The 72089-nt window shown below is 41.0% G+C and overlaps 1 protein-coding gene and 1 pseudogene across 2 annotated transcripts; both read left to right on the forward strand.

Moving 5' to 3' along the window:
* Positions 1–15476: 15476 nt before the first annotated feature.
* Positions 15477–19537, forward strand: Ugt3a2-ps1 (UDP glycosyltransferase 3 family, polypeptide A2, pseudogene 1; annotated as a pseudogene).
* Positions 19538–24851: 5314 nt separating this feature from the next.
* Positions 24852–55382, forward strand: Capsl (calcyphosine-like). Of its 2 annotated transcripts, none has more exons than NM_001106417.1 (5): positions 24852–24990; positions 41279–41415; positions 43588–43765; positions 44389–44598; positions 47561–47844. In NM_001106417.1, exons 2-5 carry the CDS (start codon positions 41279–41281, stop codon positions 47660–47662), a joined length of 627 nt encoding a protein of 208 aa, NP_001099887.1. In that variant the 5' UTR covers positions 24852–24990; the 3' UTR covers positions 47663–47844. The 2 variants fall into 2 exon arrangements, with proteins under 2 accessions (NP_001099887.1, XP_008758985.1); XM_008760763.4 differs by lacking the exon at positions 47561–47844 and adding an exon at positions 54624–55382 and having other exon boundaries at positions 24879–24990.
* The last annotated feature ends 16707 nt before the right edge of the window (positions 55383–72089 follow it).

Here is a 72089-nt window from a genome sequence, read left to right on the forward strand (position 1 = left end):
CCCCAAAGCTCATGGGTCATTGTAAAAGAAGATTAAAAAGAAGCGTGTAAGAATTAGAAGAGCGAAGGAAGGCAGAGAAGGAAACAGTGTCTCCTGGAAACAGTGACTATGAATGTTAAGATCTCACAGTCATTGTGACAGCATGCACAAGCCACACCAAACCTAAGAATGGAGAAGGAAGTGGATATGGAGTCCCTAGCAAAAGTGCTGTTGGTAGTTAGCTGTTGGGAGAGTTGGTTTTCTTTAAGAATGTTGCTGGTTCGGTCCCCAGCTCCGAAAAACAGAACCAAAAAAAAAAAAAAAAGAATGTTGCTCCTGGTAAATTGCCCTGGTAAATTTTTTTTCAAGACTATGGACAAAGGCAATTTGTTCAAGACTATGAACATCACTAATTGGACTTGATAGGCTAAAAAAAGAGGAGAATAGAAAGTTGGAACAGAATGAGTCTGGAGGGTTTGAGGGAGGGAGAATGAATATAACTGAAATGCATTGCATAAGATTCACAACAATAATGAAAACAAAAATATCAATATGCTAAATATCTCCCATGTATTTAGGAGCACTCATTTCAAAGGGAGTAGTTCAATTCTAAGAACCACAAGACAAGCTTTATTAAGACAGCTCTGCCACTGAGATTAATAGTTACTCTTCTAAGGCTTCTAACCATGATTTGATCCAAGAAACTCAGAGTGGATGCTGATGGTAGCTCATAGTCTCAGTAATGATGACATGAAAGAATTCATGGGGGTGGTAATTTAAGACTAACTTGTTGCATATCTGATCAGAAAGCACAAAGTAGATTGGAAACAGATCTGTGTTACAGCTCTAAAAGCCCACTGCCACCATAATACATATGATAATGACATCATCCCATGTCCTGCAGGTTCTGTAAGTTCCAAATGCATTGCTAATAAACAGGAATCAAACAGCATTTGCATGCGTGAGCAGCCATTTTGATTTTTAACCATAATGTATCATTTCATGAGTTCATAACTTTCAAAAGACCCTAAAAATAATCTGAGGTTCTTTCCCTTTCAGATTAGCTTTGGCAGTTTTGAATTTCACACAAGAGAAGGGATTTAGTGAGACACCGCAGGAACCTGAAGGAAACAGACCAGATAAACAGTTCTCTGCACACAAATCCCGTGGGAGGGAGAGCTAAACCCTCAGAGAGGCAGACACGCCTGGGAAACCAGAAGAGACTGCAGTCAGCATACACATCTCGGACGCCAGAGGAAAACACCAAAGGCCATCTGGAACCCTGGTGCACTGAAGCTCCTGGAAGGGGCGGCACAGGTCTTCCTGGTTGCTGCCGCTGCAGAGAGCCCGTGGGCAGCACCCCGCGAGCAAACTTGAGCCTCGGGACCACAGGTAAGACCAACTTGTCTGCTGCAAGAAAGCTGCTTGGTGAAATCGGGACACAGAGGCAGAATTCCTCTAGGACCGGGCACGTCCTGTGTTTACCGGAAGTCCCACACCGGCGGATCCCAGCCCGCAGCAGCTCTCTGCTCCCAAACCCCGTGGGAAAGAGACCTAACCGCCTGGTCAGGTGGGCACTCCTAAGGCTGCAGAGCGGAAGAGACCACCAACACTGCTCACCCCTGCCCACATCCCTGGCCCAAGAGGAAACTGTATAAGGCCTCTGGGCTCCCGAGAGGGAGGGCCCAGGAGCAGCAGGACCCCTGCCTGAGACACCGCCGGAACCTGAAGGAAACAGACCGGATAAACAGTTCTCTGCACCCAAATCCCGTGGGAGGGAGAGCTAAACCCTCAAAGAGGCAGACACGCCTGAGAAACCAGAAGAGACTGCACTCTGCATACACATCTCGGACGCCAGAGGAAAACACCAAAGGCCATCTGGAACACTGGTGCACTGAAGCTCCCGGAAGGGGCGGGACATATCTTCCTGGTTGCTGCCACTGCACAGAGCCCGTGGGCAGCACCCCACGAGCAAACTTGAACCTCGGGACCACAGGTAAGACCAACCTTTCAGCTGCAAGAAAGCTGCCTGGTGAACTCAAGACACAGGCCCACAGGAACAGCTGAAGACCTGTAGAGAGGAAAAACTACATGCCCGAAAGCAGAACACTCTGTCCCCATAACTGACTGAAAGAGAGGAAAACAGGTCTACAGCACTCCTGACACACAGGCTTATAGGACAGTCTAGCCACTGTCAGAAATAGAAGAACAAAGTAACACTAGAGATAATCTGATGGTGAGAGGCAAGCGCAGGAACCCAAGCAACAGAAACCAAGACTACATGGCATCATCGGAGCCCAATTCTCCCACCAAAACAAACATGGAATATCCAAACACACCAGAAAAGCAAGATTTAGTTTCAAAATCATATTTGATCATGATGCTGGAGGACTTCAAGAAAGACATGAAGAACTCCCCTTAGGGAAACACAGGAAAACATTAATAAACAAGTAGAAGCCTACAGAGAGGAATCGCAAAAATCCCTGAAAGAATTCCAGGAAAACACAATCAAACAGATGAAGGAACTAAAAATGGAAATAGAAGCAATCAAGAAAGAACACATGGAAACAACCCTGGATATAGAAAACCAAAAGAAGAGACAAGGAGCTGTAGATACAAGCCTCACCAACAGAATACAAGAGATGGAAGAGAGAATCTCAGGAGCAGAAGATTCCATAGAAATCATTGACTCAACTGTCAAAGATAATGTAAAGTGGAAAAAGCTACTGGTCCAAAACATACAGGAAATCCAGGACTCAATGAGAAGATCAAACCTAAGGATAATAGGTATAGAAGAGAGTGAAGACTCCCAGCTCAAAGGACCAGTAAATATCTTCAACAAAATCATAGAAGAAAACTTCCCTAACCTAAAAAAAGAGATACCCATAGGCATACAAGAAGCCTACAGAACTCCAAATAGATTGGACCAGAAAAGAAACACCTCCCGTCACATAATAGTCAAAACACCAAATGCACAAAATAAAGAAAGAATATTAAAAGCAGTAAGGGAAAAAGGTCAAGTAACATATAAAGGCAGACCTATCAGAATCACACCAGACTTCTCGCCAGAAACTATGAAGGCCAGAAGATCCTGGACTGATGTCATACAGACGCTAAGAGAACACAAATGCCAGCCCAGGTTACTGTATCCAGCAAAACTCTCAATTAACATTGATGGAGAAACCAAGATATTCCATGACAAAACCAAATCTACACAATATCTTTCTACAAATCCAGGACTACAAAGGATAATAAATGGTAAAGCCCAACATAAGGAGGCAAGCTATACCCTAGAAGAAGCAAGAAACTAATCGTCTTGGCAACAAAACAAAGAGAATGAAAGCACACAAACATAACCTCACATCCAAATATGAATATAACGGGAAGCAATAATCACTATTCCTTAATATCTCTCAACATCAATGGCCTCAACTCCCCAATAAAAAGACATAGATTAACAAACTGGATACGCAACGAGGACCGTGCATTCTGCTGCCTATAGGAAACACACCTCAGAGACAAAGACAGACATTACCTCAGAGTGAAAGGCTGGAAAACAATTTTCCAAGCAAATGGTCAGAAGAAGCAAGCTGGAGTAGCCATTCTAATATCAAATAAAATCAATTTTCAACTAAAAATCATCAAAAAAGATGAGGAAGGACACTTCATATTCATCAAAGGAAAAATCCACCAAGATGAACTCTCAATCCTAAATATCTATGCCCCAAATACAAGGGCACCTACATACGTAAAAGAAACCTTACTAAAGCGCAAAACACACATTGCACCTCACACAATAATAGTGGGAGATTTCAACACCCCACTCTCATCAATGGACAGATCATGGAAACAGAAATTAAACAGTGATGTCAACAGACTAAGAGAAGTCATGAGCCAAATGGACTTAACGGATATTTATAGAACATTCTATCCTAAAGCAAAAGGATATACCTTCTTCTCAGCTCCTCATGGTACTTTCTCCAAAATTGACCATATAATTGGTCAAAAAACGGGCCTCAACAGGTACAGAAAGATAGAAATAATCCCATGCGTGCTATTGGACCACCACGGCCTAAAACTGGTCTTCAATAACAATAAGGGAAGAATGCCCACATATACGTGGAAATTGAACAATGCTCTACTCAATGATAACCTGGTCAAGGAAGAAATAAAGAAAGAAATTAAAAACTTTTTAGAATTTAATGAAAATGAAGATACAACATACTCAAACTTATGGGACATAATGAAAGCTGTGCTAAGAGGAAAACTCATAGCGCTGAGTGCCTGCAGAACGAAACAGGAAAGAGCATATGTCAGCAGCTTGACAGCACACCTAAAAGCTCTAGAACAGAAAGAAGCAAATACACCCAGGAGGAGCAGAAGGCAGGAAATAATCAAACTCAGAGCAGAAATCAACCAAGTAGAAACAAAAAGGACCATAGAAAGAATCAACAGAACCAAAAGTTGGTTCTTTGAGAAAATCAACAAGATAGATAAGCACTTAGCCAGACTAACGAGAGGACACAGAGAGTGTGTCCAAATTAACAAAATCAGAAATGAAAAGGGAGACATAACTACAGATTCAGAGGAAATTCAAAAAATCATCAGATCTTACTATAAAAGCCTACATTCCACAAAACTTGAAAATCTGCAGGATATGGAAAATTTCCTAGACAGATACCAGGTACCGAAGTTAAATCAGGAACAGATAAACCAGTTAAACAACCCCATAACTCCTAAGGAAATAGAAGCAGTCATTAAAGGTCTTCCAACCAAAAAGAGCCCAGGTCCAGACGGGTTTAGTGCAGAATTCTATCAGACCTTCATAGAAGACCTCATACCAATATTATCCAAACTATTCCACAAAATTGAAACAGATGGATCACTACCAAATTCCTTCTATGAAGCCACAATTACTCTTATACCTAAACCACACAAAGACCCAACAAAGAAAGAGAACTTCAGACCAATTTCCCTTATGAATATCGACGCAAAAATACTCAATAAAATTCTGGCAAACCGAATCCAAGAGCACATCAAAACAATCATCCACCATGATCAAGTAGGCTTCATCCCAGGCATGCAGGGATGGTTTAATATACGGAAAACCATCAACGTGATCCATTATATAAACAAACTGAAAGATCAAAACCACATGATCATTTCATTAGATGCTGAGAAAGCATTTGACAAAATTCAACACCCCTTCATGATAAAAGTCCTGGAAAGAATAGGAATTCAAGGCCCATACCTAAACATAGTAAAAGCCATATACAGCAAACCAGTTGCTAACATTAAACTAAATGGAGAGAAACTTGAAGCAATCCCACTAAAATCAGGGACTAGACAAGGCTGCCCACTCTCTCCCTACTTATTCAATATAGTTCTTGAAGTTCTAGCCAGAGCAATCTGACAAGAAAAGGAGGTCAAGGGGATACAGATCGGAAAAGAAGAAGTCAAAATATCACTATTTGCACATGATATGATAGTATATTTAAGTGATCCCAAAAGTTCCACCAGAGAACTACTAAAACTGATAAACAACTTCAGCAAAGTGGCTGGGTATAAAATTAACTCAAATAAATCAGTAGCCTTCCTCTACACAAAAGAGAAACTAGCCGAGAAAGAAATTAGGGAAACGACACCCTTCATAATAGACCCAAATAATATAAAGTACCTCGGTGTGACTTTAACCAAGCAAGTAAATGATTTGTACAATAAGAACTTCAAGACACTAAAGGAAGAAATTGAAGAAGACCTCAGAAGATGGAAAGATCTCCCATGCTCATGGATTGGCAGGATTAATATAGTAAAAATGGCCATTTTACCAAAAGCGATCTACAGATTCAATGCAATCCCCATCAAAATACCAATCCAATTCTTCAAAGAGTTAGACAGAACAATTTGCAAATTCATCTGGAATAACAAGAAACCCAGGATAACTAAAACTATCCTCAACAATAAAAGGACTTCTGGGGGAATCACTATCCCTGAACTCAAACAGTATTACAGAGCAATAGTGATAAAAACTGCATGGTATTGGTACACAGACAGACAGATAGACCAATGGAATAGAATTGAAGACCCAGAAATGAACCCACACACCTATGGGCATTTGATTTTTGACAAAGGAGCCAAAACCGTCCAACGGAAAAAAGATAGCATTTTCAGCAAATGGTGCTGGTTCAACTGGAGGGCAACATGTAGAAGAATGCAGATCGATCCATGCTTATCACCCTGTACAAAGCTTAAGTCCAAGTGGATCAAGGACCTCCACATCAAACCAGACACACTCAAACTAATAGAAGAAAAAGTGGGGAAGCAACTCGAACACATGGGCACTGGAGAAAATTTCCTGAACAAAACACCAATGGCTTATGCTCTAAGATCAAGAATCGACAAATGGGATCTCATAAAACTGCAAAGCTTCTGTAAGGCAAAGGACACTGTGGTTAGGACAAAACGGCAACCAACAGATTGGGAAAAGATCTTTACCAATCCTACAACAGATAGAGGCCGTATATCCAAAATATACAAAGAACTCAAGAAGTTAGACCTCAGGGAGACAAATAACCCTATTAAAAAATGGGGTTCAGAGCTAAACAAAGAATTCACAGCTGAGGAATGCCGAATGGCTGAGAAACACCTAAAGAAATGTTCAACATCTTTAGTCATAAGGGAAATGCAAATCAAAACAACCCTGAGTTTTCACCTCACGCCAGTGAGAATGACTAAGCTCAAAAACTCAGGTGACAGCAGATGCTGGCGAGGATGCGGAGAAAGAGGAACACTCCTCCATTGTTGGTGGGATTGCAAACTGGTACAACCATTCTGGAAATCAGTCTGGAGGTTCTTCAGAAAATTGGACATTGAACTGCCTGAGGATCCAGCTATACCTCTCTTGGGCATATACCCAAAAGATGCCCCAACATATAAAAAAGACACATGCTCCACTATGTTCACCGCAGCCTTATTTATAATAGCCAGAAGCTGGAAAGAACCCAGATGCCCTTCAACAGAGGAATGGATACAGAAAATGTGGTACATCTACACAATGGAATATTACTCAGCTATCAAAAACAACGGCTTTATGAAATTCGTAGGCAAATGTTTGGAACTGGAAAATATCATCCTGAGTGAGCTAACCCAATCACAGAAAGACACACATGGTATGCACTCACTGATAAGTGGCTATTAGCCCAAATGCTTGAATTACCCTCGATGCCTAGAACAAGTGAAACTCAAGACAGATGATCAAAATGTGAATGCTTCACTCCTTCTCTAAAAGGGGAACAAGAATACCCTTGGCAGGGAATAGAGAGGCAAAGATTAAAACAGATACAGAAGGAACACCCATTCAGAGCCTGCCCCACATGTGGCCCATACATATACAGCCACCCAATTAGACAAGATGGATGAAGCAAAGAAGTGCAGACCGACAGGAGCCAGAGGTAGATCGCTCCTGAGAGACACAGCCAGAATACAGCAAACACAGAGGCGAATGCCAGCAGCAAACCACTGAACTGAGAACAGGACCCCCGTTGAAGGAATCAGAGAAAGAACTGGAAGAGCTTGAAGGGGCTCGAGACCCCATATGTACAACAATGCCAAGCAACCAGAGCTTCCAGGGACTAAGCCACTACCTAAAGACTATACATGGACTGACCCTGGACTCTGACCTCATAGGTAGCAATGAATATCCTAGTAAGAGCACCAGTGGAAGGGGAAGCCCTGGGTCCTGCTAAGGCTGAACCCCCAGTGAACTAGACTGTTGGGGGGAGGGCGGCAATGGGGGAGGGTCGGGAGGGGAACCCCCATAAGGAAGGCAGGGGGGAGGGGGATGTTTCCCTGGAGACCGGGAAAGGGAATAACACTGGAAATGTATATAAGAAATACTCAAGTTAATAAAAAAAAAATAAAGCTTCAGCAGATGAACATAATTCCTCTTACTCCTCAGATCCCACAATCAGAGAATTTTAATTATTATGATAGGTTCACCTCTTAAACAACTCTGACCTCCCCAAATTTGACAATTGCTATAACTTCTCTCCCTATCTGGTTTTCTTTAAGACACACCCACTGACGTGATGACATTTGTACTCTTCTGGCTTCTCTCTCCTTAGGTTCCTTTCATTTTCCAACATTAATTTTATTGCAGCCCATTGTGTGTCTAGAATCCTTCAGATCTACTTTTGAGGTCTTTTTTCCTGATATTTTTCCTTAATCAAATAGAAAACAAAATTCACATCAAGAACAGAAACTTTTTGCCAAATGCATTTGAGTCTCAAGAACTTGGATTCTAAATGGCAGCTTGTCAGTTTGTTCCCATTGCTATCTCTTTACTCACAAATTTCTATTTCAAACAGTAGTATAAATTAACATAGTTGGATCAAAGAAATTGCTCTGAAAGTTATCCACTCAGTACCTGTCAACCTCATATCCAAATTATATATCCATATATAAGTTTCATACATTTTCTATCACTGCAGTCTTATTTTTTTGAGCATAAGGTCTTTTAAGATCCCATTTGAAAGAAAATCTGTAATAATTGTTGAATGACTAACTTCTTTTTCCATTAATAAATTAATTAATTTATTCACTTTGCATCCTCATTACAGCTTCCCTGTCTTTCCAGCCCCTCCTTACACAATTCCACCTCCATTCACACCTCCCCTTCACCTCTGAGAAGGGTGAAGTGCCCCCTGAGTACCAACCTACCTTGGCACCTGAAGTCACTGCAGGACTAGATACATCCTTTCCCACTGAGGCCAGACAAGACCTGGAATGGGGAGACTCCAGGGAATCTATGAGGGTGACTCTAGCTGAGAGTCCTAGCAGTGGGGGATATGAAGCCTAAAGTGGCCAACTCCTGTAGCCAGGCAGTACTCCCAGTGGAGGAATACGCACACGGACCGACCCACAAAACCTTAGACCCAAAATTTGTCCTGACTACAAGAAATACAGAGACAGAGATGGTGCAGACTGAGGGAATGACTGGCCAATGACAGGCTTAAGCTGAAATCCTTCTCATGGGCAAGAACCAATCCTTGACACTATTATTGATACTCTGTATTGCTTGCAGACAGGAGACTAGGCTGATGGAAACAGATGCAGAAACTCACTCACATCCAAACATTAGCTCAAGAAGTCTTGTGGAAAAGATTGGGGGAGGATTGAAGAAACTGGAGGGTATAGGGACTCCACAAGAAGATCAACAGAGTCAACTAACTGGGACTTTTGGGGGCTCCCAGAGACTGAACCACCAACCAAAGAACATATAATGGCTGGACCTAACACCTCAACACACACATGTAACAGATGTGCAGCTTGGTGGATTCTAGAGATGCACCCCAACCTTTCCATTCACTTTCCCAGCCCCCTCTCTCTGGCTTTCCCTACATCTGTTCTCTTTCCCCAATTTCCTCTCCCCTTCTCATCTCTTACCCAGTTTCCTGTTCCATCCACCTCTGATGACAATTTTGTTTCCCCTTCTGAGTGAGATTCAAGCATCCTCCCTGGTGGCACATGCCAGTAGGATTTGCTTAATGACCAACTTCTATGACCTAAGCATAGAGAGTGTCCTCTCACTGGCATGGAGATCTTTAGTCATAAGAGAGATTTTTGGTGAAATTATCATGTGATATGGATCTGGGTCCACATGCTTCATCTTAATCAAATTAAGGTATGGGGATAAAAGGGCTTGTCTCTATTTGTGCATTGTGCAGTGTGCAGCTCTCTAGCCTTGCCACCTCATTTCCCAGGTTTCCATTTCCCTTTGGATATGTCAGCCTTGCCATCAGAAACATACTGTGATTTCAAAACGGAGTTATTTCCTGTTCCTACGTACAAGTCATTGCCTACTGATAAACCGTTCCTCTGAAATTCTCTAAGAGCATGGTCACCAGGTGATTAACATTGTTTTTGATATACCATTCATCTCAAGTACTTAAAATTTTACTACATTCTTCTACTTCATGATATCATAAAAATGAGCTGATTTTTTTAAAAAAGAATTTGTTGTTTGAGAATGTTATACATCCATATAGTGTGCCTTGATTGAGATTTTGTCGGGATTGATCTTCTGAAATTCTTGGGTAGGCAATCAAATCCACTATGAGTTTTGCTTGAAGCAATGGCCCTGTTATTTGGAGAAATTACTGTTTTGTTGCAAAAGTCCTCTTCTTATGGTTCTTACACTTTTTTATAGTCTTTTCTTTGATGACTCTGTTTGTGCCTGTGCATGGGTTTGTGTGTGTATATTCACATGACTCACATGGCTTTCTCTTGTTCAACTCCCACATATGATACAACTGAATGCCCTCTTGAGTATTGAATTGAGTATGAAGTATTGAGTGCATGAATTATCATTCTAATCAGAACAACGCTTTTCCTTTACCATTGGTTCAGAGGCTAGATAGGACAAAGATGTGGAGGGTGCTATAGTGCCTTTGAGTTTGCATCTTCACTGGTCACATTCCTCTCCTGCAACAAGACCCCTAAAGGAGAATTAGTCATCCAGAACAAAAAAACAAAATACTGACAATGAATCCTTAAAGCAGCCAGAGGTGGCACTTCTCTCATTTATAGTCCTTGATCCCCAAAATTGAGAATCCTTGCAATTGGAGAAACAGCGTCACATATTAGGTGTGTATAAACATATACCTAGTTTCCTGTAGAATATTGCCCAGGACACAAGCAAGTTCCAGGACAGCTAAGGTACACAGAGAAACCCTGTTGTCACAAACACAAAGAAAATAATAACAGCAAAAGTGTCAGTGTTATTGGCCAATTGAGCATTCTGCTGTTGTCTCTATTTTTATGAACATGGCTTCTATGTCTCTGAACCCACTCTGCAATGACAAGACCAGCTGGGGAAAATTGTTTTCCTCAGAATGAATCAATGTCTACTCTTTATTAATGCTTCATTTGCTGAGTTCTCCTAAAGTGAACATTTGCATAAGATCCAATAAATTTTATCTCTACAGATGGATTTAATCATATCCTCCTTTCTGGATCTTTTTTTTATTAACTTGAGTATTTCTTTTTTTTTAAATTTATTTAATACTTAATAATAATTCTTTGGTTTCCGGGCAAACATCCCCCTTCCTCCTCCCCTTCCTTATGGGTGTTCCCCTCCCAAACCTCCCCCATTGCTGCCCTCCCCCCAACAGTCTAGTTCACTGGGGGTTCAGTCTTAGCAGGACCCAGGGCTTCCCCTTCCACTGGTGCTCTTACTAGGATAGTCATTGCTACCTATGAGGTCAGAGTCCAGGGTCAGCCCATGTATAGTCTTTAGGTAGTGGCTTAGTCCCTGGAAGCTCTGGTTGCTTGGCATTGTTGTACATATGGGGTCTCGAGCCTCTTCAAGCTCTTCCAGTGGGGCAGGCTCTGAATGGGTGTTCCTTCAGTCTCTTTTTTAATCTTTGCCTCTCCCTTCCCTGCCAAGGGTAGGGATCAAGAATCAACAAATGGGATCTCATAAAACTGCAAAGCTTTTGTAAGGCAAAGGACACTGTGGTTAGGACAAAACGGCAACCAACAGATTGGGAAAAGATCTTTACCAATCCTACAACAGATAGAGGCCTTATATCCAAAATATACAAAGAACTCAAGAAGTTAGACCGCAGGGAAACAAATAACCCTATTAAAAATGGGGTTCAGAGCTAAACAAAGAATTCACAGCTGAGGAATGCCGAATGGCTGAGAAGCACCTAAAGAAATGTTCAACATCTTTAGTCATAAGGGAAATGCAAATCAAAACAACCCTGAGATTTCACCTCACACCAGTGAGAATGGCTAAGATCAAAAACTCAGGTGACAGCAGATGCTGGCGAGGATGTGGAGAAAGAGGAACACTCCTCCATTGTTGGTGGGATTGCAGACTGGTAAAACCATTCTGGAAATCAGTCTGGAGGTTCCTCAGAAAATTGGACATTGAACTGCCTGAGGATTCAGCTATACCTCTCTTGGGCATATACCCAAAAGATGCCTCAACATATAAAAGAGACACGTGCTCCACTATGTTCATCGCAGCCTTATTTATAATAGCCAGAAACTGGAAAGAACCCAGATGCCCTTCAACAGAGGAATGGATACAGAAAATGTGGTACATCTACACAATGGAATATTACTCAGCTATCAAAAACAACGAGTTTATGAAATTCGTAGGCAAATGGTTGGAACCGGAAAATATCATCCTGAGTGAGCTAACCCAATCACAGAAAGACATACATGGTATGCACTCATCGATAAGTGGCTATTAGCCCAAATGCTTGAATTACTCTAGATCTCTAGAACAAATGAAGCTCAAGACGGATGATCAAAATGTGAATGCTTCACTCCTTCTTTAAATGAGGAAAAAGAATACCCTTGGCAGGGAAGGGAGAGGCAAAGATTAAAACAGAGACTGAAGGAACACCCATTCAGAGCCTGCCCCACATGTGGCCCATACATATACAGCCACCCAATTAGACAAGATGGATGAAGCAAAGAAGTGCAGACTGACAGGAACCGTAGGTAGATCGCTCCTGAGAGACACAGCCAGAATACAGCAAATGCAGAGGCAAATGCCAGCAGCAAACCACTGAACTGAGAATAGGACCCCTGTTGAAGGAATCAGAGAAAGAACTGGAAGAGCTTGAAGGGGCTCAAGACCCTATATGTACAACAATGCCAAGCAACCAGAGCTTCCAGGGACTAAGCCACTACCTAAAGACTATACATGGACTGACCCTGGACTCTGACCTCATAGGTAGCAATGAATATCCTAGTAAGAGCACCAGTGGAAGGGGAAGCCCTGGGTCCTGCTAAGACTGAACCCCCAGTGAACTAGACTGTGGGGGGGAGGGCGGCAATGGGGGGAGGGTTGGGAGGGGAACACCCATAAGGAAGGGGAGGGGGGAGGGGGATGTTTGCCCGGAAACCGGGAAAGGGAATAACACTCGAAATGTATATAAGAAGTACTCGTTAATAAAAAAAAAGTACTAGTATATAAAAAATAAACTAGGGCCATGCAGAATAATTTTGAATTAAATGAAATGTTTAAGTAAATGTTTGCCTCAATACTTTAAATCATTGAGGAAACTCCACAGGAATGAGTAATTCTCAATCCATTCGATGAAGTTACTTTTATTTGGTATTAAGCCTAGAAGAAAACCAGAAAACAACACATTATATAAAACTGACTGTGTGAAGGATTTTCATATAGTATATTTGTACAATAAATATAAACTGGTACAACTGATATTCATAATAGTTCAAAGTTGCCACAAATTGCTAGATGTAGAATTGGCATAACAAGTCAGTCTCTTCCTAGCAATATATCTTTTTTTTGTAAGTCTTTTTTTAAAATTTTTTTTATTAACTTGAGTATTTCTTACTTACATTTCGAGTGTTATTCCCTATCCCGGTTTCCGGGCCAACATCCCCCCTAACCCCTTCCCCTCCCCTTCTTTATGGGTGTTCCCCTCCCCATCCTCCCCCCATTGCCGCCCTCCCCCCAACAATCTAGTTCACTGGGGGTTCAGTCTTAGCAGGACCCAGGGCTTCCCCTTCCACTGGTGCTCTTACTAGGATATTCATTGCTACCTATGAGGTCAGAGTCCAGGGTCAGTCCATGTATAGTCTTTAGGTAGTGGCTTAGTCCCTGGAAGCTCTGGTTGCTTGGCATTGTTGTTCATAAGGGGTCTCGAGCCCCTTCAAGCTCTTCCAGTTCTTTCTCTGATTCCTTCAACGGGGGTCATATTCTCTGTTCAGTGGTTTGCTGCTGGCATTCGCCTCTGTATTTTCTGTATTCTGGCTGTGTCTCTCAGGAGAGATCTACATCCGGCTCCTGTCAGTCTGCACTTCTTTGCTTCATCCATCTTGTCTAATTGGGTGGCTGTATATGTATGGGCCACATGTGGGGCAGGCTCTGAATGGGTGTTCCTTCTGTGTCTGTTTTAATCTTTGCCTCTCTATTCCCTGCCAAGGGTATTCTTGTTCTCCTTTTAAAGAAGGAGTGAAGCATTCACATTTTGATCATCCATCTTGAGTTTCATGTGTTCTATGCATCTAGGGTAATTCAACCTAGCAATATATCTTAAACAATTAAAAAAAGCAGTTATTCAAGTGAAATCTTATACATATATTCATTTGTATGGCAATTCATAAGAGGTTCAAGGTGAATCAAATCAGATATTGAGCAATGGATAAGGCAACAACAACAACAACAACAACAACAACAAAACCAAATTGAGTGATATGTGTTAATATTTTTCTTGCACCAAAAGTATTGTGGTATATAATATAATGTGGATACACTTCAAAGTTGTATTCAAAGTATAGTGGACAACAAAAATGGTATATGATGTATATTACCAGTTGTGTGTAATTTTAATAATATGCACGCATAGAGACAAAATAATCACATTGGTGAATTTAGGGCTGAGGAAATGAAGACATGGAGAATGAATGCTTACTCAATAAGAGGTTTAGAAATCATATAGGACTGGTGGTAACACAATGATTATACTAAATTAATGTATGTTTTTATTTTACAATGCATATATTTTCAATGTACAAGTGTCACTTGAATAAGAACCCCACATTGTGGGCAATATACATCAACACCACACCAATCTGGGGTTAGCCCTGATGATTAGTACGGTAAAGATATTTACCTTTTTCTATGTCATGGCCTCAAACAGTAAAACAGGAGATGAAATATTAAAAAGTCAGTAAAATCAGAATATCATGGAACAATGAAGCAAAATATGTCAGGTGGTACAGTTGACAGGGTCTATCCCATCCTGCTCATAATTCTTATGACACTAAGATCATTTGTGGACTTCCAACTTATACTCAAGGTCAATCGCTCCTTTTATTTTTAATTCAAGAATTCTCACTGCATTGTCAGAAACACTCGCATCTTTTAGTTAGCATGGAAAATCCTCAAATCTCCTTTCCACCCATAACCTTCAATAGAAGAGATGGCGAGTCTGATACTCTAGTTAACATTTCAGTGTAGAAGGATGTCCTCAACCGTCCGAACTCCCAAATTCATGAATATTGTTAGACATAGACATTCAGGATCTTGAACTTTCGCAGGTATGTTTTGTGATAAGAACAACATGTGAGATGAATGATGTTGCTCCAGTCATTCTTAATTATTCAGAACATAGGTTAGGTTGGGGATGGTATCACATAACTTTTACCCCAGGACTTGGGAGGTAGAGGCAGGTAGATATCTCTGAGTTTGAGGCCAGCCAGGGCTACAAATAACAAAATCCAAAAATATATGTTTATGTGAGAATATGTTGGCAAATCTCATAAAATAGCTCCTAATAAATCCAGATACCATAAACATGAACACAGCACACGTGACCCAGCCGCCCAGGGCCTATGAAAGGATGAAGCATGGGTTTATTTAATCCCTGGCCGTCTTTCACATCGTGCTGCCTTGGCTTTTACAAACCACTACCTTTGGCTTTTTCCCTCTGTGATTCTTCCAGGACTTGGAGAATTTTATCACTCAGTTTGGAGACTCAGGTTTTGTCCTTGTGGCCCTGGGCTCCATAGCAACCTTGCACCAGACCAAGGAAATTATTAAGGGATGAACAGTGCTTTTGCTCACCTCCCTCAGGGGGTGCTATGGACATGTAAGGACTCTCATTGGCCTGAAGATGTGAGATTGGCCCCCAATGTCAAAATAGTGGACTGGATTCCTCAGAGTGACCTGTTGGGTAAGGATAACCTGGATCTGCTGTTTTACTCCCATTTGCATGTTTTGTGGACTCACCCAGTGTCTTGATGGGCACTGATATTGGTAGAGGAAGAGGCTGATCACAAACATAAGTCTCCAGAAGGCAGGAAAGAAGCTGGCTGGAGTTCTCTGGGAATCAGGCTGTCCTTCAAACTGGATATAACCCCAGTTTCTATTTCCTTTTCAACTCAGGAAAGGTCTCAAGTTGCCAAATAAACTTCTTCTTTGAACAGAATCTAAACTGAATATTGTCATTTTAATCTGATCCTAGACATGTGAACTGCAAGGACAGAGTCCAGCTTGTAGGCTTGCAATGTCTATACAAATACTTGCATGGCATAGGCGGGGCATGAATATGAACGCAAACACGCAGACACAATTTATTTGTTTATTAAGGTTTGAAAAACACAAATCTTCTTATTGAAGTTTACAGGGTTTGAGGACACAGGAAATTACCTGCACGTCAATTTGAATAACCTCAGATATAATACTGAGACATTGAGTCATTAAGCAAGAGAGAGTTCTTTATGTTTCAAATAATTGTTCTTGTTTCTGTATGGAGACTGGCCTCTGCCACACTAAATGACTGGATCAGAGTTTCAAAATGAGTTTATGACTGAAAATTAGCTGGAGAATTTTGGACAAAGGTGATTTTTAGTAAAACTGCAGCTGCATGACAGTGGGAGGACTGACTTTCCAGGGAACATGAGTAGATTCCACATGAAACACAGTCTGAGATAAATTTTTTATAATCGTGAATAATAAATTAGCTTGCCCTCAGCATGGAGCAATGGACAAGGCCTGTAAATACAGAAGTGGATGTCTACCGTGCCCATACTAAAAGCTTCTCTCCAAATAGAGGAAGGAACACACAGAGGATAGAGTTAATGAGAAAGCAGATGTGGAAAGCGAGAGAAAGCATGGGTGAGAAAAATGAAGAAAGCATTAACAGCAGGGAAATGGATTAGTGCAAGGACAGGGGACATGCCTTTTTGTCACTTGCCTCTGTAGCTGTCTCTGACTTCTCTATCCTACATGATTCTGGACTGAAGTCCATTATCTGGACTGAATCTGTGGTGAGTCGAACGAACTTTGCATCCTGGAATATCCCCCTTTGTAATTTATATTTTTCATTTAATTAAAATATAATTGCATTATTTCCCCACCTCTCCTCTTTCATCTACTCTGCCCACATCACCCTTCACCTACCTCCTCCCCAATTCACAGAGCCTTCTCTAATTATTCTGTTACATATGCGTATGTGTGTGTGTGTGTGTGTGTGTGTGTGTGTGTGTGTGAACATATAAATATGACCGTCTGAATCTGGCCAGTGTTGCCTGCATGTATATGTTTTTAATGCTGACCATTTCCTATTGGATAAAACTAATCAGGGGGCTCATTCCTGGGGGATGCTAATTCTCTCTCTCAGCTGTTAACTGTCTGTCACTCTTTATCTGTGGCAAGTCCATGATATCCTATGTATACCGGCATGTCAATTGATGCCGTTGTTCAGGTTAGAAAGCTGTGTTGTTGAGATTCTGTGGGTACAATTTCCCTATCATAGTTGCAAGGACTTCCTGACGCTCTGGCTCTTAGGATCTTGCCATTCACATATCTGGGATGTGTCCGGAGGCTTAAGTGCAGGAAATGTGTTGTGGGTGTGTCAGTCAGAGCCAGACACCCCACAGTCAGCTGTTCTATACATTTTGACTTGTTGTGGCTTTCTGGAATGGTCCCCGTGTGCTTGCAAGGGAAGATTCTTTGATAAGAAGTGAGATCTCTGCTTTGGAATGCACTAGTTTAGGAAAGAGGCTTTCTTTTCAGTGCATTTTGCATTTCTACTGGTATTTCTTGGCTCTGCTGTTTTACCTGGTATCTGAACCTTTTTATAATGAAATCTTGAACCGTCTTTCTCTTTTGCAACAGCTCATCCTAGAATCCATCTGTTTGTCACCCATGGGGGACTGAACAGTATAAATGAGGCCATCCAGCATGGAGTACCTATGGTGGGGATTACTGTTTTTGGAGACCAACCTGAAAACATGGTCTGAGTAGAAGCAAAGACCATTGGTGTTTCTATTTAGATACAGACACTCAAGGCAGAGATGTTTGTGCTCACAATGAAAGAAGTCATAGAAGACAAGAGGTACGCAGCTCTCTGGGGCTGTAGTTCCTTAGGCTGAATGCAGGTCTAACACAGGGACAGGTATGATCTGTTTTCCAGGGAAACAAGAATTGTGTGGGATGTGTTAAGAGCATGTGGGTGTTCTTGAAGGGCCTGCCCTTCCTTTAGGTGAGGTGCAGAGAATATGCTTCTACTTGCTTTGGTCTGGTGATTGATCTACACAGGATCTTTCAGCTTATTTATGAGATACCTGCAGACTCCTCATTGACTCAAACTGTCTGTCTTGGTTACTAATCTATTGGGAAGAGGTACCATGATCAAAGCAACAAATAAGATGTAATTGGGGGCTTGCTTATGGCTTCAGAGGTTAGTCCATGACCCTCATGGCAGGGGTCTGGGCACAGGCAGCAAGCATGGTACTAGAGCAGTAGCCTAGAATTTACATCCTGGCCTGTAGGTAGGAGCTAGAAAAAGAGCAAGACTAGGCCTTGTGTGGATTTTTGAAACCTCTGGTGACAAACTTCCTCTAACATAGTCATAGCTCTTAATCCTTCCTAAACAGACTACCAACTGGAAAATGAGCATTCAAATATATAAGCCTATGGGGGGGGGGTCAGTCTCATTCGAACCACAACAAGGATCTTTGCATATGCTTCATATGGTTGGTCTCCCCTTCTAAGGTTTTGTGATGCTTCTCATAGAACCATCTCTCTAATGTTGTCCTCTTAGGAGACCATGTACTTAGCTATTTTTTCCTACCCTTGAGTTCACCCACAATCCACTACTTTCTTCTTGACATTTGGAAAGATTTGCAACATCTCCAACATGTGTGTCATTGTTTTCTGCTCCACACTAGCACCTAGAAAGCATGTACCATGAAGAAGCAGTGTGGATCAATTTCCACTCTGTTCCTAGGGCTCAGGACAAGTCTGTTATAGAGGAACTTTTCCTAAATCTAGCACAAGTGAGACAAGAGCAGGTGACCCACATATCCCCTGTCCATCTAGCACAATGATTTCACAACCAAATGGGAGTAAACACTCGGGTTTCAATGCGTCCTAATCACTTAATCAGATATAGATCCTGTCCCATATGTTCAAATGTTCTTAATGTGAGCATACCTTCAGCACCATAAGTGCAATCCTTCCAGACATTGTCATTTTAAAAAATTTCCCTTCAAGGGTTAATTTTGATCCTCTCTGTATACGGTTTTTGTTTTTATCTTCTTATTAAAAGGTTTAGTTGGAATCAGGTAGATAGTGTCAATGTATGCCAACAATTTTGTTTGACACTGACCTATGGGTATGTCCTTGAAACAAGTATGTGTATGCATGTGTGTGCACAGGTGTGCACTGGGTATATTATCTGGTCTCAAGTAGATTGCACAGCACATTCCCAACATGTTCTCTCTGTATTTGCCCATAGGTATAAGTCTACAGCAATGGCTGCCAGAGCCATCAGGTGCTCCCACCCTGTGACATCTGGTGGGCTGGATTGACCACATCCTACCAACAGGAGGAGGGGCACACCTAAAACCCCATGCCTTTCAACCACCATGGCACGTTCAGAACCTGCTGGATGTCCTATTGTTTCTGTTGGGGTTCACTGCAGGCCCCTTGTGGCTATTTAAGAAAGTGCTGAGCTTGTTGTTCTGGTCCCTGAGTGGGACATGGAAGGAAAATAAGTCATAATGTTAAGTTTGACCTGGGAGGATATTGGGAACTCTGACTCTTTAAGGGATTTTGCCTACCCAACACAAGGAACTTCCGGTTTTCTCTAGCCACCCATGGACCGCCAGTTGTTCTTAGTATTTCTGTTTATTTTATAATACTTATATAATTCATTGACTTTCTGGTGACTCCTCATTATCTGGATCCCCTGCTCTAGTACAAATCTCCCTTTCCCAGCCATTTCTTTCCTTCACTTCTTTCTGCCACTCACTGTGTTATAACAGTTTCATTCCCCGTGAGGTCTCCTTCAATTCTTATTTCTCCGATCATTTGGGATAACCTCCTTCCCTCTGACATATTTGACAAGTTCTTTTTACCCTATACTTTTCTTATCTTGTAACCTCTCCTTATAGTTCAGAATGCCTTCTCTGCTGTATTGTATTGTTCCTGTTAGGTGAGAACAGCCAATCACAGGGCTGAGTCTATAATATAATATAAACCAGTTTGTCTAACAACGGCAACATGTGAATTAGTCTTTTTCTTTTTTCTTGAGAGAAATCAAAGTTAAAGTACATGTGCAATTGAAAACTTGGGAGAAAACATTTTTGGTATGACTCTGACATGGAAGATTTACTTCTTGATGTCTGAGAAGTTAAAATAAGAAAAAGAAACGTCTGGAGGTTCCTCAGAAAATTGGACATTCCACTTCCTGAGGACCCAGCTCTACCTCTCCTGGGCATATACCCAAAAGATGTTCCAACATACAGCAAACACACATGTTCCACTATGTTCATAGCAGCCTTATTTATAATAGCCAGAAGCTGGAAAGAACCCAGATGCCCTTCAACAGAGCAATGGATACAGAAAATGTGGTACATCTACACAATGGAGTACTACTTAGTTATCAAAAACAATGACTTCATGAAATTCCTAGGCAAATGGAATGAACTAGAAAATATCATCCTAGGAAATTGTCCATTTCCTGAAGATTTTCAAGTTTTGTTGAATGTAGGTTTTTATAGTAAGATCTGATGATTTTTTGAATTTCCTCTGAATCTGTTGTTATGTCTCCCTTTTCATTTCTGATTTTGTTAATTTGGACGCACTCTCTGTGTCCTCTCGTTAGTCTGGCTAAGGGTTTATCTATCTTGTTGATTTTCTCAAAGAACCAACTTTTGGTTCTGTTGATTCTTTCTATGGTCCTTTTTGTTTCTACTTGGTTGATTCAAGGGGCTCGAGACCCCATATGTACAACAATGCTAAGCAACCAGAGCTTCCAGGGACTAAGCCACTACCTAAAGACTATACATGGACTGACCCTGGACTCTGACCTCATAGGTAGCAATAAATATCCTAGTAAGAGCACCAGTGGAAGGAGAAGCCCTGGGTCCTGCTAAGACTGAACCCCCAGTGAACTAGACTGGTGGGGGGAGGGCGGCAATGGGGGGAGGGTTGGGAGGGGAACACCCATAAGGAAGGGGAGGGGGGAGGGGGATGTTTGCCCGGATACCGGGAAAGGGAATAACACTGGAAATGTATATAAGAAATACTCAAGTTAATAAAAAAAAAAAAAAAGAAAATATCATCCTGAGTGAGGTAACTCAATCACAGAAAAACACACTTGGTATGCACTCACTGATAAGTGGATATTAGCCCAAAAGCTCAAATTACCCAAGATGCAATACACAGACGACAGGAAGCTCAAGAAGAAGGATGACCAAAATGCAGATGTTCCCACTCCTTCTTAAAAGGGGAAAAATCCATAGGAGGGGATATGGAAGCAAAGTTTAGAGTAGCGACTGAAAGAATGGCCATTCAGAGCCTGTCCCACATGTGGCCCATATATATACAGCCACCAAAACTAGATAAGATTGATGAAGCTAAAAAATGCATACTGAAAGGGACTAGATATAGACCTCTCCTGAGAGACACATCTAGAGCATGTCCAATACAGAGGTCAATGCTAGCAGCAAACCACTGGACTGAGAACAGGACCCCCTTGGGGGGAATTGGAGAAAGGATTGAAAGAGTTGAAGGAGTTTGCAACCCCGTAAGAACAACAATGCCAACCAACCAGAGCTTCCAGGGACTAAACCACTACCGAAAGACTATACATGGACTGACCCGGAGCTCCAAATGCATATATAGCAGAGAATAGGCTTGTTGAGGCACCAGTGGAAGGGGAAGCCCTTGGTCCTGTCAAGGTTGGACCCCCAGTGCTGGAGAATATGGGGAGGGGAGGCAGTAAGGGGTATTTATGGGGGGAATACCCGTGTTGGGGAGGAGGAGGAGAGGGGATGGGGGCTTATGGACAGGAAACCAGGAAGGGGAATAACATTTACAATGTAAGTAAAGAAATATATTTAATAAAAAATAAAAAATAAAAAAATAAAAATTAAAAATTAAAAAAAAAAGAAAAAAGAAACTAGAGTTTATCCACTCATTGGAGTAACTGCTATATGTAAAATGGAATAAACCAGAGATTTATAACTTGGCACAGAATGAATTTCAATGTTGTTAACTAAGGAGATACAAAGAGAAGCAATAAATAGAGAATGCCTTATTCTTTTTTCAATATTGTGGGAGTTAAAGCCTGTCAGTTTTATAGGAGTGTTTGCCAATGGGAATTACCAGATGAATCCCAGGATTCAGGACAAAAACAATTTATAAACTTCATCAAAATTCAAGGAGTTTTTTTTAAATACCACAAAGAAACAGAACAATAACATTAAGAATAAAGAACTTAAGGAGAAGGAACCCCCAAGTGAGGACCGAGGACACACAAATGTAAGGCTGGTGGGAAAGATAAAGCAAATTTAGGACTTGAGAATGGAAGTCAAAACGGAGATCAAAACACAGAAGAGGGTTCAGAATGAAATGAAGATAGACTGGAAGACACAATAACTCAGCTAGAAAGCTCAAAGAATAAGAGCAGCAGGGTGGAAAAATCAAGCAAAAGGTGAAATATTGGGACTCAAAGCAAAAGATCTAGGGCGAAGAGTATGAATGACTGAAAAAAAATTAGGAAAGGAACACACAGAAAATATGAGGTATAGACAGATAGATCCTCAACAAGACCATAGAAGCAACCTTCTCCAGAATAAGGAAAGACATAGCATGCAGATACAAAAAGCACACAGAACACCAAATGAACAAAACCAGAAAAGAAAATCCCCGCAGCTTCCCATAGTTAAAACAACTAAGCATTCAGAACAAAGAAAGAATAATGGAAACATCAAGAGGAAAAAAGTTCGCAGAGAAAGGACAAGCCATCAGAATAACAGCTGACTTCTCAATGGAAACCTGAGAGCAGGAACAGCTTGAGATAATGCATTTCAAATCCTAAAAAGACCAGGATGACAACCAAGAGTAATACACACAGCAAACTTATGTCCCACGCTTGAAAAAGCAAAAGGGCTGTCCATTGACTGAACAGTCTAATAAAATTCACAGACAACAAACAAAAGCTAAAATATTAGAAGCAACATTTCAGGCTGGAGAGAGAAGTGAGTCTAAAGCCTTTGAGTCAAAGGAACACCAAGCACCAACCCAGATAACTGTGCAATGCGCCAGTGCCAGGCCTCAAAGGTATCTAAAGATGTGTGTGTGTGTGTGTGTGTGTGTGTGTGTGTGTGTGTGTGTGAGAGAGAGAGAGAGAGAGAGAGAGAGAGAGAGATCCAGACCCAGACCCAGACCCAGACCCAGATCCAGACCCAGACCCACACACTTGTCAGAATGGCCCCCCAAGAATCAGAGAAGACAGGAAGAAGAATGACCCTGGTGAAACAGCCTTTGAGGAACTGAACAGGAGAGACCTCAGATGTGGTCCAGCAATAAGAGGTTTCCATTTGGATAGTTTATTGATGCAGTCAGTAGTTTAAGGCATGGATGAGTGGCCAGTTTTAATCCCCTAATGGGCACAAGTAATACTGGAGAAGAAGAGGAAGAAATATGAATTGAAAGGTAGGAAGGATTTCAAAATGACGCCTTCAGGGTAAAGCACAACCTTTGTAACGGGAGCTCAATGAGAGGGCCTGTCCTGGCTCTGCACACTGACAGCCTGCCATGGATGGAGGAGAGACTTAGCGGGCTCTGCCCCTCAAGGCTGATGTTATATCCCGGGAGAGGAGAATGATCGAATGCCTTCAGCCATGGTACCCACTGGTGACCTCACCAGGCTCTAATGGATGGTTCCGCTCCAGTGGTTACACAGTTAATCCTCCTTAAACCAAATGGGACCAAAACCGGACCCAGAGACATGAATGTGGGAGTGAAAGCATACCGAATCCCTGCATGGGTGAGGTGGGGACATTCTTGTTGGAGACATGGGGACAGGGGTGGGGGTGGGAGGTATGGGATGTGGAACTGTTGGGGTGGGGCGTAGACCGGAAGGGAAACAAAATATTGAGTGTAAATATAAATAAAAACTTACTTAATTAAAAAAAATTGTTAAGTACCATTTTCTACTGAAAGGGGACCTGGAAATAGTGTCTGACCCTGAAAGAGGAAGAAAAAAAAAAAAAAAGGAAGCTTTTGAGCAGGTGGTTGTTAACATGGAATACATCTCATTTGATGTTTATATAAAATCTCAGAAATTATATTGTTCATTTTAATGATATTAAAAGTCAACTACCACACTTGCCTGAGTAAAATGCACAACAGAAAGTGGACCAGAGGCCTTTCTAGAAAGTTCTGGTCCTGGTTCTGTCTCTAAATTCAGAATAGAGGGAGCCAGGGGGTGGGAGTGTGGAAGGCCGGTGGATGTTACAGATACTCAATGCAGGAACTATGGCTTAGATGATTTCCCCCGAAGCAAACAATTAGCCTGCTTTTGCTCTAGCAAACGTATTGCTAAGAACAAGTGTGAAGCGAATGGAGAATAAACGGTAAAGTTACAGAAGCCAAAATACTGTGGGAAAATACTTCTCAGTGTGCGAATGTAGAATAAAAACGAGGGCGCTGCCTGTAATTGCTGCTGCTTGCTCCTAAGGGTTGTGGTTTCCTGGTTCACCTGGCAATAAGCCACCAGGGAGTCAGCCCTGAAGAGTCAGGAGGGAGCTACCTGAAGCAAGTAAGGCAATTTACCAAACATTTCCTTTTAAAACGCTGGATACCGGTTCTGATGCTGTTTTAGAAACCAAACAGTTGCCAATAGAACTTCCGCCTGTCATTTCTTCCAGAACAAACAGCTTGGGCATTCATAGTCACTGGGATTTCCTAGGTAACAAGGAGTGTAAACTTGAGAAAAGGCAGCACCAGCATAGGAGTGACAGCGAGCTGAGCGAATCAGAGCATGAGTTTGCTTCAGTGTTTCCCAGGCCATCCAATTAGAACTGAAAGCCTGGAAAGGCAGGGCCAGCAAAGGAAGACAGGTAAGAGGGAGATACAGGACCTGGGAGGAGACTAGAGTCCCAAGGTGCAGAAGTCCATAGTTTCAGCTTGAAGCAGCCTGGGGCTACAGATTAGCATTTCAGGTAACTAAATGCTTTTATTCATTCTATTAACACATTCTTTTGTTTCATTTTTAATGATGAGGATCTGTTATCTAAAAGGAAAGTTAAAAGTCGGTGAGAATTGACGTCCTGAAGAAGCCAACCCCTAGACTGTCAGTGCCTAGAGAAAACAGCTTGTCTTTAGGTGTAGACTCTTGGAATAGATGCTCAGATAAAAATCAATTCGTTTAGCAAAGGCAAGGGAGACAACACTTTCAGAGTGGTGCCTATTTGCTGGATTATTGGATGAGAAGTTTCTTTAATGATTTGCAATAATCATCCCGATGGCCACAGACAAAAAGGAGCTTAGAATTCTGTCTCCAACTCACAAAGTGATCAACAGATTTAGCATTATTCCTATTTATTCTGTGAGGTAAGTTTGTAGTGATTATACCATATCCTGTGAATTGATGACAGATACAGGATAAAAATTAGAGTTTTTAATTTAAGTTTTTTTTGTGGTTGTTATTTGAGAATTGTGTACATTAGTACAATATTTATTTAATAACCACCTCCTACTTTCTCGTCTGTTTCCCTCACTGCAAATTTATGGCCTCTTCTTTCTCCTCTAGGCCTCTCTCTGTTTCACTTGGGCATGCGCACTTGCGCACACGCTCTCTCTCTGCATCTCTCTGTCTCTGTCTTTGTCTCTCTCTTACACACACACACACACACACACACACACACACACACACACACACATACAGCACTAAATGAACTCATTTAGTGATGCCCATAAGTACACATGTTTAGGGTTGATTGCTTCATGTGGGATAAGCTATCGGGGAACTCCTCTCTGCAGAAAATGGATTCTCCTTGTCTCAGTCGCCATTCATGGGCTGTATCTCCTTTCCTTATGATTATTTTAAAAAAATATTTCTTTGAGATTATAGTATAACTGGATCATGCCCCCATCCCTTAGCCCCCTCCAATCCTTCCCATGCACCCACTTTGCACATTGGTGATGTGTTTCTCTTGCACTAACATAGGTAGACTAACATAGTGTATGAACACTAAGCATATTCTGGTAGCTCTGAGGGTACCATCTATGTGCGCTATTATGCAGAAGAGACTACAGGACCCCAGTACTGTGGAGTGTGTTCACAATATTACACATCTTAGTGAACCTTTGGAGGGATTAAGGATAAAGGCACACTTTATGACTCTGATCCAGACCAGCAACTGAGGCATCTTTCTCTTTCAGTTCTATTAAGGCAGTGCCATTTTAGTAATGGTTTCTATGGTGATGGCGATGGACAAGGCAATGGGCACATTTGTGATTGGAAGGCATAGGTACTTACCTTCAACAGAAGGAGAAAGGAGGGTGTTAGTATGATCTCTGTGATGATGAAGCAGTTGACACATTCTGGAACTACTATTCCTGGTGTTGGGGAATGTAAAAGGCACATGAAGCCAATGCTGTACAGAGGGATGAGGAAAACATACTTTGAAAGCCATCCTTCATCACAGTAGGCAAGCAGCAAGCAAGAGTTTGGCTAGCTCATACTTTTCTTTAGGATACCGTGCATCTTGAGTGATTTATCCCAACTCTGTTAGCAATGGACTGCCTGTAGCTCTTAATCTAGGGGTGATTCCTTGAGAAACTTCCCTCATGCACACTGGCAAAATGAGAAGTTTTGCTACAGAGTGTTGACCTGACACTTACAAAACTATAACAGAGAGTTGATCTGATTAATGATAAGTTGTAGAGTACCTTAAAGAATGTAAACCCTTCCACCAGTCTGGAATGTAACTTAACTATTCTAGGTAGTAAGTTCCTCTTTTCAGAGCTCTTTCTTTTTTCCTCTCAAACATCTTGTTACCACAAAAGGCTCCTTAGTTTATTAATAGCTTCACATATGGAAAAGTAGATTTCAACTCATTTGTTTTTGTCTTATGTGAACAGATGATAGTGATCAAATATATTGCAGTGAAGAGACTTTCATGACCATGGGAAACCTTATAAAGGAAAACTTTTTATTTGGGGCTGGCTTACGGTTCAGAGGTTTAGTCCATTGTCTTCATGGTGGCAGGCATGGTGTAGCACAGGCAGACACAGTGCTGGAGGGGGAGCTGAGGATTCTACATCCAGATCTGCAGGCAGCAGGAAGAGAAAGACAGACTAGGCCTGAATTTAGCATCTGAAACTCCAAAACCCACCCCAGTGACACACTCTGTCGAACAAGGTCACACCTCCTAATAGTGCCACTCCCTATTAGCCTGTGGGGACCATTTTCATTCAAACCACCACAAAATCCAATCCAACTTAATACTGCAGCATTATATTAAGTGCTGAGATATAAGGATAAGGGGGAAATGCTGCATATAGTTCTTGTTTCAAGGACTTTACAAGCTAGACAGACGTGTAGTGTAATATGGACCCTGTTTTGGACATAGATGTTCATAGTACATCACAAAATATTTCACTGTGGTGGCAGTGACTGTGTGAGGCTTCACCAAAGTGATTATCTAAGGATGAGTAGTATTCCCTAGGCTAACGAGAGAAGGTGTTCCCTAAATGTGACTGCATATACAAGGACAAAAAGTTATGATTACATCATTCCCCCAATCCTTTCTTCCATCAAAATTCTCCCATACGTCTCTCCCTGCTCACTTTCCAATCCATGGCCTTTACATCCCACTAATTGTAGATATGTCTGTCTGTGTTCCTCTGACTGTCCCCTCTTCTGCAATGATCTTTGAGCCTTAGGTGCAGGAGTTGTGTTATAGATGGATCGACTGGGACTGTGTTTCACAACTCTGCATTTTGATTGGTTGTCTTTTTTTTTTTTTTCTGTCTGTTCCAAAGAGGATTTTCCTTCATGAGACATAAGGACTGCAGCTTACACGTGGGTGTAAGGATAAATATTTAGAGTGCTGTTAGGGGTCATGCTGGTTTAGTAAAGTGGTGGTTGTAGGTTCTCCTCCGGGATCCATGGCTTCACAAGCCCTGGATAGTTGGTTAGGCTTCCAGTATCAGAAATGATTTTCCTCTTGTTGAACAGGCAGATCTTCAATTGCAGAGTAGTTGGTTACCGCCAAGGTGAGCATGACACTACCATGGAGGAGTGCTGCTTACTGGCTTGCTCATCATGGCTTGCTTAGCCTGCTTTCTTATAGAATCCAGGATCACCAGTCCAGGCTGATGGTACCTTATAGTGGTACCTTCTAGGACCCACCAGTGGTATAAATGATGACGCAGGGGCTTTTTTATATTTTAGGCTAACATTTAATTTAATATGAAAACTAAATAGCTTAGACCTTCTAGCTATGTGCAGTCTCCCAGCCAGCTAGTTAGCTTAACCTAACTAATCCTGGTACCGTGTCCCACCTTATGGCTCTCCCTCTCTGCTCAGCTCTGGGCTGTCTGTTCACCTCCTTGTCTGCTGGAGAATTTCTTGCATTTCTTCTCTCAGCATCCATCTGTATCTCTGTCTCTCTGTCTCTCCCTCTCCCTCCTCCCCGCCACCCCCTTTCAGAAATTCTGCCCTCCATTTCCTGCCCAGCTTCTGGCCAACAGATCTTTACTACAGCCAATCAGATGTAATGTAGATTGCCACTAGGCAGCTGAGGAAGAATGAATTTAAAATATGAGACTGATAGTGGGCCACAAAAATGATAATAGCAAGATCCTAAGAGCACTTAGTTCTCTGCCTGTATACAATTAACAATGGAATATACAGAGACAGACTTTCACACAATGAACCCCAACAGTAACATCCGAAATGAGCTGTATAGAAAATGTGTGTTCATTTGTTCAGGTTGATTCTGTCTCTAGCCATTTTGCTGAGTTTATCATTTCTAGAAGTGTTCTCGTAGAATTTTTGGCATCTCTCATGTATGATATCATATTATCTGCAAATAGGGATTGTTTGACTTCTCTGTTTTCTATTTGTATTCCTTTACTTTTTTCTCTTCCTTATAGCTTGACCTAGTGCTTCAAGTATGTTATTGAAACTGAGTGGGCAAAATGGACAACCTTGTTTCATTTATTACTTCTGTGGGGTAGCTTCAAGTTTTTCCCCATTTATGATGGTATTGGCTGTGAGTTTCTCATATAGAGCCTTTGTTACTTTGTGGTATGTTCCTCTGGTACTACATTCTCTAGAAAGTTCATCGCGAAGGCACCTTGGCTTTTGTCAAAGTCCCCTTTTGAAAGATTGAGTGACTTTTGTCTTTAAATCCATTTGTGGGTTATGCCATTTATCGACTTATGTAGGTTGAACCCTCTCCACATTTTAGAGAGAAAACCAACGTAGTCATAGTGGAGATGGTTGAAGCATGGTAGATAGGTTGAGTGATTGGTAAAACACTAAACATTAAGGTGGAAACCGGTGGGAAAAGAATGGACTCACGTGCCTGAGGCACTCGGGGGTGGGGTTGGGGTTGTGCCAGATGTTAGCAGGAGTGACCAGAGCTGCCTCCATTGAAGGATCACAGTCATGAATGAGCTGATTCTGCAGGGAGCTGGAGCTGGAGTTCACTGTGACCTCCTCCTGCACCTGATATGTTAATGTCTTCCACTCATGGGCTCCGATTGGAAGCAGAGATGTAGCAGTGTTCACTGGGGGTTTACTTGATTTGTTATTGATGTGGAAAGGCCTGGCCCACTGTAGGTAGCGTTTTCGGGCAGGCGGTCATGATTGTATACAAACACTATAAACATAAGCCTGAAAGTGACCTCGTGGGCAAGCAGCATCCCATACCAAGGTTGTTGGCCTTCCCTGGCTATAAGTGAGCTCTCTGGTTAGAGCGGTGTGGATTACCAAGCAGGCCAGCTTTCAAGTACGTGTTTGAATGCTTGGCCCTGACTTCCCTTAGTGGTGGACTGTAGTCTGTAAGGGAAGCAAGTCCTTTTCTTTCCCCAGCAGCCCTTGGTCAGTATTTTATCAGAGATAATGACGAAGTGATATTGAGAGGCTACTCGGTCAGTTTTGTAATGCAAGGAGGATTCTGCAAAGTCTGCAGGTGTCTAGGTATCTACAGAGCATGCGCAGTCCTGGCCTCTTGCAGCGACTCTGTAGCGGTGGCAAGACGTTGCCTTGATAATTTCTTTTTTGCCTTTAATGTTTTATTTTAAAAATAAACTATATTTTACTGATTTTTCAAATAAAGGCCTTTTTTTCTGAGCTGACAGAGACATGCTTATGTGTCTACATAAAAATAGTTAAGAGAATTTAGAGAGGCAGGTTTCTGTGTTGCAGAGACAGACAGGTACTCAATGAAGGGATCATTGCAAGTCGCCTGGAGACTGTGGGAAAGGCCACATGATGTCTCTGGTATTCCCATGAGATTCCCTTTATTCCTGATAGTCTGGGAAGATTTTCCCATATGTCCTAGGCACTCAGCATCTGCTTCTCCTTCTGGTCTGAGAATAATTGCTCCCCATCTTTGTATTTTGCACAATCTAAAGGCAGAAGAATAAACTTTCCTAAGCACTGCACTTTAGAAGGTGTACTCTGAGATCAAGGCAGTCCTCAGTTGGGGAGGATGTGGCAATGTGTCACTCCCTTGGGAAATGTCTCCTCTGTGGCTACAACGTGGGTTGTCAGGAGGAAGGCCAATCTCCTCCAGGAGCCTTGGCGTTACCTGATTTGCTAGGCATGGTTTGTTCAAATTTTTGTCCTAGATTTTATATATTCTGTGGAGGTTACAAGGACTCTTTGTTGACAAGACAGTATTTTCTAAAAAGTAATGTGTAACTACACACACACACACACACACACACACACACACACACACACACACTATATATATATATATATTATTTATATATATTTAAAATCTTGTCTTGCTCTTAAACCCTTGTACATTCATTTTCCTATTTTGTAAAATGAGGCTAACTATGTTTCCACTACTGAATGCAATTGTAAGTTGAAACTGCTAAGAATTATTATCAGGATCTACTTTATACCAAAATAACCTCCTCTTTTCCTCCTCTTCTTTTTCTATTAATTTATTTCAACCCGGGACATGACGAGAGTCTAGCATGCTTCTGGAGTACAGAGGAACACTTGTCCTTTTCCTTTCACCATGTGGGTTCCAGATTGAACTCAGGTTGCCCGTCTTGGTGGCAAGCATGTAGCCACCTCACTGGCCTCCGATAAAAACAAAACAAAACAAGACAAACAAAAGAACAGCGCTGTTTAGAATAGACTGGTTATGAATAATCTGCAAAACACAGTTCAGCCACAGCAGGTGACCTTGATGTAGTTTATATGCTAAATAATGTTTCCTGTTGCTATTATTTTGATCTTTGACAGATCATTTCTTCATAAGCCCAACAATAAACAGTCACATTTTACCTTTGTAGGCCCAGCAGGAAGGTAGACACAGGTCCTATATAAACACATCTGTGCACTGATTTCCAATAAATCCTCAGTTACAGAAGCAGGTGGCGGGCCAGATATGGTGTCCAAGCTTTGTATATTCTTGAGTGAAGACCATTTTTGGTTATGTTTGTGTGAACCCAGAGTATCTTGTTATAGGTTGATCGAGATTCACCATGGCCATGAATACATTTTTAACAAATAAGAGTACTTATCAAATAATGGGCAAGACCATGGACACTGTCCAGGAACATGCTGGAAATTCCAGATGCTCGGAATATAGCTCTGGCATGTAGTACAGGGTTTATAAAGGAAAAATATCACACACACACACACACACACACACACACACACACACACTTACAAGGCTTTTGGAGGTCAAATTAGCTCGTATCCTACAGTGTCTACTTTTACAACAGACATTATACAGATGCCTCAGTTATCTCCAGTAAGCAGGCAGTATTTAATAGCAGAAATAGCAGTTAGTTCCCGGGACCCATTGTCTGGCAAGAACAATAGAGGCAGTACAATTTATGACCATGGGCAATTTCTTAAGATTAGCTCAACTATTCTGGGGAAGTCATCTATCTTAGATCAGTTCACGGACGGGGGCCTTTCACAAACCATCAGCTTACAAGCTGAAGCAAATTTCTCATGAATTCTTTCAGTACAAATCGTGAACATGTTATTCACTATCACAATCTCAGTTTTAGAACGTGGACCAGTATATAGTTTGAAGAAACAGTGGTTGGAAAGTGTGATGCCATTGCTGTGGTAAATTCTGAATTTGGTCTTCTTCATGTAGGTCCTCCACATGCCTGTACAAACCTCAGATTTGTAGGACACTGGTTCTGAACCTTCCTAATGCTGTGACCCTTTAATACGATTCCTCTTGTTGTGGTGACCCCAACCATAAAATTATTTCATTGTTAATTTATAATTATAATTGTGTTATGTTTTGAACAGGAATGCGATATCTGATATACAGGATACCTGATATGTGATCTATGGGGTCGTGACCCAGAGGTTGAGAACCACTGCTGTAGGCAGTGTCGAGGAAATAAGCTCTTCTAGAGTGGCAATAGTCTAACTTTCTGAAATAGCTGCTTCTTCTGCCAGCAGTGGCAGAAACTGTGGGCTGCCAGTTCACTCCCAAGGCTCCTTTGTATGAACAGAAACTTGGGGTCTGGCTTAGATGGCAGTGTCTCTTGATCTTTCCTGCTGCTTGGAGTGTCCCGCCTGGTGTTGCTTCTGTTATTATGGACTTTTAGAAATGAGTATAGAAGTGACTAGGATCTTGGGACTACGGTGACTGTTTGGACCATTTCCAAACTTTTGTACATGAAAGGAGATCAAAGTCTTACTCCTGGCAATGCGTAGTGGCCATGCTAGCAATCCATCCAGATATACCATCCCCACCAATGTTGCACTATGACATCAGATTTCTATCTTCTAATACTTTTCCATTTTCTCAAAGTGTCAATTAAGGTTACCAAAACCTCATTGGATTTGTGGATGTTTATATATTTAATCTTATGTAGACAAATGGTTCCCAGATAAACACTGTACATGATTACCCAAGTGCCTTAGTGTTTTAGGTGAGTAATGGCTACAAAGACACAAAGGCTAACTGGGGTTGTAACTCTTCCTGTATTTGAAAATGTTGAGGAAAATCTTTGTCCTTGAAGTGGATTAGAACCCACTGCCTGAGACTAAGCCTTCACAGCTCTGGAAAAAAATGTTGCTTGCTTGTTCACATTAGCATAGTATTGAAACCAGGGAGCTTGGAAACATTATCTTTATTTTTTCCTTTTTCTAGGCTTTATCGATCTATTTTAGTGTCTTGTGTACAAATCTGGCTACATCTGTGCTCACTTTGTTTCTTTATGAGTTTTCATCTGGAAGACTGATTAGATTCAGAATAGGTGGTAAGTTCTGTTCTGATCAAAACCCCAGAGACTCAAAGTCAGTCCACGAGGAGAGAGAGATGGTAGAGGAACAACAATGAGGATGTTCTCCACTTATTTCCTCACCACTGCCTGGCTGTCCCAAGGGAACTCAGTGTGACACAATCTAAATGCAATCTCTGTGTTTGACTAAGTCTGGATTTTCCCTTCCCATTTAAGTTATAGGAACCCTTAAATGGCATGATGAGTACATTTCTCTCTCTCTCTCTCTCTCTCTCTCTCTCTCTCTCTCTCTCTCTCTGTCAAAAGTCTTAAAGAGGCTAATATCTAACAAGTAACATTCTGTTGAGAGAAGAGGTTTATAATGGAGCAGTACCCCTAACACTACCCCTGCCACAGGCTAATTCTTAGAGCAGCTCATCATCATACTCTGTAGAGTTTTACCCAGATCACAATAAATATCTAGAATCAACTTAAACAAAATCATTGTGGGAATATGTATTTGCCAGTTATGTCAAACAAGAATACTTTGGGTGTAAATATCAGAAGACCTGATCATCAACAGATTAAACAAACAATTTAAATCATGCCACAGTACCCTGGAGTCAGGTAGTTGTGGGCATTGGTGAAACAGCTCTATGGTATTAGTGTTCTAAGGTGTTATAGATATGAGCCCCCAACTATACCCTCAGGAATATGTAGAAGCTGCTATGGCAAGACATCATAATCTAAATCAAGACAGAAGAGAGGCAAACAGAGAGAAGAGATATTTCAGAGTCTCCCACATTCTCATTTAGATCTCACTGGCTAGAACTTGTTCCTAAGGCCATTCATTGGAAAGTGCAGTATATGAGAGAAAGAGGGACATGGAGTGATGGTGAATCAGTTTTCAGTGTCCAAAAAATCAGCAGTATTCAAAATGAAGAGGTGAAACTTTCCCTACAAATGCAAAGGCCATTAAGTGCTTCCTACATTGCTACTGAGTAGCACAGACTAGATATTCAATAAGCATGTTGAATGCAGGATGAAAACCAGGGTGAGACAAGGGAGGTGCATGGCACAAGTGTTAAGGAGATAGATAATTATTATCTCTCTTCTTAATGGTGGACAAATGCTGGGTTAATTTTTGTGGTCTTGAAAATAGAGTGACTCCTTACACATTGTGCTCCAGGCCCTGTGTGCTCCTTTAACATGGTCCCCTGTCCTTGCATTAGGAGTACAAAGCCCAGTTGAATGAATAAAAAGAAATATCAAAAAATGAAGTCATGAAGTAGATATTTTATAATGATGATTGTGCTGGCTAGTTTTGTGTCTAGTTAACACAAGCTAGAGTCCTTTTGGAAGAAGAAAGCTCAGTTGAGAAAACGCACTCACTTGATTGGCCTGTGAGCAAGGACTTGGTGAATTTTCTTGATTGATGGTGATGTGGGAGGGACCAGATTACTGTGGGCAGTGTCACCCTTGAGCTGGTAGTCCGAGGTGCTATATGAAAGCAGGCTGAGCAAGTCAGTGAGCAGCACTCCCCCATGGTCTCTGCATCAGTTCCTGCCTCCAGGCTCCTGACCTGTTTGAATTTCTGCCCTGACTTCCCTCAGTGATGGGCTGTGCTATGGATTGTAAGATGAAAAAAAATTCCCATTGCTTTGGCCATGGGTTCTCTCATAGCAACAGAGACCCTAAGACAATGATACCTTAAGAAATACCTTTCAAATATGTTCCATCACAAACATAAGGATTAGTACTTAATTTTCACCCTAGTATTAATAGAAAGAGTAAAGGATAGACTTCTGAAGAATATAGGGTTCATGGCACCATTGCATTGAAAGGACAGAGAGGGTCTCACCAGTCACTAAACTAGAACTCTAGGGGATAAATTTATTTCTTTATAAATTATGCAGTCTGTGGTATTTTATTAGGGGGGAAGAGGAGGGAAAGAGAGAGGAAGAGACCAGGAGCATATTTAAGGAACCCTATAGAATAGAACTTAGAGCAAGCATTGGGCCTAGTCAGTCAGAAGGAGAGATGCCTTTAAACTGTTATCTCTGACCTCAGCTTGAGCAATTTACTAAACCTGAGACCGTATCAGAGTAACTGAAAAGACAAACTTGTACTGAGAAGCCAGCCTGCCGCTGTGTGGAATGGATGGGCAGGCTGTAGACACCCAGAGGGCAGTCCACTGCCATGCTATGTAGCAAGGGGGAGTGGAAGACATTCAGATACTAGCCCACCCCCATAAGGCTCAGGTGGCATTAGACACCCAGAGGGCCATCACCCACCTGCCTCTCCACAGTGGGAGCCACTATGATATACAAGTATGTAGTGGAGGGATGGGACATGTAGTGGCTGGTTTTGCGTGTCAACTAGACACAAGCTGGTGGTATCACAGAGAAAGGAGCCTCCATTGAGACCCAGCTCTAAGGTATTTTCTCAATTAGTGATGAAAGTGGGACGGCTCAGCCCATTGTGGGTGGTACCATTCCTGGGCTGGTGGTCAATAAGAAAGCAAGCTGAGCAAGCCAGGGGAAGCAAGCCAGTAAGCAGTATCCCTCCATGGTTTCTGCATCAGCTCCTGCCTCCAAGTTCCTACCTTGTGTGAGTTCCTGTCCTGACTTCCTTTGGTGATGAATAGCAATGTGGAAGTATTGTTTTGTGCAGGAATACAAACCCTGACTAAAATGCAGGCTTTCCCATTTCTCCCATGAGGTAAAACTTGCTTTCTTCCCCAAAATAACTTCAAGCCCTTCTGTCTTTATCAGTAGTCACTTGCTTTGTAGATTGCTTTCCTACTCTATTCTTTTCATACAGAGCAATGTTTTAAAGCTGTGGAACGATTACAGTAATTCTATGTCTTTTGTTTTTGAAATAGTCTAATGTGATGGAGTGGATGCTCAACAACTACAGAAATGCCTAAAATGGCACTTACGGGGCTGGGCTCCTGCGATTGCCACCCACTAGGGTGATTTTCTTGCATCGTACATTCCCTGGGCCTCAGGACACTAGGCAGTAGGGGGGTAAAGGAAGACTGGAAGAAACCAAATAAGACTGGGTCTATCACTGTGGTGCACACCCAGGAGTGAAAGCTTTTTCTCCTCGATATACATTCCCAGGTCCCACCCCTCTGCTCTGTCTTCTGTTGAATAAGTCTCCGTTGAATAAGTTTGCCCTCTACCTTCTGCATCTTCACAGATTGACTCCTTTCTCTTAATTTTATTTGAGGAGGCCAACACTGCTTCAGTTCCCTTGACCTCTTGTTAAGGGAACCAAGGGCAGGATTTCATTTTTGAGGCTATAGAAAGACATCTTTTTGGTGTTAGTAATAAACTGGATGTGGAAGAATTTGGTGTTTTACGCTGTGTGGGCAAATATAGTAGAGAGAGCTCTTCAGTGACTGTGTCTATTACTGTGTTTATAAGTTCTTTGTTAGGTAGAGGGGGAGAGGAGGGAGGGATGCCAAGGACCAGCCTCAGCTTGGAGAAGGGTTCTGGGAGAACAAATGACTCAAAGTCAAATAGTGGGTGGAAGCTGGTGGCCTATGCTCTGCTTGAGACAGCTTTTCAGCTTGCTTTCCCTCTGATCTGGAGATCTCTAGAGAGCTCTCTATGTTCTGCTTGAGACAGTTCTCCAAGCAGCTCTCTCTTGCTCTTCTAAAAAATGTCTTTGGGTAGCACATTTCTTCCAGATCAGAATTTACACATCAATCCAGTCATTTACTCCAGGTTCCCTTTTGATTATTCAGTGAATCAGCACCCTGTGGCTCCAGCCCCTTAATTCTTAGAAGGTAGCAAGCACACTTTTTTTTTTAACATTGCAAAAGTATTCAGGGATCTGCCTGCCTTTGTAAACTTACTTTGTCCTGAAATTCTGATTGCTACCACACCTGGGCCTAAATTAGCTCTGTCCCAGGCTGACTTTGAACTTAGGAATCTGCCTGCATTTGTATCTTTCTGACAAGCTGGTTCATAGTGCCGCTGCTGCTTCTGTTCTTCTAGATCTGTGAGGCCCCTAATTTTTTTATTTCATCCTTATATTTTTACATAATTGAGGAACTATTTCAAATAATATATATTAAGTGCTGTCCTGAAGGTCCCAGTGTTTAACCATTTGCTGAGACATTAGCCATACCTTTGTCTCCTGGACTCACACTGTCTCTAATTTTCATTAAGTCACTAACATTAACATGGAGGACATTCCTTGGAGGAGTGTGAAAATACTTACAACAGTATACAAACAAGCTCTTGACAGCCATAGACACTGTGGAGGCCCAAGCCCTTTGTCCCTGTCCCAGGGGAAGGAACAATGTCATTCTGTCCTCACCAAGGCCATGCAGATCAGCAGAGGGGGGAGGGAGGGAGGGGTAATTCACTTTGCAGCCACCAGGTAGCACTAAGACAACCCAAAGTAGTGGAGGAGAGCAGGTGGGGCCTTAGTGAATCTTTATTCCGTACCAGTTAGCCTAAACAGAACCTTTAAGAAAGGAAAGAAGGAAAGAAGGAAGGAAGGAAGGAAGGAAGGAAGGAAGGAAGGAAGGAAGGAAGGAAGGAAAATTAATGCAGAGCAGACCTGATAAATATGTATGAGAACACTTTGGAAAAGAACAACTAATAAGAATCATGAAGTTTAAATAAAAGAAAGAATCTGAGGTATAGAAAAAGTCACATGTCTACCTTCATAAGAAGGAAAATAGTACAGATAAAAGAAAGACATACTTGTCTCTATTTTATCATCTATCTATCTATCTATCTATCTATCTATCTATCTATCCATCCATCTATCCATTTGTCCATCTGTCTATTTATCTGTATGTTTAAAAATTACCTTATGGTACATATCACTCTTTTCTCCCAATAGTCAAATTTATCTTTATTGTATAAAAAGAAAGGAAAAAGAAGAAGAAATGTTCTTAGAAGCAGATCCCTGCATCTTCAACTTTCCACATCCCATCTGGCAAGAATGCTGGAAATCCAGGCTGAGAACTCTGTCAGGGTCAGTCATCTGTACAAAAGAGCAGTGTTGTGAGGCAGCCTGCTCGGGACTGGTGCATGAGGTTTCTTTGAGGCTGGCTATTCCACTCAGCCTCGGTCCCAGATCTCCCAGTCATTGCTTTCTGTTGCTCTGTGGATGTCCATTGCCATTGTGGTTATGACTGGGTGACAATAGGGAGAGGCAGAGGCAGCCAACAGCTCTGGAACCCTAGCCTCCTTACCCCTCAAACCCCAAGTTTAGTCACTTGCCATTTTAAATGAATCCATCACTGTTCACAGGGTCCAAGCAGCATATTGGATGCAACAGGCTCATCCTGGCCACATACTATGTCTTCTGTACCTTCTCTACACTGTACCCACAGGGTTTTCTACGTCACTGTTCTTTGTAACCACTGTGGTCCACCTCTATCTCACAGTCTCGTCCTAAGCTCTCTTTGAATGGGTACCAGTTACCTGGCTGGTTTTATTCTTCTCCACATCTCTCCTTCCAAAACTTCCTTTTAATCTCCACCAGTCTCCCATGGTTCACCAGTTAAGACCACTTGCTGCACTTCCCCACGACCCAAGTTCAAATCTCATGTCAGACAGCTCACACCTGCCCATAATCAGCTTCAGATAATCCAGCTCTCTCTTTTGTCTTCCTTGTGACATACATGTACACACACACACACACACACACACACACCAGACACAAATACACACACAAATTAAATAAAAATAAACATTGGCCAACTTATGTCATTGACTCTTTTGCTTTGGCCAAAGTGTGTGGTATAGCAGTTGTCCAAAATATGTACTGCTCTGCCTTGTTGGACCCTCACAGCTCTAGCCTCGATAATATTTACCTTTTATTATGAGTAAAATGTAGGCATTGTTTCCTTTCTGATGTCTCAGAAAGTTCTTATGCTGAGCTGTGATAGCCGTGTCCTCCTTGTTGAAATGAACTGTAGCTCAGCAGTGGACCTAGAGGGGGATTCTAGGCTCTGAAGGCCGTCTGTGTCCTATATTGACCCAAACCTCGCAAACTGGGCAGGCGTAATGAATCTCTCAGACATTTGTTGAAGGCATGGACGGAACTGTGGCTCTGACAAGGGTACTGTACATATGATGAGCCAACACATGGTGGTGCTGTGGCTACAGGCATCAGTAGGCCAACTCCAACCTAACAAATTATATTGTGCTCAAAAAAGGGGTCTTTTGGATTCTTTAATGGGGGCTGTGATGTCAGTGACATCATGTTATCATATCCAGAGGCTGCGTGTGTCATTGAAATCTCGAATTTCTGAGTGTGTGCTGCCTTTCTTTATCAGAAGTACTACTGTATCCTGCCTTCCTCTCAAACCCCAGGTCCTGAAAACTTTTTTGTTCTGTTCTGCTTTAATACTAGACCTCAGCATTCAAACCAAGAGTCTATGCTATTCAAGAGCTTGATTCTTTCAGGTTTCCCTCCTACCTTCTGTTCTGACAAGGCAAATTGAAGAGAGGACATGACAAAAACATACTGTGTTTGTTGATAAATCATAGAGAAGGAATATGGAAACTTCAAATATGTGATTAGCTGTAATTTTCCCCCTGAATTTATCAAATCATATTCAGAGATATCAGCTTACATCTTCCCTGGTAGAATTGGCCTCAGTTGGCAGAAGTGAGTAGAGCCGGATTCCCAGTATCTGGTCTTCCCAAACTCAGCTTTTATTTGCATAAGAAAGGGCCAGAAAAACCCACTTTGAATTTCTCACATATTGTTACATATGGTGGAGGAGAAAGAACCCTGCTAGGACTCAAAAGCCCAGTGTCTACTGTTTGAGAGGACTTACAGGAGAGTTATTTTACCAATCTGTACTTTGGTTCCTGCTCTGGTTTTATTATGCACCCGCCATTCGTGTGTTAGAAGCTTAATTCTAAAGTTTATATGCTAATGGAAGTTTTGAGTAGGAGCTTTGAGATAAAATTAAGGTTAAAGGAAGTCCACAGGTAGGGTCTTCATGATTGCTACTGTACAGCGTGACAAAAGAGAAAGGGACCCTGGAGTTAGCATGCTTCTGCTGCTATGGTAAGTGATGCCCTCTGAGTCATGATGCAGTCAGGTGCTGCAGCAGATCCTGGTGCTGTGTGCTCCCTGGTCTCTACTGTCATAAGCAGTAGACAATGGAGGCTTTGGGGGTAAACTCATAGTCACCAGAAATGGGATTAAAGAGGTAAAACCAGAGCTCAGGTCTTTAGGCTTTTGGTCTTGGACTCTTTCCACTGAAATAAGAGCTCCAAGAACTAAGTCAGGACCGCCCAGGTTATGTTCTTCTACTTCTGAATATTTACTACACAAAACACAAACAGATGAAGGGCTGTGTGTGTGTTTGTGTGTGTGTGTGTGTGTGTGTGTGTGTGTGTGTGAGAGAGAGAGAGAGAGAGCACTCTGCCTTGTTAGAGTTTATGAATTACTGCTAAGCATCATTAACACTCAAATTGAGAAGCCCAGTGAAAACAGAAGTAACAGAAGTTAGCATTTAATCCAAGTTAGAGAATATTAAATGAAGAGTCAAAGGCATATGGAGCATTATAAATAAAAAGAATATGTAGCACATACAATTTGCTCAAATAAATGAATGCTGAGAAATTCACTGTTAACTAATGGTCCAGGATAAATGATTTCTGGCACTTCCATATATATGCACATCCTGATTTGTTTAAACTTAGCTTCCTTAGCAGCTTCTGAACTCTCTTATGTCCCTTTATCTGGCCTCTTTCCCTTCTCTATAAGGATCTATTTGTATGGAGGAAGGAAGGCTTTGGAAGGGTCAAAGCATATTGGGAAATGGCTGTGTATTTAGTTATTGTGCACAGTGAAGAGAGCAGGTGTCCTTGAAACTTAATAAGTTGCAAATGAGCCATGCACACAATGGGCAGAGTTAAAAATGGCAAATTCTAGGAAGCTTGAAGTTATTCCCTGAAGGCTAGTAGACAGAAAGCTGTAAATTTCCCTTTGTCAACTGCCCAGCCAGAGGTAGGCAGTAGAGTGTAAACTCCACTAACGTGCTGTGTATTTTCCTCTTAGATGGCAGGGACAGCACGACATGACCGAGAGATGGCAATCCAGTCCAAGAAAAAGCTCTCCACAACCACTGATCCTATTGAGAGACTGCGATTGCAATGCCTGGCCAGGGGTTCTGCAGGCATCAAAGGACTTGGCAGGTAGTATGTTGTCTTAGTTATGTGTCTCTATTGCAGTAACAAGACATTATGACCAAGGCAACTTTTACAAGAAAACATTTAGTTTGGGACATGTGGTTCTAGAGGGTGAGTCAATGACCATCATGGTAGAGAGGATGGCAGCAGGCAGGCAGGCAGGCAGGCAGGCAGGCAGGCATGGCACTACAGTAGTAGCTGAGAACTCACACTTGGTCCACAAACAGAAAAGAAGGAGGGAGGGAGGAAGGGAGGGAAGGAGTGAGAGGGGGAGGAGAAAGGAGAGAGAGGGGGAGAGGGGAAGAAGGGGAGGGGAGGGGGAAGAGAGGGAGAAGGAGATGGAGATGGAGAGGGACGGAGGGAAGGCAGGAGGGAGGGAGGGAAGGAGGGAAGTGCTCTTAACCTCAGAGCCATCTCTCCACCCCAGCCCACTTCTTATAGAAGGAACATTTATTCATTAACTCATCTAGTTGAAGACTATTAGTAGGGTTGTTGCTACATAGTAAGCTTATCACAATGTAAAACAGATGGCTCATAACCCATGTTCAAGTCTGTATGGTGTGCTTAGGCAATATTCAAAGTGTTCTTTCTGTTTTTTAAAATATATGCAATGCAAAGGAGTAAGAAACTGAAAATTTATTTATTTTTTTATGTTTTGCATTGCCGTTCTGTGTAGATGATCACATTATGGCATTTTAAACATAAACATATTCATCATCCATTTTTCTATTCCTTGCTGGTCTACTTTCTCCTCACCGTCAGGCATCAGCTTCTTTGTCATTTGCATCTGAGTCCCTCATGGCAGGACTAGCAAAGAGAAAGCTGTAAGTTGTAACTTAGAAGTTGCATATTATTTTAGATTTAACTAGAACTAAGGGATCAACAATGTAGACTTTTATTGAAAAGTGAGACCCGGAGCGGTAATAAGTTACATTCAAGTTTACTTAGCTGGTGTTAATGTGGAGATAGAAGACAAGCTCATTTTTTGAAATCCTAAACGATAATTCTGTCTCTTATGAGTGAAAAACATGATTCTTGGGGCTTGGGCTATGGTGGGAAAGAAGAGAAAGGGTGGGAAAGAGTAAGATTATAACTGTGCTATGAAACTCATAGAAAGACCATAAGAACCACAAGATTAATGAGAAGATATATCATCTTCCATAACAGTAGCAAGTACCATGTATATGGGATGTTTAGATTCCAATGTGTTTCTAAGTAGAGGCTTCCTAAGGACAAAGTAGCATCCATCAGTTTATGTGGTCAGTGCCCATAAGGTAGAGAAATTAGAAGCCTTATTTGTGCTCAATATTAGGTTCTAAAGATTTTTGCCAAGATTAATATGGTAAACTATGATTCAATTGCTTGTCTACATTTTTTCTTTTTTTCCATTTCTTTATGTAGAAGACAAGGAAACTATGGGTTTATTAGCAAACATGAATTTCTGTAAAGGTTATTTATATTAGTAGCTGGTCATTATTATAACAAGCCTATGAGGAGAAAAAGTTCATTTTGGCTGATGGTTTCTGAGGCTTCAGTCTAGGATCACTGAACATTATGACTTTGGGCCTATGGCAAGGCAGGGCCTCAGCCCAGGACACAGACAGTAGGGGTAAAGCTGCCTCTTTTTGGTGGCTGAGAGGCAAAGCACACACACACACACACACACACACACACACACACACACACACACCAAAACAAACAAACAAAACAAAACAGAAAACTAGGCAGGGTCCAGACAGGGTCCAGGTTAGCTATGTCCCTTGCAAAGGCATGACTGCCATCATCTGACCTCCTTCCACGAGGCCTCTGCAGACATCACTAACCTCCAACTGCACACGGCCCCCAACAGCCAAGCCTTCACACCTTGGAGCTTCAGGAGACAGAAAAGATCCGAACTATTGTCGGTGCCACACACTTAGAATCAAACAGTGTAAGTGTTGCTTTCTCTGTGCATTTGTATGTCCATGCACACATGTGCTTGAAGGTTTGCTTTCCAGTATGAAGTGCCAAGGAAAACCTCAATGCTTGACTATGAGGCTGAAGAGGAAAACGTAAAACTTCTGTGTTGTACTTCAAAGACAAAGAGGGGCGGTTCACTCTTTGCATCTTCACACACATCGTTTTTGTATTTTTATCTATTTTTTTGCTATTATTTTTGTATCATATTGTTATCTTCAGAGTGTTTCGGATTATGGATGACAATAACAACCGAACCCTTGATTTCAAAGAATTTCTGAAAGGCTTAAATGATTACGCGGTGGTCATGGAAAAAGAGGAGGCAGAAGAACTTTTCCGGAGATTCGACAGAGATGGAAATGGAACAATAGACTTCAATGAGTTTCTTGTCATGTTAAGAGTAAGTGTGAATCTCGGTGAGGATTCAGCATTGCTAGTGTAGCAGAAGCCAGGGGCCTTGAACCAGACTGATCACTCATTGAATATTTGTAAGTGAAGGAAATTTGGACAAATGGGTATATTGTGGGACATATTGTGACAGACCATAGCTTCCGAGATGTGATGGTTGTTGTTTCTTATTCATTTGCTTGTTTTAATTTCTGGTTTCTTTTGAGGGGGGAAGTTGCAAGGACAGAGGGCACATATGAAGAGACAGGGAGAGGAGTGGGATTGGGGTGCGTGATGTGAAATTCACAGAATCAATAAAAAGTTGAGGAAAAAAAGAGTAAGTGTGGTCCCCAACCCTACTCCCATGGATCAGTATTTTCTGCTGAGGAGTTTGGCTTTCTTATGCCTCGGGTTAGCTACTCCAAGGCTTTGTTTCCTGAACTTGCTAGTACATCTCAGAGGGTGTGGGCAGAAGACTGTGAAGCAGTTGAGGCACTTTATGAAACATCTCACTGAGTGGTGTGTGAGCAATTTCACATCAGTGAGGGGAATAAGTAATACCATCTGCTACAGAAGAGATTCATTTGCATGTGTATTTCTCCATGTTTTCTTCTTTTTTTTCTTAAATTTATCTAGCCCCCAATGTCCAGAGCCAGAAAAGAGGTAATCATGAAAGCTTTTAGAAAGTTAGACAAAACAGGAGATGGGGTTATAACCATCGAAGACCTTCGTGAAGTTTATAACGCGAAACACCATCCAAAGTATCAAAATGGGGAATGGACGGAGGAACAAGTCTTCAGGAAGTTTCTGGATAACTTTGACTCACCCTATGATAAAGATGGGTTGGTAAGTGAAAAAGATGAATCCAAATGCAATTTATCTACCCGAATTAAAATTGTAAACGAGAAATAGGTTCCGAGCCTTACAAAGCTCAACCCGTTGACACCATAACTGTTACAAATAGAAGAAAACATTTCTTTGGGGCTATATGAATGGTTGAAGACTAAAGGGATAAAATATTCATTTCAAATGGGTGATGAGACAGCAGTCTCATCTTGGTAGTGGATCCATGAGCTACTAATTACTTATCATGGAAAATGTGTTGTTTTAAACACCAGCTCATCTCATTGTTACCGTATTCCCCATGTACAGGTAGCTATATTCTTATGATGTAGATTACGGTAAACAAATGCTTGATTTTAAATGGGACCAAGATGCCTTTCGGGATGTTCGGCTCCTTTTACTCTTGCACCAAGGAGCATCTTTCGCCTTCACACTTGGCTGTGTGAAAAGAGGCTGTCGGCAAAGGGAATCCCAGAGAGCAGAATTTACCCTGACTCACTCTGTAGTCAGTTTTGAGATTAGCTTGCACATCTAAGTTCCAGTGAACTTCAAGGCAAAAGCAGCTCCATCTTCATTGGTCATTACCTTCAAGAATAAAAATGTTCTATACCGGGAGAGCTGGAGTAAGATGCACAAGCTGCCTGTTGAACCATTTGGAGGCAGTTTTTAATCTTAGATGACCCAAGATATGGGAAAGGGAGTTCCTCAGCCTCAGCAGCAGAAGTAGCAGCAACAAGAAGAGCAGGACCTTTGAACCTTTGGGCCATACCAGAAAAGATAATTGGGACAGTGACTAGGAAGAGGTAGTGCTTATGATAAGAAGCAGCAAGCCTCCTCCCTCTGCAGGGAATTTCCCCCTCCCTTTCCCATAAAACCTGATGACTTGTCTTATTCTCAGTGGGTGTGAGGTAAGAAAAGGAAGTTCCCTTCCTGTTGACATTTTGCAGGCAGACGTGGAGAAGTCGCTGAAGTAGTGTCTTGTAGGTTGAGGAATTGTGACGGCAGACACAAGAAGAGTCCCAGCTTCTGTTGGGCAGCCAAATGTCTCCGACAGAAGTAACAGAACAGTGTGTTTCCTCTACTACTGCTGTCTTTGATCTGCAAGATGTCAGAGAAAAATAGCCAACTGCCATTTCCCCTAATAGCTCAGCTCTACATGAGTCCCTGTTGTCTCTGGTTCCTTCTGCAGGTGGTTCCTCTTTGTCACAGGGGAAATGTCACTGCCCTTGTCTCTACCAAGTCCAAGTAGCCATTTGTGATTCAACTGATTTAACATCCCCATTTCATCCCCTTCTGACATTTACCTTAATCAGCCATGCTGATCTCTCAAATTCTCAAAAGGTTATTGAGGGTTTTTTTTTTTTGTCCTTCGGTAGTTACAATGGTTGATATTGCTTGAATATCATAAGCCTGGTAATGCTGAATATTAGTTGTTCATTATCATTGGCGGTGTGTGCGTTAAAAATGGAGATTACTGGCTGTACTGAGGAACCACAGAACCCGACATTTAGGAAGATGTACCCTAAGTGTTTGCATATTTAATGTATGCCCCATTGGTGCTCACACACACCCATATTTGAGATTCTTGCATCTAAATCATTTTAAAAAGCTTATTTTTATTACTAAGCAATATATATGTATATATATATACAGCCTTATTTAATATAACAATAAATCTGAACAATATTTATTGGACACTTGTCAACTGGCTATTGTGCTAAGGCTTCACAGATATTTAATAGACATAATAAATATGTTCATCAAAGTGATTTAAACTTTTGTGGGTTCTGGGAATTGAACCCAGGTGTTCTGAAAGAACAGCCAGTCCTCTCAGTGCTGAGTCATCTCTCTGGCCCTCAAACTTTTATAGTTTTAATAACATCCAAAAAAATAAGATATTGTAGATAAAGAAACCACCCTATGACAAACACTTTCACATAGACAATAAGTCCCACATGTATGCTATTTATTTGTATTTACAGACTCATGACCACAGATCCACTATTCACTGAATTCAGGGTCATTTTCCCTAAAGTCTTTCACTGGTCTTGAGGGAAGAGGTTTGGAGAAGATTACAGATCTGGTTAGCCTATTGCTTTTTGTTTTGTTTTGTTGAATTTTTCTGCTGGTCAGTGAGCCCCAGCAGTACATGAAAGAGATGCTAATGGTTCCAAAGATTAGTGGGACAGATCAAGCTGTTACAGACTAGAAACAATTCTTCAGTTATTTATCAAGTTCCTTTCTTGTGATGATTTTATCTTTTGGCCTAGAAGTTGCCAACTCCTACTAACTTATGAGACTTCCCCATCCCCCGCCCCAATAGTCCTATGAATCCTGACATGGATAAACACATCCGCCAATATTCCAGGCAGCAGTCAGTCCTATGCAGCGCACAGTGGAGAAGCTGGGGAGGGCTGGGAGGAGAGCAGCAGAAGGTAATGCTTTTGTTTACTCTCAGTCTTGAATGGAGAATTCACACTTGAGAAACACAAGCAAACAGCATATGCTTTACTAGAAATCGCTTTCTTTTGTAGGACAAAGCATTTGTTGAAAGGTGAGAGACATCACTTATCCTGACATTAGACGTGGCCTGCTTCTGACATGTGCCAGAAGGATAGTACTAACTGCAGCCGAAGGACATATATTTCTTATTCTGAGTCTAGTCTCTTGTGTCTGAACTAACAAGCCCCAGTTCTTAAAGAAAAGATCTCACCCCATGACTCTCTCTCCACTTAAGATGACTTGGATATTTTCAGGTATCGCCTCTCCTCCTGCCCTGAGTCATTCTCACCATAACCTTTAACTTGGTTTCATCTTTACTTTTCTTTTAGGTTTGTTCCTCAGCTGTAACCACACAGGAATAAAGCCTTAGTGGATTGCCCTTTCTCTTCGCAGGGATTGAAGGGAGGCCTCCATTAAAACAAGAAGCAAAGTGTTCTTTCTCTTTCTGACTTTCCCACTACAGGTGACCCCTGAGGAATTCATGAACTACTATGCAGGTGTAAGTGCATCCATTGATACAGATGTGTACTTCATCATCATGATGACGACTGCCTGGAAGCTCTAAATACCTGTCCCTGGAGACCAGGCCATGTATGCAGTCACGTGACTCTAAGTGATTAAACTCTACCCCCTAACTCAGAACGATAATTTTTTTTCACTGTTCATTGCACAGGCTCTTCTCTGCCAACACACTGTATTTTCTAGGGCTGACAAAAGGACAGAAATAAAGTCACTAAGTAACTATGGGCTTGCTTCCTTTGAAACTGTTTCCTTAGCTCTAAAATACGAATTATTAAATTTGCATCTCCGAACTTCCAAACGCTGTGGCTGATTCACACCGGTGCTTAACCAACTTTGGCTTGTCTACCTTGGTCACAAATGAAATCTTGAATATTCGAATTATGATCTCATGTTTGCCCAAAGTAGTATATTTTCACCTTTAAGCCAGGTATGAGAATACCTTTACCTGTATAGTTGTAAACTCTTAATGGTTTTAGTCTCAATTTGGGGAATTTGAAAGAAATAATATACTAGATTTATAATTTCTCTAAGTGAATCTGTAGTTTCACTCCTTGGAGTCTGTGGAAGCCCTGTTTTGACAAACAGATTGAACATGACCATTGGATTCTGTTGTTTTTTTAGAAGATGGATGTGAGAGTGGAGGCCATTTCTTTGAATACTAGACCCATGGCTGTTCAGTACTTCTCTGTTGGAGTTCTGAGTCTGGCCTGGACTCTACCACTTTATGTGGAAGAGCTTCACTGTGGTAACTAGCAAACTTTCATGCAGTGTTTAACTCTTGTCTGTTGTCAGCCAACACTGCTGACAATTCTATCCACCCAAAGAGCATGGGTGTGGTGCAGACTAAAATCAAAGAACATTCCAAAGCAGAGTTTCCATCTTGACACCTCATGACTCCAGTCTTCCTTCTCAGCCCTGCTTGTTTATCATTGACATGAGCGCCTCAAGCCATGAAAAGATAAAGGATACAGGAAGCCCCAGAAATGAGAGAAACAGAGCCTCGAGCTACATACAGTTCCTATTCTAGGTGATTTGTGCTTACAGACACAGACAACACAGTGAGCAGCCTCTGGTTGTAGTGCTGCGAGAAATTCTACCTGCTTTGGTTGCTTGGAAGTCTCTTGTACAGACCCCTTTCTGTCTGCCCTAGGCATTGGCTTAGGAACATGTATTTGGTGTCTTCAAGATCTTATGACTTTAAGAAGCTCCATAGAGTGGGTCTCAAATCACTTAGTTTTAACTTTTACCCTACCCCATTACTTACTTATTCTTACACACTTCTCTAAGTTGATATTAGGTATGATATCAATTTAGAACCTTGGAAACAGTGTTCTAAGATGAGAATTATAGCAGTTCTTTTTATTTTTTCTTTTCTTTATTTTTTCCAGAGCTGAGGACCAAACCCAGGGCCTTGCGCTTACTAGGCAAGTGCTCTACCACTGAGCTAAATCCCCAACCCCCTATATCAGTTCTTTATTAGTGTATCTTGCTTTGTTTCTTGTTAGGAAAGCTCAACTTATTTATCTTAATACCGGCTGGAAAACAGGCCTTTATCTTGAGATTGGGCATGAATGTCTTCATGTCATGGGAAGCCAGCCTCTTCCCTCCCCCCACACCATTAATTATATGAGCCATATTTTCTATTGAATTTCCTAACTAGTCCTTTTAGAGAATGGCAGGGAACCAATAGCAAATGTAACAAGAAAATGTTTATAAGTCATATAGGAAGCACAGCTGTGCAGGAAGATATCATTTTTAAAGCATGCATCCTGCACACTGTGGCTCAGGAGAAGTCTCTGTGTCCTAGGCATGGTGGATATTAGGCCTCCTGCTCTAGATAGATTTTTGTCTTTGATTCTGGGTATGAATCATGTCTTGCTTAATGGGGACTACCGAGTGAGCATGTGATTCTGAGCAGAACTGGGTTGCAGGCATCAGCTCTTTCTCTTCCAGTGATGCTTTGCTTCCTGTCTTACGGGGGTTCAGGGCACAGTGATCTGGTCTCAGATAACCCTTGTCTCACTGTGCACATTCCGTTGCCTCTCTTCAGGGGTTTAGGTTCTGGACTCAGGAACAAGATTCCACCAAGGCCCTCTCTCACCTTAGAGAAACAAGATCTCATAAGAACCTAATGTCCAAGGAACACTGCACCCCTACTTCTGACCTCATCTATGATTTCTTACATGCACAGTCAAGGATGACTTACTAATTCACTCCTAGTAGCTGCGGAAGGAAGAGAGAGGGGCCATTTAAAGATATTTTCTAGCAACTTAATAAACTCGGTTCTCATTTATTTAACTTGTAGATTTTAAACAGAATTCCACCTGTAAAATGAGAAGTAGCCACTTGGGTCAGAAGGCAGAATGCAACACAAACCCCTGAACGTGTTTCTAGGGAAGACTTTTCTACTGGACGTGGACCTAATACAGGAAAGAGAGAGGGTGGAACTAGCAACATTTTAATGAAATAAAACTAACATATGTAGACAATTCCAAGTTACAATCTTCTGATCAAGTGAATGCAACTAATACTGAACCTGGAGGTGTCTTTCAGAACATAGACTTGCGTAAGAATGGGAAGAGACTTAGTTCCTATGAAGAGCTAGATTCCAGTGTGAGTGCAAGCGAGAAACAAGGTATGTTGAATTCTATATAGCCTGGAGCAGAGTTCCTCCTGCCAGTCTGAAGGACTATTCTCATCCCTCTCTTGCTCTTGGTAGAATTTTTCCACCCCTGCATGGCAGTTCATTGGCTTTGTGTGGTTTATACGCATGGACATAGTTACAGATCAAACTCTAACACCACATTGCAGGCAGACGTGGTAGCCCTCCATGTCACCTGGCAACTGACTCAGCAAGTACCATGACTTGCAGGTGACAATGTCTTCATAATAATTATTCACTGAACTTCATGCTGTTCTCAGGAGTGGGTGTGGAGCAGTGAATTCGATGCTACCAGTGGCTTATAAACCAAATTGTAATCCATCAGTTAATAGACCAGAGATGGCAGGGAAGGAGTAGCATCTAGCACTGAAGTTCCCCTCTCCAACCTCACACAGCCTTTCAGGAACACAGCTGGAGCCCATCATTTGTGAGGGAATTCCAAATCCTCACAGTCTGCCCAGGCAGTGCAATCATGTTGCAATGCATATCCTTTTGTCCTGGACAACGTAGATTGTCTCATTGGACCATGAGAGTACAAGCAGGAAGTGACCCCACCTTCATGAGTCTACCTACAATCAGTTTATTATGTTGACATTTAATCAAGGAAATAGTTAGCTGATATGTGGCTACTCTTCTACTCCTACTTGATAAAATTGCATTAGCATCCTGTGACTCAACATATATTCTATAATTATGCAAATCTATTTTGAGTACAGAATACAAAATATATAACTTCCAACTTTTCAAATTGGCCAACAAGCTTATTTTCTTGGAAATTATTATTATTTTAATTAAAGAAATCTATTGGATGAAGCAGGAAAGTTTAGTCATAGAAATGCTTTTGACTCAAAGGGAAAACGAAGATTTTTGAGGGGCTTTTAAGAGCTTCTGGAATACAACAGCAAGGTTTTAGATCTTAGAAATGCTGTGTCTCAAAGTACCAACAAAAGCTCCAAACATCTGCTGTAGAATAGATTCGTTTGACAGGCCATTTTGTCAGCATGGTTTGACTCCTCCAAGTTGCTTAGATGAAAACTGTGCTAGCTAAGTTCTTATGTTCTAACAACAGCAGCAACAACAACAACAACACAAAGCCCTCACCAAGTTAATGCCTCAAATTGTTTCTTCTAAAATAGATGACGGGTAGAATCTGTTGAAAGCTATATAAGCGAATGATTGATGGGGCTTCTGAGAACACAGTTGTGAGAAGACATTCTCTCTGGCGTCTGGGTTGATGCGGTGAGAGGCTGTGGTGAAGCAGCCCTTCCTCTCTGAGAATAGAGCGGCTCTCTTGTTTAATTCTCACACCTGCTTTGCCAAAGCCAGTTTTTTCTTCCCCTCAGAAAAATGTAATGGAAGTAAAACTCACTGCGAATATAAACCACCCACTGGCAGCCGAGTTTCTGATATGGATCTCACATGTAGCAGTAAGGTAAAGTACACCACAGGAAAACCCCCTCAAAATGTCATCTTAAAAAAAATCACTTGTATTGGATTCCTCTCCTGACTCTTCATAACAGAATTTACTGACCTTAACACTTGGCACTCAGACAGTGGTATTGATCTCATAGCTTCTTTCTCTAGTGCTCAAAGATGCCAGTGACTGGTATCTTAGAAACGCTCAGGCTGTGTGCAGAACTCATGGCAATCAGCAGTCTGAGGGAGGCTCAGGACAGAGAGGGAGCCTGACACTGAGAGAAAATGATGGATGGAAGAGTGGCTTGTTCCTTCCAGGGCTCTCTTGGGTCTCGGTTCTTCTACACTGGTGGGGCAAAGTACATCACAAATATGGGATATTATCTAATGGTGAGCACTGCCTTACTAAGCCCAGGACATAACCTTCATTTCCAAGGGAACAGAGAAATAAAGTACCATTCCAGAAGTTTCATACTTACTCATGTCTCAAATGTCATTTAGCAAGATCATTCAAAGTACATTTACTTAAGGTTGTTGTTGAAGCTGCAAAGGGCAGGCAGTAAATCATTGTGAATTTGAGCTTAACTAATCAGTTATTTAGAAAGTGTTTGAGTAGAAATTCACTTTTATTTAATCTAAACTAAAACGAGAAACAAATGTTAAGTAAATCAGTAATACAATAACACCTAGAAGGATTATGTCTTCCTACATCCATATGTTTATGGGATATATCTATTTTTATGTAAATACAGTCAGTATACTAGTAGTGAAAATGTCCCATACACCTCTAGAAACAGTCCTAGGTCAATCGTGAGTTTGTCATTTTATAACCAAACTGTCACTCAAGCTATTTTCTCTAGAGAGAGATGTTCTCATACGGAAATATTATCTTGACAGCAGTTAAGTAGAAATCGAATAAACACGGCTTCAAAACAGCATTCTGCTTGGTAAATAAGAATTTTGATGGTATTTATGCAATACATGTTAAATGTCTTATTTAAAATAAGGTGTGCTTCTAGTGGTAAGCTCTGTGTGTATGAATGTATCTACTTGGAAGGATGAAAACAGCTGGGACATCACCTCTAGTAACCGGAAGTTGAGATTTCTGTGAGCTACCAGTTAGACATCAATCAAAAACATCATTTGATACCTTCTCAGAGATTTGCCTTTAACAAGTTCTGACTTAGCAGATTTTGTCTTTTTTTTTTTAAATTAAAGGTCAGAAACAGCAACTGTTTCAATAAACAAGAACATCTAACCGTGGCATTAAAGTTTAAACCAATTCCCAAAGTATGTTTTCTCTCGTTAGCTAACATGTTACTTGCTTCCTTAGGCTCCCTGGCTGTGCTTTTGTTTTTTGATAAAAAGGTAACACTTTATTGTAATACAGAATACTTAACCATAACGAATTCTATAGAGGTTAACAGGAATGTATATTGTTTGGGACTGGGCAAGTGTCTATTTTTGTGCTGATTTTAATCTAGCTGTGTGGTGTTTTTATTGATGATCTTTTTACAGTAAAGTGATTGTGCTTCAGGGCCATTTATAAATATTATTGGTATGATGTTTCTGTTACAGGTGATAACATTTTACTTTGAAAATATTAGTATTCTTAAAATGCATGACGTAATTACTCGTAAAATTACCATTTTGACAGCCAAGGATAAGATATTAAGACACAACTTACTATTATTATTCCTTTCTATTCTTCCCACAGGGTCAGACTATGTTCACCTAGGAGGCTTACCAACTTCACCTCATTCTCAGCCTTGAGTTGTGCTTCTAGGTCCAAGAAGGATAGAATAACTCTATTACCAGTACAAGGAGTTGGAGAGGCCAAGAAAGAGGGAAGAAGAGAGAGAAGGGAGGGATGGATGGATGGAGGGAGGCAAGCTAGGTGCTGGTTACTGTTCTTTCTTCTCAGTATAGTCACCTAGCATAGAAAGCCAAGGTTGATCTAATCATCAAAACACACTTCTTGGCCAGACTGATACGTTGGTTCCTGTGCCTACAACATGACAATTGTTGTCACCCGTTGGGTAGTATGCATCCTGTTTTTAGAGTGCCCCCTTATGAATCCTGTAAGATGCCCCTCTGTCTAGTTCTATTTCTACATGTGTTTGGCCTAGACTCTTCTGCAAAGCTTTTATTGTCTGCTCATTTATGCTGTAAAATCTTTATCCTAAGGCTTAATCATTGCCTTTTATCCATAGAGCATTTATTCCAGGACTTACCCTAAATAACAAAATTCTTAAACGTTCAAGTCCTTTATATGAAACAACATCATGTTTTTGCTCTATAAGCAGCCTCTTGTACATGTATAGTATAGACACAATTTTACTTACTTTAAATTATTCCAATGAAAGTTGATCAAATCCATGAGTATAGAACCTGTGAGCACAGAGAGGTGACTGTATTAATCATGGTCACAAGTGGGCAGTATGTATTCTAGGACAGGATTGCCTCATAAAACTTGCTGTAGTGACAGAACTGTTCTCATCTGTGTTTTCCAGTATACCATTGCTGGCTATATGTAGCCGATGAGCAGAGGGAGTACGGTCAGTGGCCCAAGTAGTGTGATTTTTCATTAGACTTCATTTTGATTAGTGTAAATTCAAATACCCATATGTGGTCAATGGCTAACTTATTGGGTGATGTGAAAGAGAGCTAGCAATCAATAGTGATGGCCTGAGGAAGGAGTTTATACAACTGAATGCCGATGAGTCTTTGGCTGCCCACTGTAAATATCCCAATTCAGAAACTGGTTTCAGAAAGGAAATACAGGGCAAATTCTTGCTGACTTAGGCAATGCTGCTTGATTATCTGTTGCAAACCACAGATATAGTTAGCATGTTGGGAGAAATGAAGTATGTGACTCACATATTTTGACACTGTTTCTTCCACCTTTACCTTCTTCCTTCTTCAGGTCTCCGAAGAAGATTTTGTGAATTATTATGCAGGCGTCAGTGCTTCAATTGACACAGACGCTTATTTCGTTTTAATGATGATGAATTCTTGGAGATTATGAATTTTGTTTAACATCCTCTTGGAGGAAATTGAGAGCTCTCAGAAAGCAGACTATGGTCATGAGGAGTCTGATACTATGGATTTTAATAAAATGCAAACTAACTCTAGACAAAGGACTTCAGGCAACTAAGGACTGCTAAGAGAACTAGTCTTTCCAGCAAGGAGAGTTCTGATCGGTTATCTAATGAAATCATATATCTTTAACAACAAAACTGGGCTTTGCATTAATGTATTTGTAGATCTATTTATTATCTACCTATATGTCATCTATGTTTCTATCTCATCTATATCTATCATTTCTCTACCATTTGTCTATTACAATAATAAAGAAGAGTGCAAGTTTTAGAGGAGTTAGAGTGAGGTGATATGGGAGAGGTTGAAGGGAGAAAAGAAAAGGGGAAAATGATATATTTTACCATAAATATATTTTAAAAGATAAAATTAAAATGTTTTTAAAAGTCTGGTGTTTTAATTCCAATAGATCTTGTGTAATCTTAATAAGAACTCGAATGTACTCATTTCCACAAATGCTGGAGAATGAAAGGAAGGAAGAAACAAACTACAGGAGTCATGAACTGAGATTAGGAAGTGGTTTCTGTATAAAAGTCACTTGTATTGGATATTTCTGTTGTAGAGACAAATATAGATGTCCCTCACACTTCTGTGTTGTTCCTTGTCTTGACTGATAGATATAACATCTCGCTGTAAAATTTCACAAACTTACTTACTCTACTAAAAAACATCACATTTTATTCTTAAAAGCATGTTTTTCTTCAAATTTAAGTGCAGAGTTTTAAACTCAGCAAACTCCCATGCCATCAAGTACAAGAGATATAAATATATGAGAAATGGCAGGTGTGTTGGGGTAATACTTCAGGTTGGAGATTGGACTTTCACGAATGAGATCACTCGCCAGCTTGGCAAGTGGATGATGGAGTGACCGCTACAACTGGATGCATTTTGGAACTTTGTGTTAACTACGAAGATGGGTTTCATACCACCTAGAGAAATTTTCAAGTGCTTTTTCTTCTTCTTCTTTTAAGGTTTTATGTAAAGAACTGTATTTACATTATTTCTATACCTTCTTCACCTCCTTTAAGTTCTCCCATGTGCTCTCCATTCTCTGTCAAATTTACGATCTCTTCGTCAATTCTGACGGTTATATGCATACACACATACAGACACACTACCTTCTGAGTCCATTTCATTTAGTGTTGCTTATATGTACATGTGTTTAGAGATGATGACTAGGGTTGTCCCTGAAGTAAAGGATTCCCCTTCTCTCAGCAGCTAATGTTTACTGTAGTTCTTAATCTAGGGGCAGGGCTCTGTAAAATTTCTCTCATTCACATTGGTTTATCTTGTGGTCATTACTCAAAACATACTGTTGAGTTTGCATAAGTGTATCTAAATGACTTCCAGTTACCCCAGAAAATATGTACTATGAGTGTGGAGGTTGAGTTCCTGTTCAGTGAATTGTTTCTTTATTAACAGAGCTAGCTGAAAGTTGAATGCTCACATCTGAGGGCCCTTTGTAGCAGAGAACTGAAGGGAATGAGTGGGAGAAGACACAGAAAGATGCACTCATGCCTCACTGAACACTTGACGACCTGGGAATGTTGTCAGCATGCTGTTTCTGATTCAGAAGTTTGGGGTGGCTGCTAAGCTTTGCACAGTGAACACGGTTCACTGTGATGCTGATGTCTCTGGTCTTCAGAGAAGCCTTTGGGTAGAGAAGGGTAGATTCTAACTGGTGTGTCATTTGGTGTTTGGTCAATGATTTTCCTACCTTCACTTGTTCATCATACTTTGTAAACTTGGACTGCTGCATCACCCGTCTTTCCCTAGTCTTTAAAGACCATGAAAACAATGGCACATAGGCATGGGTAGGAGAGAAGCAAACTTCCCACTGGAGAAAATGTTGAAATTCAGGCCTTGACAGTGTAGTCTCCTAGCTCATACCAGTTGTTGCTAAAAGTAGAGCTCTGGCCACTGAGCAACTATGGCAAATACAATCCTCCTGTTTCCTGGTTGAATCAAAATAATCACAAAGACACATCGAGCTCATGTCAATCCTACAGAATGAGAGTAAAGGCCATCACCTACCATTTTGGTTAAAGTAAGCAAGCTTTATTTTCTGTCTGACAGCCTGTCCTAAGGGGGTTTGAGACAATAGCAGTGAAAAAACCAGACAGGTTTGATGTAACTTGAAATACTAGAAGACTAGGGGTTTTCTAAGGATTTTTCTTTTTAGTTACAAAATAATTTGGCTGCTCATTTCAAAATTATTTGGCAGAACATCTGATAATGGTGGACGTCAGGCTATGGAAAATGGGTCAAGATGTAAAATAACACCCCCATCAAAAAACAGGAGTTACTTTATTTTTGACCTGTAAGAAAATACCATCTGACCTTAAGAGGGAGTCAGGCTGGTGCATCCATCACTATGATATTTTATATAATACTAATATGAACTCCAATGCCTTGCTCTGCTCAGCCTGTTGCAATAACATAAATGGATTTGGTTGTATTTTATGTTTCACCAGCAAAACAAACTTGTTTCTCACAGACCAGGACCCAGAAGACAAAATCAGGATACAGGAAGATTGAATCTGGTGAATCCAACTTTAAGGATGTGAGAAACAGCAGCTTACTCTCATGTCTAATAAATACAGAGAAATATAGTTCTAATAGCAGAACATCTTTCCATTGAGTGGTGATTTAATGGAAACAGAGCAAATGTGGTTTTCTGGACAAAAAAGCTGCCTCTCTCTTAAAAACTGTGGTCCTCACTGCCTTTCTCTTGATCATGAAAACATGCTTTGTGGTCTCAATTCTCTGTGGAGTATCTTGTATAGATCTCAGGATGAAGAAGAACAGAACTGAGATCCTCCTATTCTTAGCAATTTTAGCAAATATAAAACCATCTTATCTAACCATGCAAGGTAATGAATTTCCATGAAGCAAATCCTATCACTAGGGCCTATTAGTATCATTCCAACACTTGAATTTATGCTACAGCTCAGTAGCAACTCTTCATCTTCCTCCATGGAATGCAGGGAGTTATTTTTCATTTATCTAATTAGGTTTTATTTCTGAAGGGAATTGAAATTATAATATATACTTTAAACTGGTTCTTTATTAATGTTGGCAAATGAGAAAAATTTTATTCTAGAGGCAAATCCATCACCAGAGTACTAATTACAGTCATAAGAGAGTTTTAGTCATTTGGATCAGAACAAGGGATTTGAATATTAAAACATGAGAGAATTAAGCTGCTGTCTGCTTGTAGCTTGCCAATGAAATCACAACACTCACACCATAAGACTGTAAATGATATTCACTGACCTTTCTCTTAGGATACCTAACCATAAAAGGGAAACTTCAGTTTCATTATTAATATAAATGGTTGTGAACTTGCTCTGGATATAGACAACTTGTCTACCCAGTGATGCTTAGTTTCTTTAGGGAAATTGGCCTTTGTACTGGGCCAGATTCCATTTTTCAGTGTCTTGATTTTGTCTTCCAACTTCCAGAATGTGAGGAAAAAATTGATTACCAGCAAGCAAGTCCATTACATGATGGTCACCAGGCTAAGAATAATAAAGCATCTTAGTCATTAGTTTTATTTAAATTATCACAGCTAATCTCGGGGTTTCTTTGTGATTATTTTCATGTTGTTGGAGTATACATTAATGTTTCTCCACTGAGCGAATCACAGAGTTCAGCCCTTCATGTACCATCATATCAGAGGGAAGGAGGAGTAACAAATATTATAATCTCAAAAATAAAAAAAATTGAAAAGTGAATACATTTAACCTGGAGATAATTAATTAGAACAACTAATTCATATAATTTAATAAATCAGGAGGGGGCATGTGCTTAGGAATAGAGTGAACACTTTAAGAGTTGAAACTTTGAAACCACTAGAAATAAAAGTAGAAAAATTCAAGATACAGAGAAAGCCAGAGACTTCTGAGTACGGTTTCAATATTAGAAGACATACAGTAAGAATATGTGAGATTGAAATTCCAAGGTTTTGCCTGGCAAAGGAAGCAGTTGAGCGAGGAGACATACTGAAGAACGGAGAAAAATTTGATGAATGTTCATGTGAAAAGAGATTGATACATAAAATGTAAATAAAAATAAATTAAAAGAACAAATAATCCACCAATAAATGGGCAAATGAATTAACCAGAAAGTCCTCAAGTGAAGCAAAACTGTCAATGAAAACATGAAATCCTTAGCAATAAAGGAAGTTGGAATTCTGTCTCATTATAGGAAAATGATTATCGTCGAGAAGGTAAACTAGGGCCAGGAGAGAGGGCTCAGCATGATAGAGCACTTGCTGCTCTTGCAGAGGATCTGCACCGGATTCTAAGAATCCATGCAGCAGCTTATAATTGTCTGTAACTATACCTCTAGGGTATTCATTATCCTCTTCTGACCTCAGCAGGCACCAGGCATACAAACAGTACACACACACACACACACACACACACACACACACACACACACACACACACACAGATGAGTACTACATATAAATACACAAATCATTTTTTTAAAAGAAGACAAACAATGATGATTATGTGGTGAAGAAACCCATATTAACCATTGATGGGACTTCAAATCAACTTTTCATTGTTATGGAAATCAGTATAATTGTTCCTCAGAAGATGGAAAATAAAACTATCATATGACTCTGCTATATCATGTTTTGCTATTTACATAAAGAACTCAAATCATCACCTAATAGATTTATCTACACATTGGTGATTTACTTTAGCATTATTCACAATAGACAGCAAGGAACCAACCTAAATACTTACCAATAGATGAGTAGATAAACAAAATATGATATATGTTTGTGCTATTTATATGTACATACATCACGCATACATATCATACATCACACATACATATGTACATACATACAGGGAAAAGTATTCTTCAGACATCAAAAAATATAGAATTATATCATTTTTAGGTAACTAGCTGGAATTGAAAATGCCATGTTAAGCAGAGCAAATCAGACTCAGACAAATGTCACATTTTTCTCTAATAACAGAATCTGTATTTATAAAGAAAGATGCCTGCCACTCTCCTAAATCAGTATTATTTCTGATTACTTATCCTTACACCCACAGAAAAATATAGATCCTATTCTTCATCAAAGAAGCTTCTTTGCATGGCAGATGGACGACAATAGAAATACACAAATAGTCAAAATGCAGAGAAGCCCAACTGATAGAAAAGCTGCAACCAAACTCTTATGACCAAGGTTCATAGAACAGCAGAACAGAGGGGCCAGAAACACTGCAAAAGTCAGAAAACTGGGATATGTGCTGAGAGCATGTCTTTTATGTATGACAGAGGAGCAGCATTTATGAAATCTCAACCATGTAGTTACCTAAACAAGCCTTACACAATGTGTGCTAGTTTGTATGCTAGCATTCATGGAGTAAATATTAGAAGGTCTACCCCTAGATAAAGAGCTACAGGCAACTAACAACAGCTAAAAAAGGGAGAATTGGTCTTCAGGAACTCGAAACACTTTCAGATAATATGAGAATGTCATAAGAAATCAGGCTGGATTGTAGAAATAACACGTACTAGTAATATAGTCATTTTTTTGACACAAATAAAACCTACTTTCCTCATCTAAGTAGAGGATGATAGTGAATATACTACAGAATGAGGGTCAACAGGTAGCACACATGAATCTGTTCCCTTATAACTGCATCTAACAACTGTGTGAGCTCTGCACTAGTGCTTCCTAGTATTTCATGTCACTTCTTAGAGTCAACTGTTAGTTCGTGTCCCTTCTCATTTTGTACTCCCAGTTTATCCTAAATATTATTACAGATCATGAAGCACTCTCCTGCCTACACTCTCACACCATTCTACTCACTACCCCCCACAACAGTTTTTAAGCCTAAAGTTCATACACATCATTAACAGTTGTATCTACCTCACTGGTAAGTTCCGTCACCTCAGCTGACAGTTAAGTTATCCACAGTGTACTCTAACTTCTGTTTTCAGAGGTATCTTCTATGGCATATTATCATTTCCCATGCTTCAGCTGTATGTGTATGGGTGGAGAATCTGCTTAGTGCTTTGGTATTTGTCATGGATGCAGGACAAATAGCTTCTAAAACCCTTGTAGTTGCTAATGATGGGCATTTATTAAGTGATCATATGTTGAGTTGGACTGAGCACCTTCCTAGATTAAAGAATTGGCTTGCTAGTAGAGAATTCAATCATCTGTGTAGAAATTTTGGACTTTCACCATCCTAGCCTCTAAGGACAAGAGGGGCATTAGAGTTGAATTTTTTAATTGGGATATTTTTTATTTACATTTTAAATGTTATTCCCTTTCCTGGTTTCCCATCCATAAGCTCCCCCATGCCCCTCCCCGTCCCTCTTCTTCTATAAGGGTGTTCCCCCTCCCCAACTACCCCTTCTTCCTATCTCCCCACCCTGACATTCCTCTACACTGAGGGGTCCAGCCTTGGCAGGACCAAGGGTTTCGCCTCCCATTGTTGCCCAACAAGGCCATCCTCTGCTACATATGCAGCTGGAGCCATGGGTCTATCCATGTGTAGTCTTTGGTTGGTGGTTTAGTCCCTGGGAGCTTTGGTTGGTTGGTATTGTTGTTCTTATGGGGTTGCAAGCCCCTTCAGCTTCTTCAATCCTTTCTCTAACTCCTCTAATGGGGATCCTGTTCTCAGTTCAATGGTTTGTGTCTGTATTGGTCATGCTTTGGCCGAGCCTCTCAGGAGACAGCTATATCAGGTTCCTGTCAGCATGCACTTCTTGGCTTCATCAATATTGTCTAGTTTTGGTGGCTGTAAGTTTCCTTCAGTCTCTGCTCCAAACTTTGTCTCTATATCCCCTCCTATGAATATTTTTCCCCTTTTAAGAAGGACTGAAGCATTCACACTTTGGTTGTTCTTCTTAAGCTTCATGTGACCTGTGGATTGTATCTTGAATAATTTGAGATTTTGGGCTAATATCCACTTATCAGTGAGTGCATACCATGTGTGCTTTTTTGGGATTGGGTTACTTCACTCAGGATGATACTTTGTATTTCCATCAATTTGCATATGGATTTCATGAAGTCATTGTTTTTTTATAGCTGAGTAGTACTCTATTGTGTAGATGTACCACATTTTCTGTATCCATTCCTCTGTTGAAGGGCATCTATCTGGGTTCTTTCCAGCTTCTGGCTGTTATAAATAAGGCTCCTATGAACATAGTGGAGCATGTGTCTTTGTTGTATGTTGGAGCATCATTTGGGTATATGCCCAGGGGTGATATATCTGGGTCCTCAGGTAGTACAATGTCCAATTTTCTGAGGAACCTCCAGACTATTTTCCAGAGTGGTTGTGCCAGTTTGCAATCCCAACAACAATGGAGGAGTGTTCCTCTTTCTCCCCATCTTCGCCAGCATCTATTGTCACTTGAGTTTTTTATCTTAACCATTCTGACTGATGCAAGGTAGAATCTCAGGATTAGAGTTGAATTTCCACCATTTGTTAAAATATATTCTAGTTATCCCTGTGGTAGGGTATAATAACCACTTGAAACTAGCTGCTTTCCAGGTTACTCTTTGGGACATAAAACATCTATGCCACTTTTCTAAACTAAAATGGCACTATCCATGATCAGTAAGATAATTTTAATTCAGAAACTGGGAGTCTCCCTGTCTAGGGACCTCTTTGAAGTATATGAATACAGACTTGGTGAAAATCTGGTTAGTGTCAATTTTATAAATGGCTTGACAGATGGTTGACAACACTTTTTTTTTTAGAAATATTTTTAATTAATTTATTTTTTTTTATTAACTTGAGTATTTCTTATATACATTTCGAATGTTATTCCCTTTCCCGGTTTCCGGGCAAACATCCCCCTCCCCCCTCCCCTTCCTTATGGGTGTTCCCCTCCCAACCCTCCCCCCATTGCCGCCCTCCCCCCATAGACTAGTTCACTGGGGGTTCAGTCTTAGCAGGACCCAGGGCTTCCCCTTCCACTGGTGCTCTTACTAGGATATTCATTGCTACCTATGGGGTCAGAGTCCAGGGTCAGTCCATGTATAGTCTTTAGGTAGTGGCTTAGTCCCTGGAAGCTCTGGTTGCTTGGCATTGTTGTACTTTTGGGGTCTCGAGCCCCTTCAAGCTCTTCCAGTTCTTTCTCTGATTCCTTCAACGGGGGACCTATTCTCAGTTCAGTGGTTTGCTGCTGGCATTCGCCTCTGTATTTGCTGTATTCTGGCTGTGTCTCTCAGGAGCGATCTACATCCGGCTCCTGGACAACACTTTTTGAAAGAGGCAGCAGGAGCTCCCATCACCCAGGCAGAGTCATGAGAAAATCTTGTTTTATAACTTCCAAAGGGTAGTCTCACTTCTGAAGGTTAAAAGAACCATGGTACATAAGAAGACCCATGAGAAGATGGGAGATATTATTAGTCACTGTGCTGGTTGTTGATGTGGTCATCCATAGTAGTCAGTATTGGCTGTGAAATTAGTCATAGTAGTTTGTCACTGTAGGGGCCATTGGGTGTTCAGTGTGCACTGTAATTGGCAGTCATAGTGGTCAGTGTGATGGTCATTGATGAGATCAGTTATAGTATTGTGATGGTCAGTCCTTGTGGCTACTGTGGAGGTCAGTTGCAGTGTCTATTGTGACGGTGAATAATTGTTGGTCATGAATGTGCTCAATTTTAGTGACCATTGTTCTGGTCAGTCATGGTGCCCACTATGATGGTCATGTGTAGTGTTCATAGGGCTGTTGTACTTGATATATTATAGGTTCCCTATCTGGGGTGAGGAGAAATATGTGTTGTGTCTCCCCAGCCACTAAGCCTGTTCACATTATGAGTGAAGGTATTACTTGTTTCTTTCCTTTTCTCCTATTGCTTCCTATTCCTATTTTGGACACACTACAGTCTGACTCTTGTTTTTCCTGACATTCTGGTTATCTTACACTTACGGAGAGCATCCTTATTGTCAAGATGCTGCTCACAGAGTTCCACTGTCCATCTTGTCTGTTGCTTTTACCTCTCGCTCAGAAAACAAACTCTCAGGTTTTTTCCTTTTCCACCTCATCTTGGCAGCTGCCAAGATCTTTGTCTACTCTGTTTTTCTCCCCGCTCAAACGTCAATAAATTATTCTTGAGCTTTCTCCTCAGTTCATTTATTAATTTTTAATTTTCAAAAAATCTGATGTCGAAGAACCTAAAACTGTGAGGCAGGCTAATCTGAGAATCACTTAGTGACCTAGAACTCCCTTTGCCTTAGGCTGAATTTACCTCCTTGTAATTTAATGCACCCAGCACCCTGATAACATCACCTACATGCACTTTGCACACATGCACTCTAAACATCATGCCCCTAGCAACTCCAGGGCCCTGATTCCATTAGGTCCCATATGCATCTAAGCAATTGATGCACTTCTCCTCCCCTAGCAACACTCTCCTGTAGGCTGGGCAGAATAAAGTCTCATCTGGTGTGAATTGGTTCTGAATGTGTAAACAAAAAGACAAAATGTATCCTTAAGAAATCACTAAAGAGAATCCTCTGTTGCCAGTGCACAGTTGAGAGTTCTTAGGATTAAAATCAGATACCTTAGGGGAAAGCACATAAACAGTATAAAGATAATTATGTGACCTAATCAATCAGAACAGAACCACACTTAATAATACTTTCACAATCAAACCTTCATTCCCTGAATATTGAGTTCTTGAATAAAAGAAATTCTTAATTAGCAATCATGGCCTTTGAATATTTTTGCGTCTATGGGCAGCTGCTCTCTTACAGTGCATGATAACCTGTTCTATATCTTTGCTTCAAATAAAATTTTTCCTATACTTTCATAATCTATGCAAGCCTGTATTTTAGCTGCTTAGGTAAAAGGCCAAGATTCTGGAAATACCTGGCTCAGATCTTAACTAGTAACAACAAAAGGGACTTTGTGTATCCCATTAACATCTGGCCTGTCAACTGTGATAATGAGTGCTGAGGCAATGTGTCTCTTCCTGGTTGATGAACACACTGATGTATGGGCAAGAGTGTGGTGTGCTATGACATCATGAGAAGGGACACTGTGTTGCCTCTCTTATTTGGTTGATTGTCCTGTTTTGTATCCATTGTAGTGAAACTAAATTTAAACAGTTATTTTCTGAAATGTGTGAGGGAACTATGTTGTTGACAATTTAGTGACCCTACGGAAGGCACAGGAATCTGCACTGACTGACTGGAAATTTGAGACTACAACATAGTGACCCAGTCTGAGTATCTGCTTTACCTGGCCTGAGCATCAAAATTCAATCAGGATTGCAACATTAATACTTATGTGAGTGTCTAGCTTGCTGGCCTACTTGACACATTTTTTCCCCACCACATAGCATTTCTACTGACTCTCTTGGAGTTTAACATCATATACCCCAATCACAATCCCTTCCCACTCGTGCCCTCCCCACCCCATAAAAGAGGTAAAACAAAAATTGGGAAAAAGTCCACTTTGTGTTATCTATATCCTGACGGGAGCATGGTCATACTCTCAGTGGCTGCCCCTTGAATAGAACAGGGTCCCTCCCCTCCCACACCTGTGACAGAATCCATTAGTTGTGGAGAGCTACTCGTTGGCATTTCCATCACACTTCATAAAAGCTCTCTCTGGTGGGTTCCTGTTTAGGCTGTTACATTTTTTTTGGAGTGAGTTGGGGCAGTAGAGGTTATCACAGAAGCTTCCCATGTTCCTCCCTCTCAACAGTGCCTCTGAGGTCATTGATACCACAGCAAAAGTACCCTTCTATCACTTCACAGTCAAGGGGAGCACAGATTGTGGGCCTCCTCATAGTTTCTGGTGACAGCACAGGTCACAGATCTGTTACAATAGAATCACAGACCTCAGAAGAACCATGCTTGGGACATGGTCATCAGCCTGCCTTCAAGTGGCAGCAAAGGTCAGCCGAATCAACATGCGCCTTGGCTCCCTTCCCCCCAGGCAGCATAACAGACGTTGATGTTGCTTCAGGCAGCAGCACACAACATGGACATCTGCATGGCCTTTAGTGGTAACAGGGGTCACAGATATCAACACAAACCCCTGCTGCAGTAAAGCCTCAGAGCCAGATATGGCCCTTGGTGGCAGCTAGGACTAGGACTTCGCCAAAGCCTGATATGGCAGTGCAGACCACTCATATCAACATGGTCCATGCTGGTGGCATCACTGCCCATGGACATCAACAAAGCTTCAGACTACAGCACAGACCACAGGCATCTGCATGGCCCTTGGTGGTAACATGCGGGACAGACATCATCCCAGTCCCCAACATCATCCCTGGCTGCCTAGCTCGCCTGGATGCTGGCTCTTCTCTCTTGGGACTGCCCCTTATTTAATAGAGTTTAGATTTCCCAAAACTTACAATTGTGGGAGCCAGCATTTTCTGTCTGTCTCTGTCTCTGTCTCTGTCCTTGTCTCTGTCTCTCTCTCATTCCCTTTAATCCCCACTCCCCCCTATCTCTCACTAACCCCCCAACCCTTTTTATACTTATTATTTTAGTTTTATTGTGGGATGAAAATAGATTCAAGAGAGGATTTGTTTCAGAAGATACAAGTCTGGAGATAGCTATCCGGAGCTTTGAGGGAAGGTGTTACTCAGCTCTGATGAAGAAAGCCTGGGCTTCTGTAGATGCCCCTTGGCAGCATCATATGATTTTTCACTATTAATTCTGCAGATAGGGTGAACAAGCAGACATGTGCATAGGGAGATACTATACATAATCTTTTCCCATTTTGTATGGCACTGTAGTTTGCATAGACATACTGCATACATTGTGATGGGATTTAACAGGCATTTAAAAGAGAGTACACGGAATCTTAAAATACATTCCTGAACCAACCATACCACAAAGGAATCAGATTATGATTCAAACAGCACAATATCTTTTATTTATTTTTGGGAAGGGATCTCTATATACAGATCAGGTTAGGCTTGAATTCTCACACATTCTGCCTCAGTTTCCTGAGTGCTGAGGTTTCAGGTCTTTATTATAACATAAAACTCCTTTTCAATTAATATGCCAATAATAAAACCGTTTTATTAGTAATTTTACAGAGAAAAATTGGAAAAGGAATTCTAACTACAAATGAGAATTACATTAAAATGTTTTATTTTATTATTATAGTGTGTGTGTGTGTGTGTGTGTGTGAGAGAGAGAGAGAGAAGAGAAGAGAGAGAGACAAGAGAGAGAGAGAAATATAAAAGAGACAATAGCTATTTCATAAGTGATAAAAAGATGGCAGCCATGGTTGTTGCAGTGCCAGTGAGACAGGCAGGGCTTCTTCAGAGGGAAACACTTGTTATCAAATGAATGTGTGGCTGGAGTTGTTCTCATGTGTGACCAAGTGAGTTGTGTGAATATCTTGACTCTTTGGCTCTTTTCCTGTTCTCCTCTTTGTCACGTGATTCTGTGCCTTGGAGGGTGCATGTATTTGCTTATTCTTTGAGTTTAGGTTGGTCACAGGATACACTTGGATGATAGCATGGATGTAACTGATGACTGTTATCATATGAGAGTAACGGTCTTTACATTGTCTCTCTTCTCGCTCAGCTAAGCCAGTCACCTAGTTCCAGAGAGAGGAGGTAAACACACAGAGTGACTCATTCCAACATGAACTTTGGAAGCAGTTGGCCTCCTGCTTTCTTATGCAATTTTTTCTTCCATTTTTAATAAATTGGGTATTTCTTATTTACATTTCAAATGCTATTCCCTTTCCAGGTTTCCTGTCCATCAGCCCCCTAAGCCCTCCCCATCCCATTCTGTAAGGGTGTTCCCCTCCCAGTCCACCCCCCCATTACTGCCCCCACAACAATCCCCTACACTATAGGTCCAACCTTGGCAAGACCAAGGGCTTCCCCTTCCACTGTTGCCCCAACAAGGCTATTTACTGCTACCTATGCAGTTGGAGCCCAGGGTCAGTCCATGAATAGTCTTTGGGTAGTGGTTTAGTCCCTGGAAGCTCTGGTTGGTTGGCATTGTTGTTCATATGGGGTCTCAAGCCCCTTCAAGCTCTTTCAGTCCTTTCTCTGAATCTTTCAATGGGGTCCTGTTCTTAGTTCAGTGGTTTGCTGCTGGCATTCGCCTATGTGTTTGCTGTATTCTGGCTGTGTCTCTCAGGAGAGATCTATATCCGGTTCCTGTCAGCATGCACTTCTTAGCTTCATCCATCTTATCTAGTTTGGTGACTGTATATGTATGGGTCACATGTGGGGCAGGCTCTGAATGGCCATTAGTTCAGTCCCTGCTCTAAACTTTGCCTCCCTATCACCTCTTATGGATATTTTTGTTCCCTTTTTAAAGAAGGAGTGAAGCATCCACATTTTGGACACCCTACTTTAGTTTCATGTTGTCTGTTCATCTTGGGTAATTTGAGAATTTGGGCTAATATCAATTTATCAATGAGTGCATACCATGTGTTTTTCTGTGATTGGGGTACCTCACTAAGGATGATATTTTCTAGTTCCATCCATTTGACTATGAATTACATGAAGTCATTGTTTTTGATAGCTGAATAGTACTCTATTGTGTAGATGTACCACAATTTCTGTATCCATTCCTCTGTTGAAGGGCATCTGGGTTCTTCCCAGCTTCTGGCCATTATACATAAGGCTTCTATGAACATAGTGGAGCATGTTTCTTTACTGTATGTTGGAGCATCTTTTGGGTCTATGCCCAGGAAAGGTATAGCTGGGTCATCAGGTCCAATTTTCTGAGGAACCTCCAGACTGATTTCCAGAGTGGTTGTACCAGTCTGCAATCCCACCAACAATGGAGGAGTGTTCCTCTTTCTCCACATCCTCGCTAGCATCTGCTGTCATCTCAGTGTTTGATCTTAGCCATTCTGGCTGGTGTCAGGTGGAATCTCAGGGTTGTTTTGATTTGCATTTCCTTTATGACTAGAGGTGCTGAACATTTCTTTAGGTGTTTCTCAGCCATTTGGCATTCCTCAGCTGTCAATTCTTTGTTTAGCTCTGAACCCACTTTTTAATAGGGTTATTTGGCTCTCTGGAGTCTAACTTTTTGATTTCTTTGTATATTTTGGATATTAGCCCTCTATCAGTTGTAGGATTGGTAAAGATCTTTTCCAAATCTGTTGGTTGACGTTTTGTCCTAACAACAGTGTCCTTTGTCTTACAAAAGCTTTGCAGCTTTAAGAGATCCCATTTGTCGATTCTTGAGCTCAGAGCATAAGCCATTGGTGTTCTATTCAGGAAATTTTCTCCAGTGCCCATGTGTTTGAGATTCTTCCTCACTTTTTCTTCTATTAGTTTGAGTGTATCTGGTTTGATGTGGGGGTCCTTGATTCACTTGGACTTAAGCTTTGTACCGGGTGATAAGCATGGATCGATTTGCATTCTTCTATATGCTGACCTCCAGTTGAACCAGCACCATTTGCTGAAAATGCTATCTTTTTTTCCATTGGATGGTTTTGGCTCCTTTGTCAAAAATCAAGTGACCATAGGTGTGTGGGTTCATTTCTGGGTCTTCAATTCTATTTTACTGGTCTATCTGCCTGTCAGTGTACCAATACCATACACTTTTTATCACTATTGCTCTGTAATACTGCTTGAGGTCAGGGATGGTGATTCTCCCAGAATTCCTTTTATTGTTGAGGATAGTTTTGAGCTATCCTGGGTTTTTTGTTATTCCAGATGAATTAGCAAACCTATCTTTCTAACTCTCTGAAGAATTGGATTGTAATTTTGATGGGGATTACATTGAACCCGTAGATCGCTTTTGGTAAAATGGCCATTTTTTACTGTATTAATCCTACCAATCCATGAACATGGGAGATCTTTCCATCTTCTGAGATCTTCAATTTCTTTCTTCAGAGACTTGAAGTTCTTATCATACAGATCTTTCACTTGCTTGGTTAAAATCCCACCGAGGTATTTCATATTATTTGGGAGTATTATCAAAGGTGTCATTTCCTTAAGTTCTTTCTCAGCCTGTTTATCTTTTGTGTAGAGGAAGGTACTGGTGTGTTTGAGTTAATTTTATACACCGACACTTTGCTGAAGTTTTTATCAGGCTTAGTAGTTCTCTGGTGGAATTTTTGGAGTCACTATCATATCATCTGCAGATAGTGATATTTTGACTTCTTCCTTTCCAATCTGTATCCCTTTGACCTCCTTTTGTTGTCTGATTGCTTTGACTAGGGTTTTGAGAACTATATTGAAGAAGTAGGGAGAGAATGGGCAGCCTTGTTTAGTCCCTGATGTTAGTGGGCTTGCTTTCAGTTTCTCTCCATTTAGTTTAATGTTAGCTATTGGTGTGCTGTATATGGCTTTTACTATGTTTATGTATGGGCCTTGAATTCCTGTTCTTTCCAGGACTTTTATCATGAAGGGGTGTTAAATTTTGTCATATGCTTTCTCAGCATCTAATGAAATGAATGTGGTTTTTATTTTTGAGTTTTTTAATATAGTGAATTATGTTGATGTTTTTCTGAATATTGAACCATCCCTTCATAGCTGGGGTGATGCCTACTTGACCATGATGGATAATGGTTTTGATGTGTTCTTGGATTCAGTTTGCAAGAATTTTAATGAGTAATTGTGCGTCAATATTCATAAGGGAAATTGGTCTGAAGTTCTCTTTCTTTGTTGGGTCTTTGTGTGGTTTCAGTATAAAAGTAATTGTGGCTTCATAGAGGAATTCGGTAGTGCTCCATCTGTTTCAATTTTGTGGAATAGTTTGGATAGTATTGGTATGAGGTCTTCTATGAAGGTCTGATAGAATTCTGCACTAAACCCATTTGGTCCTGGGCTCTTTTTGGTTGGGAGACTTTTTTTTTTTCTATTTTTTTTTTTTATTAACTTGAGTATTTCTTATATACATTTCGAGTGTTATTCCCTTTCCCGGTTTCCGGGCAAACATCCCCCTCCCCCCTCCCTGGTTGGGAGACTTTTAATGACTGCTTCCAATTCTTTAGTAGTTATGGGGTTGTTTAAATGGCTAATCTATTCCTGATTTAACTTTGATATCTGGAATTTGTCTAGAATATTCTTTCTCCATTTCCTCCCGATTTTCCAGTTTTGTTGAATATAGGCTTTTGTAGTAGGATCTGATGGTTTTTTGAATTTCCTCTGAATCTGTGTTATATCTCCCTTTTCATTCCTGATTTTGTTAATTTGAACATACTCTCTGTGCCTTTTGGTTAGTCTGGCTAAGGGTTTATTTATCTTGTTGATTTTCTCAAAGAACAAGGTTTTGGTTCTGTTGATTCTTTGTATAGACCTTTTTTGTTTCTACTTGGTTGATTTCAGCCCTGAGTTTGATTATTTCCTGCCTTCTACTCCTCCTGGGTGTATTTGCTTCTTTTTGTTCTAGAGCTTTTAGGTGTGCTGTCAAGCTGCTGATGTATTCTCTCTCCTGTTTCTTTCTGCAGGCATTCAGAGCCATGAGTTTTCCTTTTAGCACAGCTTTCATTGTGTCCCATAAGTTTGGGTATGTTGTACCTTCATTTTCATTAAATTCTAAGAAGTCTTTAATTTCTTTCTTTATTTCTTCCTTGACCAGGTTATCACTGCGTAGAGCATTGTTCAACTTCCATGTATATGTGGGCATTCTTCCCTTATTGTTATTGAAGACCAGCTTTAGCCCGTGGTGGTCTGATAAGATGCATGGGATTATTTCTATCTTTCTGTATCTATTGAGGCCTGTTTTATGACCAAATATATGGTCAATTTTGGAGAAAATACCATGAGGTGGTGAGAAGAAGGTATATTATCCTTTTGTTTTAGGATAGAATGTTCTATAAATATCCATTTGCCCATTTGGTTCATATCTTCTGTTAGTATTTTTTGTTTCCATCATCTGTCCATTGATGAGAATGGGGTGGTGAAATCTCCTACTATTATTGTGTGAGGTGCAATGTGTGCTTTGAGTTTTTAGTAAGGTTTCTTCTAGGTATGTAGGTGCCCTTGTATTTGGAGCACAGATATATGGGATTGAGTGTTCATCTTGGTGGAATTTTACTTTGATGAATATGAAGTGTCTTTCCTTATCTTTTTTGATGACTTTTGGTTGAAAGTCCATTTTATCCGATATTAGATTAGCTTGCTTCTTCAGACCATTTGCTTGAGAAGTTGTTTTCCATCCTTTTACTCTGAGGTTCTGTCTGTCTTAGTCTCTGAGGTATGTTTCCTGTAGGTAACAAAATGCTGGTTCCTCTTTACATATTCAGTCTGTTAATCTGTGTCTTTTTATTGGGGAATTGAGTCCATTGACGTTGAGAGATATTAAGGAATAGTGATTGCTGGTTCCTTTTATTTTCATATTTAGAGGTGGGA

This window comes from Rattus norvegicus, chromosome 2 (genome assembly GCF_036323735.1).
Source record: "Rattus norvegicus strain BN/NHsdMcwi chromosome 2, GRCr8, whole genome shotgun sequence".
Taxonomy (NCBI): Eukaryota; Metazoa; Chordata; class Mammalia; order Rodentia; family Muridae; genus Rattus; species Rattus norvegicus.

Bases quoted from the DNA above. Each gene is read 5' to 3' on its own strand.
- Capsl (NM_001106417.1), top strand. From the start codon at position 41,279: ATGGCAGGGACAGCACGACATGACCGAGAGATGGCAATCCAGTCCAAG. The intron at 43,766-44,388 runs GTAAGTGTGAAT...AAATTTATCTAG, and splicing joins AGTTTCTTGTCATGTTAAGA to CCCCCAATGTCCAGAGCCAG. The intron at 44,599-47,560 runs GTAAGTGAAAAA...TTCCCACTACAG, and splicing joins CCTATGATAAAGATGGGTTG to GTGACCCCTGAGGAATTCAT.